Below are 71,478 nucleotides of genomic sequence, written 5' to 3'. Positions count from 1 at the left end.
CCTCTTCATCTGTTTTAAATGGGCGGCCCCTTATTCTGAAACTGTGCCCCCTCATTCTAGATTCCCCCACTGAAGGGAAACATCCTCTCTGCATCCAACCGGTCAAGACCCCTCATATATGTTTGAATAAGATCACCTCATTCTTCTAAACTCCAATGAGTATAGGCCCAACCTTTAGTCACAAGACAACCCCTCCACGTTTCTTCTTGTATGGTATTCCCATGGAATGTCTCGGCTGGGGCCAAGAGGGCCAAGTGCCTCATGCCAATGCTGCTCTCAACTTGGCTGTTGAGGTGTGAGCACAGCTGAGTGAGCCCAGGTCACCACTCAGCTGCTCCCATATAGCGGAGAGACGCCAATCCAATGGACCTTTTTTTTTTTTGAGATGGTGACACATCAAAAGCTACAGATTGGATTTTTGGATAAATACCTCATCATCGTCATCTTCTGCTCCATAGATTTCTTTCCAGTCTCCAAAATTAACCGCGAGGTCCTGGATGAACACAAAGAAGTTGTGTTATATTGACCGGCACGTTACTGGCCTGGAACAGTTCTTCTGCCGTGAGCTTTAGAGCACAAACAGAGAGATACTAGTGCTGGGACTCTTCCCATTTCATTTAGTGAGTCACATAGCCCTCCCACACAGTCATCATCTAGGGTCACAGTTGCAGACTGGAAAGAGAACTGAAAGGAATCCAATACACAAGGTACTTTAAAAAATAATAATTACAGGTTAAACCTCTCTTATCCAGGACTCCCTTATCCGGCACCACCCCTCGTCTGGCACCATTCCTGGGCTGCATGCGCAGAAAGCGACTGTCAAAATCTTGCGCACCAAATAAAATCTTTCTCCTCGTCGGCCTGCTGAAACTCCTTTAGCTACAGTCCTTGTGCCGGCCGTTCCTCCCTACAGTGGGGGGGGGGGGTCGGGTCGGGCCGAATCTTCGGGGGCCCCTGCACACTGAATGACTGTCGGTCCAGCCAGCACACGCACCCGCAACAGCACTTAAAGGCGCAGTCCACCCAAACACGGTGACCTCCCCTCGTCCGGAAAAATCCCTCGTCCGGGACAGGCCAGGTCCCGAGGGTACCGGATAAGGGAGACTCAACTTGTATTTGTTCCTGGGATGTGGGCGTCGCTGGCAAGGCCCAGCATTTATTGCCCGTCCCTAATTGCCCTTAAGATGGTGGTGAGCTGCCTTCTTGAACTGCTGTAGTCCATGTGGTGAAGGTGCTCCCACAGTGCTGTTAGGGAGGCAACGATTAAGGAACGGCCGATTTATTTCCAAGTCCGGATGGTGTGTGACTTGGGGAAGGGGTTCCCATGCACCTGCTGCCCTTCTCCTTCTAGGTGGCAGCGGTCCCAGGTTTGGGGGGTGCTGCTGAAGAAGCCTTGGCGAGTTGCACCGAACAATAGGAAAACATTAAAAAGGCAAACACACACACACAAATTAAATTGTGCTTTTTAAATATAAGAAAAGAAAAGATTTGGATCATTTGAATTTTGACTGAAACAGTTCAAACAAAATTGGAATGTTAGATCTGTGCCAGAAGGAACATATAGCGGATCTGCAACTTAAAGGCAAATGCATACCTTGATCTTCCGAATTCATTATAAACACAAATCAGGGGATTGAATACGTACTCATTAGCTTTCCAATCCTTGGAAAGTGGGCTCAAAATGCCTACAAGACTGCAAGGTGTTCTCTCCCCACTTAAATGACACAGAAATCAATCTAGAGCTTAAATAAAGCTACATTGGAACATGACTATCACCATACAGAGATTATAAAAGAGAGAGAGAGAGAGAGAGAGAGAAAGAGAGAGAGGGGCACTCACCAGAGCACAGAGCAGTTTGTACCCACTGTTGGCATCTGCCGCTTGGTGACTCAGACTGCCCACCCACATCACTGATGATGTTCTTCAGGTTTACCTGTCAAGGAGGAGGTGTAGACATTTGAAACCAACAATACTAGAAGACCTTTGACACGGACCATCTTGGTCCACTTAGAGGGCATGGTACCCGTAGAGTTCAGGGCATCTACCAATCATGATCATGAATAAATCATGGCTTGGACGCCACTGAAGAATACTTTAGAATAGTTACAGCACTGAAGAAGGCCATTCGGCCCGTTGAGCCCATGCCGGCTTTTCCCCATTGCCTTGCAATTTTTTCTCCTTCAGGTACTTAGCCAACTCCCTTTTGAAAGCCACAATTGAATCTGCCTCCATCACCCTCAGTTGTCGAGCTACAGTACGCTAACAACGCCTGCGTTTGCACACAGAGGCTGAACTCAAGGACATAGTCGACGTATTTACTGAGGCGTACAAAAGCATGGGCCTTATGCTAAACATCCGTAAAATAAAAGGTCCTCCACCAGCCTGTCCTCACCGCACAGCACTGCCCCATAGTCATCAAGATCCACGACGCAGCCCTGGACAATGTGGACCATTTCCCATACCTTGGAGAGCCTCTTAACAAGAGCAGACATTGATAACGAGATCAACAGTGCCTCCAGTGCGCCAGTGCAGCCTTCGGCCGCCTGAGGAAAAGAGTGTTTGAAGACTAGGCCCTCAAAACTGTCACCAGGCTCATGGTCTACAGGGCTGTAGTAATACCCGCCCTCCTGTATGGCTCAGAGACATGGACCGTGTACAGTAGACACCTCAAGTCGCTGGAGAAATACCACCAACGATGTCTCCGCAAGATCCTACAAATCCCCTGGGAGGACAGGCGCACCAACATCAGCGTCCTCGACCAGGCCAGTGTCCCCAGCATTGAATCCCTGAGCACACTTGATCAGTGCCGCTGGACAGGCCACATTGTCCACATGCCAGACATGAGACTCCCAAAGCAAGCGCTCTATTTGGAATTCCTTCACGGCAAACGAGCCAAAGGTGGGCAGAGGAAACGTTACAAGGACATCTTCAAAGCCTCCCTGATTAAGTGCAACATCTCCACTGACACCTGGGAGTCCCTGGCCAAAGACTGCCCTAAGTGGAGGCAGTGCATCCAGGAGGGCGACGAGCACGGAGTCTCATCGCTGAGAGCATGCAGAAATCAAGTGCAGGAAGCGGAAAGAGCGTGCGGCAAACTTGTCCCACCCACCCTTTCCCTCAACGACTACCTGTCCCACCTGTAACAGGGACTGTGGCTCTTGTATTGGACTGTTCAGCCACCCAAGGACTCATTTTAAGAGTGGAAGCAAGTCTTCCGATTCTCAGGGATTGCCTATGATGATGATGAAAGCAACAATTGAATCCGCCTCCATCACCCTCTCAGGCAGTGCATTCCACATCCCAACCACTCGCTGTGTAAAATAGGTTTGCCTCATGTCACCTTTGGATCTTCTGACAATCATCCCACTGGTTTTCAACTCTTCAGCCAAAGGGAACAGTTTCTCTCAATCTACTGTCTCATTGATCGCAAGTAGCACTGATCATACAAAATCACAATATTTAGCAAATTCAACCCCGAAAGCTCCAATTATAAAACAACGCTTGATTATTCTAATAAGCTACCGCAGATTGAATGGTGATCATCACGGGCAGTCCCTCGGAATCGAGGAAGACTTGCTTCCACTCCTGAAGAGAGTTATTTGGTGGCTGAACAGTCCAATAAGAGAGCCACAGTCCCTGTCACAGGTAGGACAGATAGTCGTTGAGGGAAGGGGTGAATGGGACAGGTTTGCCGCACGCTCTTTCCGCTGTCTGTGCTTGATTTTTACATGCTCTCGGTGATGACACTCGAGGTGCTCAGTGCCCTCCCGGATGTACTCCCTCCACTTAGGGTGGTCTTTGGCCAGGGACTCCCAGGTGTCAGTGGAGATATCGCATTTGATCAGGGAGGCTTTGAGGGTGTCCTTGTAACATTTCTGCTACCCACCTTTGGCTCATTTGCAGAGAAGGAGTTCCGCGTAGAGCACTTGCTTTGGGAGTCTCGTGTCTGGCATGCGAACTATGTGGCCAACCCAGCAGAGCTGATCGAGTGTGGTCAGTGCTTCAGTGCTGGGGATGTTGGCCTGGTCGAGGGCGCTAATGTTGGTGCGCCCAGGTGGTAATACAGAACCTCTCCAGCAGAGGGCACCAACAGAAATAAAGAGAAAGAACTTGCATTTATACAGCACCTTTCATGACTTCTGGATGTCCCAAAGTGCTTTACAACCAATGAAGTACTTTGAGTGCAGTCACTGGTGCAATGTAGGAAACACAGCAGCCATTTTTTATGCTCCCACAGACCGCCAGGTGCTAATGACCAGATCATCTGTTTTTAAAGGTGTTGGTTGAAGGATAAATATTGGCCCAGGACACCAGGGAGAAGTCCCATGCTCTTCCTCAAAATAGTGCTGGGGGTTCATTTACATCCAGCTGAGAAAGACTTGGTTTAACATGTTTTCCAAAAAAAGCCAGCACTGCCCACAGTGCAGCACTCCCTCAGTATTGCACTGGAGGGTCATGTGTGCTCAAATCTTTGGAGTGGGGCTTGAACCCACAACCCTCTGATTCAGAGGCTACTGCCAAGCCAACACTGTCACCTAGTGGTAATATTGGAACCATGTCAAGGTAATAATCTCTTCCCCAAGGGCTCCATCAGAAATCAAATGAATGGAGCATCTAACATCAGCTCAGACACCTGCAAGGGAAATCTAGGCAGTGGTAGACTGTAAACAATAATGTCATGGAGAATATCTAAAGCTGTAGGCAAGGAGGATCAGCAACCTAGTTATCATTTGAATCCCAATAAAACCACGTTGAGTTACTGGCTGAAATTGTTCCTGATAAGTGTTATGTATTGATGTGTGTATCGTCCTGGTACCTTAAATGTAATGTAAGCACAATGCTACACCACAGAGGGCGCTGTGGTGGGAAACCTGGAAGTACCTGCAACAGGCACTATAAAAGTCTGACCACCACACCTGAGAGGCACTCTGGAGCTGAACAATAAAGGACGAAGGTCACACCAGTTAGATTTACACCAGACCGTGTGGAGTCAGTGATTTGTGTGCTACATACACCACATTGGCAACGAGGATGGGATTTGCTGGCACCCGGGAGCGCCAGGGACAAGTCATACGAGGAGCTGACTGAACTCATTCATGACCAGTTGAAACTGAAGGAGAGCATCCTCACGGTCAGATACAAATTTTACCACAATAAGGAGACAAGCACGGTTTAAAAAAATGAAAACACTAGCATAGTAGTTATGTCACTGGACTAGTGGCTACTGAACAGGAGTACACTAGCTCAAATCCCATCACGGCAGCTGTGGACTTTAAATTCAGGTAATTAAATCTGGAATTTAAAAAAAACAGTATGTCCTTTAGGGAAGGAAATCGGATGTCCTGATCTGGTCTGGCCTATGTGACTCCAGACACACACAACAAGGTTTCTTAACTGCCCCTCTGAAAGGGCTGGACCTTCTCAATGGCAATTAGGGATGAGCAATAAACACTGGCCCAGCCAGTGACACCCTCATCCTAAATAGGAACAGGAGGAGGCCATTCAGCCCCTCGAGCCTGTTCCACCATTCATGAGATCATGGCTGTCCTGTGACCAAACTCCGCACTTACCCCATATCCCTTAATATCTTCGGTTAAAAAAATTTTAATCAATCTCAGATTTAAAATTAACAATTGAACCAGCAATTGAGGAAGAGTTCTAAACCGCTACCACATGAATCAATCAACGACAGCTTAAGTTGTTATTGGAACCTCACCACAAATACATACCGGATAGCTTAAAGCTTGTTTACAGAATTAAATAAAAACTTCACCACAATATCGAACAGGACCTTCATACCAGTATCATTTATAAAAAAAACTGATCCAACCCAGTAAAAGCAAATGAGGAGGGGTCTGTGGTTTTATCCCAGATTCATTTTGTTCTCATTGGCTGCAAACACCCCACCTGATAATCTCTTGTGTGAGCCAGATATTTTCTTAAAGAGGTAATCGACTTATTTGATGTGGTGAGGAATTATTATTTTCAAGTCCGCACACAAACTAGAAAGGTTTTTTTTTCCTTGCTTGAGGCTTTCTGTGACCGATGGTCCAGAGAGACTAAAGGGGCAATGTCGATACCAGGAAACAGTATGATTTGGGGTTTTTGTTGTTTGTCCCTTTAAAAAGACTGAATTATTGTTCAATTACTCTGATTTGGGTTGATGAGACTGGGGCAACTCAGTGTCCTCCTAATTGGCAATTAAGGAGAGTAGGAAGGTTTTTTCTGATCTCAATGTTGAAGGTTTCAGGCCCTGAAGTTGCAGGGTTTGGCAGAATGGAACAAGAATGCCCATTGAATATAGAAGCAAGGGGTTGAGGCTGGGACTGGGGGAGGTCCTGCTTCCACTTGACCTTTGTGAAGTTGGGGCATTCTGTTGGGAGTGGGTGTGGCTGCTTCTTGTGGCTGGGATTGGACAGGTTAGATATCAGAAGAATGTTCCTGATGCTGGGGAAGTCCAGAACCAGGGGTCACAGTCTAAGGATAAGGGGTAAGCCATATAGGACCGAGATGAGGAGAAACTTTTTCACCCAGAGAATTGTGAACCTGTGGAATTCTCTACCACAGAAAGTTGCTGAGTCCAGTTCGTTGGATATATTAAAAAGGGAGTTACATGTGGCCCTTACGGCTAAAGGGATCAGAGGGTATGGGGAGAAGGCAGGAATGGGGTACTGAAGTTGCATGATCAGCCATGATCATATTGAATGGTGGTGCAGGCTCGAATGGCCTGCTCCTGCACCTATTTTCTATGTTTCTATATTATCCCTCCACCCTTCTCCCCAACTTCTGTCCGAGGATAAACCAGACTGTTTGCAACCTTGGTGTCATATTTGACCCTGAAATTAGCTTCTGGCCACATGTCTGTGGCATAACTAAGACTGTCTATTTCCACCTCTATAACATTGCCTGTCTCTGCCCTTGTCTCAGCTCATCTGCTGCTGTATTTGTATAGCACCTTTAACGTAGTGAAATGTCCCAAGATGCTTTGCAGGAGTATTATGGGACAAAAAAATTGACGCCGAGCCATATAAGAAGACATTAGCGCAGGTGACCAATAGCTTGGTCAGAGAGGTAGGTTTTAAGGAGTGTCTCGAAGGAGGAAAGAGAGATAAAGGTTTAGGCAGGGAGTTCCAGAGCTCCAGAAAATATTTAATGTGGAGACAGACAGATTTTTAAATGATAAGGGAGTCAAGAGTTATGGGGAGCGGGCAGATAAGTGGAGTTGAGGCCAAGATCAGATCAGCCATGGTCTTATTGAATGGCGGAGCAGGCTCGAGGGCCGTATGGCCTACTCCTGCTCCTATTTCTAATGTTCTTGTTCTTACCATCCCAAGGTGCTTATATGTATCCCAAGTTGTAAACTTATGGTTCAGATTTTCCAATTTAGCTCCCCTGGCCTAAGCTGGGTGTGTTTCAGGAAATCACACACCCATCCAGCCCATAATTTTCTGACTATTCGATCAGGAAAAAAAAAATCTCAGGTTGAGGGCGCGGCCGTTGCCAATAGCCAGGATCGCTGACATGGAAACTTTGCAACAGTCACCCTTTCATTCCTTAAGGGCTTGAGTTACTTCTTTCCCCCCAAAGGATGTGGTTTAAACTGTGCATTGGTGACAGCACTAGGAGAATGAATGGGATGTTTTTTTGGGGGGAAGGGGTTGCGCCCCTACAGATTACAGCACACAGAGAGTGACCATTATATCGGCTCCCATTACGCAAACTATTTGCCACCTGACCAATTTGCTGGACAATTACAGTTGAGCAAGTGCTACAAAATGTTCCTCCCCCTGCCCCACCCATCCCACTGCCCCTCCAACTCTTTGCTCGTGGTTTTGCCTGGGAAGATGAAAACTTTTTTGTAAGGGGCAAAGTTAAATCATAGGAAGAGGCCATTCAGCTGCTTGAGCCTGTTCTGCCATTCAATTGGATTGTTCCCCGATGGAGGGCACTCTACGCAGGGGTCCTCCCACTATTCATTGGGGACTTGGCCTGGAGGGTGGTGCACGGAGCAGTGCCGTGCAATAAATTTTTAAGCCGGTTCACGGACTCCCAGGCCGCCTGCAATTTCTGCGGTCTGGAGGAGTCCGTGTTCCATGTTTTTATGGAGTGCACAAGGTTGCAGCCCCTGTTCCACTATTTGAAGGGGCTGCTCCTGAAATTCTGGCTGCACTTCAGTCCCACTCTCCTGATCTTTGGGCACCCTGTGCGGAGGGGAGCGGGTAGGTCCGAAGGCCTCCTCGTAGGACTGCTCCTGGGCACGGCCAAGGGTGCCATCAGCCGGTCCAGGCAGCGGGCGGTCGAGGGGGTCGTTCAACCTGACTGCCTGCCTCTCTTCCGCTCTTACATCCGGTCCAGGGTGTCCTTGGAGATGGAGCACGCGTTGTCCACCGGTACGCTCGCGGCCTTCCGTGAGAGGTGGGCACCGGAGGGACTGGAGTGCATCATCACGCCCGGCAACCAAATTTTAATTTGATTTTACGTTTTAAAGTTTAATTTGTTTTAATTGCCGGTGCTTTTAGTGTCCCCCTCCCCTTTTATAGGGGGCACTGGGAAAATTTGATTTTAGCGCCCCAAAAAAAAAACCAAAAAAATAATTAAAAAAAAAAAAGGGGCCTTGAAAATGTCTGCTGTGTCACCCAGGTCGGGTGGCATGGTCTTAATGTTTTATGTTTTGCAGGTAAACTCAAAAGAGTTTCAATTGGATTGTGGCTGATATCCATCTAGCTGCCCTTGCTTCTGCAATTTGGGAACAGTAGCATAGTGCTTCTGTCACTGGCTTAGTAATCTAGAGGCCTGGACTGGTGAGTAGATGCAAGTTCAAATCCCACCATGGCAGCTGGGGGGAAGTTTAAATTCAGTTAATTTAATGAATCTGGAATAAAAAGCTAGTGTTAGTAATATCAGTAATAGTGACCATGAAAGTATTGGATTGTTCTAAAAACCCACCTGGTTCACTAATTTCTTTTTAGGGAAGGAAATCTGCTGTCCTTACCCGGTCTGGCCTATATGTGACTCCAGACCCACAGCAATGTGGTTGACTCTTAACTGCCCCCTTAAATGGTCGAGCCAGTCACTCAGTTGGACAAAACTGTGAAGAAGGTGGCTTACCACCACCATCTCAAGGGCAGTTAGCAATGGGTAATAAATGCTGGCCTTGCCAGTGACGTCCACATCCCAGGAACTAATTTTTTTTTAAATACCCTCGCCTAATAAACCACTATCAATCTCAGCTTTTTCAATTGATATCCCCAGCCTCAGCAGCTTTAGAATAGAATGGTTACAGCATGGAAGAAGGCCATTCGGCATACCGAGCCCGTGCTGACTCTCCCCCGCCTTTTCCCCATAGCTCTGCAAATTTATTTTCCTTCAGGTACTTATCCAATTCCCTTTTGAAAGCCACGATTGAGTCTGCCTTCATCACCCTTTCAGGCAGTGCATTCCTGATCCTAACCACTCGCTGCGCAAATCAGTTTTTTTTCTTACGTCGCCTTTAGTTCTTCTGCCGATCACCTTAAATCTGTCCCCTCTGGTTCTGGACCCTTCCGCCAAAGGGAACACTTTCTCTCTATCTACTCTGTTCAGCCCCCTCTATCAAATCTCCTCTCAATCTTCCCAATCTTTATCTGACCTAAACTTACCTTGTTTCTATTTTTATTCTGTTTCCCCTTTAAGGGATCTAATTTTCGTGAAGTTAGCTAGGTGTTGGGACTGGCTAATTCTTGTCTGCTTTAGCAGGTAGCATGGGGAGAGCTGGTGGGTGAGGTAGGGCGTCTTAAAAGGGCATTGTTGCCATGGGGAGGAGGGAAGGTTGGTGAAATAGTTTTGTTTGGGGTAAAGAATAAGAAGAGATGCATCATCATTTATTGTGAACTCAGTCAGGAGCGGCCTAAAGATGTGTTTAATAGAGTTTACATTTGTTATCTTTTTTGAACACCACGAGGTAACTCTTGGGCTAAGATCTCAGCATTCCCATTGGGAGTGATTGATGATAGCCACTTCTTAAAGTTAATTGAAAATAAGCTTAACTTGTTTTTGCACGGCTAGGTGATTGATGGGATTGGCAAAGCACCACCAGCATCTCCGATTGGGGACTGGAGTGCACCATCACCCGCGGGAATAGAATTTTAATTTAATTTGTTCCTTTAAACTTTTTTTGTTAATGTACAAGTTTTATTGGTTGTGCCCCTTTAAAAAGGAGCCACATGCTTGACTTTAAATTGGCAATTGCCAGCATTTAAAAGAGTCAACATCTTCAATTGAGGTCTGGAGTGCGTCATCATGGGTATGGTAGCATGGTGGTTATATTACTGGATTAGTAAGCCACAGGCCTGCAGTAATGATCTGGGGAATTTAAAATCAGTTAAGTAAATAAATCTGGAATTAAAAAGCCAGCATCAGTAATGTTGACCATGAAACTATCAGATTGTGGTAAAAATCCATCTGGTTCACTAATGTCCTTTTAAAGGAAGAAAACCTGCCGTCCTTACCGGGCTGGCCTATTTGTGACTCCAGATTCACAGCAATGTGGTTGACTCTTAACTGCCCTCTGAAATGGCATAGCGAGCCAATCAGTTGTAACAAACTGCTATAACAAAGTCAGCACTGTGAGAGTACCTTCACCACACGGACTGCAGCGGTTCAAGAAGGCAGCTCACCACCATCTTCTCAAGGGCAATTAGGGATGGGCAATAAATACCGGCCTTGCCAGTGACTCCCACGTGCTGTATGCGAATTTTTAAAAATCACCTAGGGTCCAAGGAAATAGTATTTTAAAATACTTTAAAAAAGGAATGTAATTTAATTTGTTAAGTTTCCTTTTAATTTTTTGTTAAGTTACAGTTTTTTTTTATTGCTTAAACTGCCATCTCCAATTGCCTGTAAACAGAGAGGAGGGCCGCGACAATAAACGTAGATGACCAGTCAAAAAGTGAAATCCCACGGTAAGTATGCAGCAGCTCAAGTTATAAAGGTGAGATTGAGTTTAACTTGGCTGCCTGTTGGGTGCCGTGCCAAGCTCTGCACAGGCCCTCTGGTAGAGCTGTGGGTATCGAGTACCAGCACTCTAGCATTAGCGGCCCAGCTGCATATCAATGCTTGAAAAGTGTGCAAGCATTCGGAGAAGCAATATTCAGTCATTCTGCCTTTCCCGGACTCTGGTAACTCTTTTTAAATCATACAATTCAACGGGGTGCCCCCTTGTTAAAAGGGGCACAACCACTAGAACACACAAATTAACAAATGAACGTCAAAGGGAACCTTAACAAACCAAATTAAAATTCTGCTTCCGATTACGATGCTGCTCTCCAGTGGCACGATGCCCACCAGTCGCGGAAGGCAGCATGCTCCATCTCCAGGGAGGCTGGGCGCGAACGTAGCCACGGAAGAGAGGCAGGTAGTCGGGCCGAGCGACCGCCAGCTGTCTGGACCGGATAATGGCCACCTTGGCCGGGCCCGGGAGCAGTCCCACGAGGAGGCCCTCCGACCTGCCCGCTCCCCTCCGCACCGGGTGCCCAAAGATCAGGAGCGGGGGGCTGAAGTGCAGCCAGATATCGAGGAGCAGCCCCTCCAAATAATGGAAGAGGGGCTGCAACCTCACACCCCCCCCATAAAAATGTGGAACATGGGCTCCTCCAGGCCCCCGGACTGTTGCGTCGTTGATTTTGCCAAGCCAATGTGCTTCCCACCTGCTGTCCCTCTGACCTGCTTGTCTTTGTGTGCTCGCTGATCCGTGAGGACCACAACCGGAAGCTGGGCTGCGGCCCCTTCAGACAATAATTGCACCTGGAATCATAGAAAGAAATAAAAACTTCCATTTATGAAGCATCTTTCACAACCTCGGGGTGTCTCAAAGCGATTTACAGCCAATTAAGTACTTTTTTTTTTGGAGTGTAGTCACTGTTGTAATGTGGGAAACGCGGCAGGCAATTTGCGCACAGCAAGCTCCCACAAACAGCCATGTGACATTGACCAGATCATCTGTTTCTTTAATGATGTTGATTGAAGTTGAATATTGGCCAAGACATTGGGGAAAGCTCCCCTACTCTTCTCCGAAATAGGGCCACGGAACCTTTTGTGTTCTCCTGAGAGAGCAGACAGGGCCTCAGTTCAACAGCTCATCTGAAATACGGCACCTCTAACAGTGCAGCAATCCCTCAGTTCTGTTCTGGGAGTATCAGCCTTTTTTTTTTGTGCTCAAGTCTCTGGAGTGGGACTTGGACCCACAAGCTTCATTGCCTTCATTGCGAGAGGGATGGAGTACAAAAGCAGTGAGGTCCTGCTGCAACTGTATAGGGTATTGGTAAGGCCGCACCTGGAGTACTGCGTGCAGTTTTGGTCACCTTACTTAAGGAAGGATATACTGGCTTTGGAGGGGGTACAGAGACGATTCACTAGGCTGGTTCTGGAGATGAGGGGGTTACCTTATGATGATAGATTGAGTAGACTGGGTCATTACTCATTGGAGTTCAGAAGGATGAGGGGTGATAAGAACATAAGAACATAAGAATTAGGAACAGGAGTAGGCCATCTAGCCCCTCGAGCCTGCTCCGCCATTCAATAAGATCATAGCTGATCTGGTCGTGGACTCAGCTCCACTTACCCGCCCTCTCCCCGTAACCCTTAATTCCCTTATTGGTTAAAAATCTATCTATCTTTGACTTGAAAACATTCAATGAGCTAGCCTCAACTGCTTCCTTGGGCAGAGAATTCCACAGATCACAGCCCTCTGGGAGAAGAAATTCCTTCTCAACTCGGTTTTAAATTGGCTCCTCCGTATTTTAAGGCTGTGCCCCCTAGTTCTAGTCTCCCCCACCAATGGAAACAACCTCTCTGCCTCTATCTTGTCTATCCCTTTCATGATTTTAAATGTTTCTATAAGATCACCCCTCATCCTTCTGAACTCCAACGAGTAAAGACCCAGTCTACTCAATCTATCATAAGGTAACCCCCTCATTTCTCGAATCAACCTAGTGAATCGTCTCTGTACCCCTTCCAAAGCTAGTATATCCTTCCTTAAGTAAGGTGACCAAAACTGCACGCAGTACTCCAGGTGCGGCCTTACCAATACCTTATACAGTTGCAGCAACACCTCCCTGCTTTTGTACCCCATCCCTTTCGCAATGAAGGCCAACATTCCATTTGCCTTCCTGATTACCTGCTGCACCTGCAAACTAACCTTTTGGGATTCATGCACAAGGACCCCCAGGTCCCTCTGCACCACAGCATGTTGTAATTTCTCCCCATTCAAATAATATTCCCTTTTACTGTTTTTTTTACCAAGGTGGATGACCTCACACTTTTCGACATTATATTCCATCTGCCAAACCTTAGCCCATTCGCTTAACCTATCCAAATCTCCTTGTAGCCTTTCTGTGTCCTCTACACAACCCGCTTTCCCACTAATCTTAGTGTCATCTGCAAATTTTGTTGCACTACACTCTGTCCCCTCTTCTAGGTCATCTATGTATATTGTAAACAGTTGTGGTCCCAGTACTGATCCCTGTGGCACACCACTAACCACTGATTTCCAACCGGAAAAGGACCCATTTATCCCGACTCTCTGCTTTCTGTTCGCCAGCCAATTCTCTATCCATGCTAATACATTTCCTCTGACTCCGCGTACCTTTATCTTCAGCAGTAACCTTTTGTGTGGCACCTTATCGAATGCCTTTTGGAAATCTAAATACACCACATCCATCGGTACACCTCTATCCACCATGCTCGTTATATCCTCAAAGAATTCCAGCAAGTTAGTTAAACATGATTTCCCCTTCATGAATCCATGCTGCGTCTGCTTGATTGCACTATTCCTATCCAGATGTCCCGCTATTTCTTCCTTAATGATAGTTTCAAGCATTTTCCCCACTACAGATGTTAAACTAACCGGCCTATAGTTACCTGCCTTTTGCCTGTCCCCTTTTTTAAACAGAGGCGTTACATTAGCTGCTCTCCAATCCGCTGGTACCTCCCCAGAGTCCAGAGAATTTTGGTAGATTATAACAAATGCATCTGCTATAACTTCCGCCATCTCTTTTAATACCCTGGGATGCATTTCATCAGGACCAGGGGACTTGTCTACCTTCAGTCCCATTAGTCTGTCCAGCACTACCTCCCTAGTGATAGTGATCATCTCAAGGTCCTCCCTTCCCACATTCCTATGACCAGCAATTTTTGGCATGGTTTTTGTGTCTTCCACTGTGAAGACGGAAGCAAAATAATTGTTTAAGGTCTCAGCCATCTCCACATTTCCCATTATTAAATCCCCCTTTTCATCTTCTAAGGGACCAACATTTACTTTAGTCACTCTTTTCCGTTTTATATATCTGTAAAAGCTTTTACTATCTGTTTTTATGTTTAGCGCAAGTTTACCTTCATAATCTATCTTCCCTTTCTTTATTGCTTTTTTTAGTCATTCTTTGCTGTTGCTTAAAATTTTCCCAATCCTCTAGTTTCCCACTAACCTTGGCCACCTTATACGCATTGGTCTTTGATTTGATACTTTCCTTTATTTCCTTGGTTATCCACGGCTGGTTATCTCTTCTCTTGCCGCCCTTCTTTTTCACTGGAATATATTTTTGTTGCGCATTATGAAAGAGCTCCTTAAAAGTCCTCCACTGTTCCTCAATTGTGCTACCGTTTAGTCCTTGTTTCCAGTCTACTTTAGCCAACTCTGCCCTCATCCCACTGTAGTCCCCTTTGTTTAAGCATAGTACGCTCGTTTCTGACACAACTTCCTCATCCTCAATCTGTATTACAAATACAGATCTTATAGAAACATTTAAAATCATGAAAGGGATAGACAAGATAGAGGCAGAGAGGTTGTTTCCACTGGTCGGGGAGACTAGAACTAGGGGGCACAGCCTCAAAATACGGGGGAGCCAATTTAAAACCGAGTTGAGAAGGAATTTCTTCTCCCAGAGGGTTGTGAATCTGTGGAATTCTCTGCCCAAGGAAGCAGTTGAGGCTAGCTCATTGAATGTATTCAAATCACAGATAGATAGATTTTTAACCAATCAGGGAATTAAGGGTTACGGGGAGCGGGCGGGTAAGTGGAGCTGAGTCCATGGCCAGATCAGCCATGATCTTATTGAATGGCGGAGCAGGCTCGTGGGGCTAGATGGCCTACTCCTGTTCCTAATTCTTATGTTCTTATGTCTCAGAGGCGAGAGAGCTAGCCCCTGAGCCACAGCTGACATGGCATTGAATCATACAGCACGAAAGGAGGCCATTCAGTCCATCTTTCCTGTGAGGCTCTCCGAAGGAGCTATCCAATTAGTCCCACTGCCTTGCTCTTTCCATTTGCCCGGAATTTTTTTAAAGTATATATATATATCTAATTCCCTTTTGAAAGTAATTATTGGCTTCCACCAACCTTTCAGGCAGTGCATTCCAGACTGTAACAACCCACTGCACAAAAAAAACATCATCTCATCTCCACTTCTGTCTTTTTTGGCCATTATCTTAAATCGGTCTCCTCTGTTTACCAAAGTTATATATCTTGCCATTATCTTGAGATTATGTACAGGGGCTAAATGGGCGCATGCATGGGCACACTGTCAGGTGTCTCTTCAAGATTGTGCCATGGAAATGTGTAATGCAAAGGGAGTCAAGCAAATATCCTGCAAAACAGATCAAGGGAACTCGGGCACAATTGTGGTATGCACGTAATTATACTGTGCACAAAGCTCCTCACTATCTAACACTTGTCTATAGATGGACTATGTTCAGCAGGCACATCAAAGCACCTGAGAAGTACCACCAGTGTTCTCGCTCAGGCCAACATCCCCAGCATCGAAGCACTGACCACGCTTGACCAGCTCCCATGGACGGGCCACATCGTCTGCGTGCCCGATACTGGACTCCCAAAACAAGCGCTCTACTCAGAGCTCCGACACGGCAAGTGTGCCCCAGGTGGCCAGAGGAAACGCTTCAAGGACTCGCTCGAAGCCGCCTTCAAAAAGTGCAACATCCCCACCGACACCTGGGAATCCTTGGCCCAAGACCGCTCAAACTGGAGAAGAAGCATCTGGGAAGGCGCCGAACACATTGAGTCTCTTCGTTGGGAGCACGCAGAAGCCAAGCACAAACAGCAGAAGGAGCGCACAACATCGCAAACACCCCACCCACCCATCCCTTCAACCACCACCTGTCTCATCTGTGACAGAAACTGCAGGTCCCGCATTGGGCTCATCAGTCACCTGAGACCTCGTATTAATGTGGAAGCAAGTCATCCTCGACTCCGAGGGACTGCCTAAGAGAGACAGAAGGAGGCCATTCAGCACATCGAGTCTGTGCCAGATTCGTGCTTGGGAAGAAATTGCATATTCTGCCAACCTTGTCATTGTGATCTAAACTGTTGGTTAACAGGTAAAGGCAAAATAATTGCACAGGGCATTTGCTGATGCAAAACTGATTTGTTTACTTTGATGGAAATTTAGATTTCAAGAAAGGTCCCACCGGTCCCCGCTCCCGACACCTACAACATTTCCAATACCCCTGGAAGATGTGGCCCTGAGATGTATTAGGCTTACACGCCCGGGTATTTTGCAATGTAAGAAATACCTTCCCTTCGTGCAATCCTCGCATATCACATGTCGTTGTATTCTGCAATGGTCTAGTTAAAAAATCCCTGGTTATAACTGTGCTCCTTGTTACTTTCCCACACACACAAACACAGTACTGGATTTATACCACTATGGATGGAGTTGGCACATTAAGAGAGGCAATTAGGGAACAAAACCCTGGTTGGTTTCGAGACACTAGGAAAATGTGAATGTCCCTGTTGGACTTGAGTTAAAAGAAAGACTTGCATTTATAGGGTGCTTTTCATGACCTCAGAATAACTTTACAGCCAATGAAGTACCTTTGGCGTGTAGTCACTATTGTAATGTGGGAAAAACGGCAGCCAATTTGCACACAGCAAACAGCAATGTGATAATGAGCAGATAATCTGTTTTTTAGTGTTGATTGAGGGCTAAGTGTTGGCCCGGGTCACCGGGGAGAACGCCCCTGCTCTTCGATATGTCACCATTTCAGCAGCGAAGGTGTTGTCAGTGCAGTCCGAGGAAGGTTTGGGTTTTAACTGTCTTACTCTGACCAGACAGTTGCTGTTTTTCATCTGCTGCAGACAAAAGCGTTAGTTTGAGGCAGAGACTGGTAGCAAGAGGATAGCATAAGGGGTGATCTAAATGAGATGTTTAAGATGATTAAAGGATTTGATAGAGCAGATAGAGAGAAACTATTTCCTTGGCTGTTCAGGGGTGATGACAGGAAGCACTTCTGCACACAAAGGGAAGTGGAATTTATAGATTTCTCCCCCCCCCCATCCCCCCTCCCCACCAAATCTGTTGTGGCTGGGTGTTGTTTGAAGATGTTAATACTGAGAGAGATTGATTTTCGCGAGGTAAGGGTATTAAGGAAGCAAGGCAGGTAAAGTGAGTAGAGCTCCAATCCAGCCATGATCTAATTGAATGATGGAACAGGTTCGAGGGGCTGAATGGCCTCCCCCTGTTCCGCATGTTCCTGAGAAGAAAGTGAATGTTAGTCGGGGAATAAACAACCCCACTGTTGCTTGTAGGTTGCGAAGTGTCCAGTTGTCAAGTCGAGAACAACAACAACTTGTATTTATACAGCGCCTTTAACGTAGTTAAATGTCCCAAGGCGCTTCACGGGAGCGTTACAAGACAACATTTAACTCCGAGCCACATCGGAGATATTAGGAGAGCTGACCAAAAGCTTGGTCAAAGAGGAAATGTGAAGCACAGAGATCTCCCGAATTATGAGCAGCGGAATCCAGTTCTGGGAGACTCCGGGTGAGAGTGACTTACATGTACATCTGTCAGTCTGGTGGAATGTATTTGCTACTCACCACGCACTCACAATGACAACAACAACTTGCATTTAGATAGCACCTTCGACATAGTGTAACATCTCAAGGCGCTTCACAGGAACGATTATCAAACCAAATCGAGCCACATGAGGAGAAATTAGGACAGGTGACCAAAAGCTTGGTCAAAGAATTTAAGTAAAGTCTTAAAGGAGAAAAGGGAGTTAGAGAGGTTGAGGGAGGGTGTTCCAGAGTTTTGAGCCTAGACAGCAGAAGGCACGGCCACTGGGAACCACACTGGAGCTGATTTGAGTAAACCGCAATCCCCACAAGAAATACTCAAATTATGTGCTTTTTGGAAAGGAAGATCTCGCTAGATTCAGGGCTGGTGTGAAAGAAAGAAGAATGAAAAGCTTGCATTTATATAGTGCCTTTCACGACCACCGGAGGTGTCAAAAGTGCTTTACAGCCAATGAGGTACTTTTTGGAGAGTTGTTGCTGTGGTAATGTAGGAAATGCAGCAGTCAGTTAGCGCACAGCAAGCTCCCACAAACAGCAATGTGATAATGACCAGATCATCTGTTTGTGTTATGTTGATTGAGGGATAGATATTGGCCAGGACACCGGCGATAATGCTCCTGCTCCTCTTCGAAATAGCGCCCATGGGATATTTTATGGGAGTAACTATTTGTACTGTGTTTTTTCTGCACATGCGTCTGTCAAGCTACGCCCCCCCCCCCCGTAATGCCTCCCGCCCGAACTGGAAGTGCAGCCCTGACTGAATCATTCCATGCGGCCGAGAGAGTGTGGCCTGTGGGGGGGGGGGCCGAGAGAGTGTGGCCAGTGGGCGTGGCCAAGAGAGAGTGTGGTCAGTGGGGGGGGGCTGAGAGAGTGTGGCCAGTGGGGGGGGGCTGAGAGTGTGTGGCCAGTGGGGGGGGGGGGCCGAGAGAGAGTGTGGCCAGAGGGAGGGGGGGGGGGCTGAGAGAATGTGGCCAGTGGGGGGGGGGGGGGGGCTGAGTGAGTGTGGCCAGTTGGGGGGGCTGAGAGAGTGTGGCCAGTGGGGGGGGGCGAGAGAGAGTGTGGCCAGTGCGGGGGGGGGGGGTGCTGAGAGAGTGTGGCCAGTGGGGGGGGGGGGGGGGTTGAGAGAGTGTGGCCAGTGGGGGGGGGGCTGAGAGAATGTGGCCAGTGGGGGGGGGGGGAGGGGGCTGAGAGAGTGTGGCCAGTGGGGGGGGGGCTGAGAGAGTGTGGTCAGTTGGGGAGGCTGAGAGAGTGTGGCCAGTGGGGGGGGTCCGAGAGAGAGTGTGGCCAGTGGGGGGGGGGGCGCTGAGAAAGTGTGGCCAGTGGGGGGGGGGGCTGAGAGAGTGTGGTCAGTTGGGGAGGCTGAGAGAGTGTGGCCAGTGGGGGGGGGGCTGAGAGAGTGTGGCCAGTGGGGGGGGGGGGCTGAGAGAGTGTGGTCAGTTGGGGAGGCTGAGAGAGTGTGGCCAGTGGGGGGGGGTCCGAGAGAGAGTGTGGCCAGTGGGGGGGGGGGGGGGGGCGCTGAGAAAGTGTGGCCAGTGGGGGGGGCTGAGAGAGTGTGGCCAGCGGCGGGCAGAGAAGCAGCGTTGGGCCAAGAGGGGGGGTGGAAGAGAGAGAGAGCGAGAGACTTGGTGGGGGGGGGGGGTGATGGGGGGAGAGACACGGGTGGCTGGGAATTCAGTTTACACGGATCACGTTCTTTCGACCCCCTACAAGGGACATAGTTGAAGTAGATGAAATCCAGAAGTCACGACACTGGCACTATTCACTTCATACCAATAAACCTCTAAACAATCCGTACACAATGCCCCATCTATGGTGGGGTGGGGGGAATAAGATCATGCACTTGTGCTAGGGTAAGGCGCTTTGGCTGGCCCTTGGTGACTTCTGGGGAGATCTATCCTCTTTGGCTTCTGGAAGTCAAAGTGGATCGAGTTACAATTTGCAGAATCAGTGAGACCTTGGTCTGGGCGGTTCCAGTTACATAGAAACATAGAAACATAGAAAATAGGTGCAGGAGCAGGCCATTCAGCCCTTCTAGCCTGCACCGCCATTCAATGAGTTCATGGCTGAACATGAAACTTCAGTACCCCCTTCCTGCTTTCTCGCCATAACCCTTGATCCCCCGAGTAGTAAGGACTTCATCTAACTCCCTTTTGAATATATTTAGTGAATTGGCCTCAACTACTTTCTGTGGTAGAGAATTCCACAGGTTCACCACTCTCTGGGTGAAGAAGTTTCTCCTCATCTCGGTCCTAAATGGCTTACCCCTTATCCTCAGACTGTGACCCCTGGTTCTGGACTTCCCCAACATTGGGAACATTCTTTCTGCATCTAACCTGTCTAAACCCGTCAGAATTTTAAACGTTTCTATGAGGTCCCCTCTCATTCTTCTGAACTCCAGTGAATACAAGCCCAATTGATCCAATCTTTCTTGATAGGTCAGTCCCGCCATCCCGGGAATCAGTCTGGTGAACCTTCGCTGCACTCCCTCAATAGCAAGAATGTCCTTCCTCAAGTTAGGAGACCAAAACTGTACACAATACTCCAATTCCAGAGAAACTTCAGGGTGTGGCTTATCCTCCAAGGTGACCAATCATAGATAAAGGGCGAACCAGGACGGCCATTTTCACAGTATAAATAAGCATGTCCATATTTTACATCTACATGAGAGCAGACGGGCCTCGGTTTAACGTCTTATCCAAAAGATGGCGCCTCAGACAATGCAGCCCTCCCTCAGCATTGCACTGGAATGTCAGCCTAGATTTTTGTGCTCAAGTGGGGATTTGAACCCACAACCTTCTGACTCATAGACTGGAGATTGCTGCCCACAGTACTGAGCCAGGGCTGACACTGATGGTCACAGAGGCGTGGCAGATGCAAACGAGAAAGCCCATTGGTTGGAACCAATGTAAAGGACGCTGTGCCGTCTACTTCCCCAGGACTTACAGGTGGGGAACGGGGGCGGGGGGGGGGATTTGAGGTGGGGAATACACACATTGTCTACATGGTTAATAATCATCATCATAGGCAATCCCTCGGTGTTATATATGTGGACTTGTATATACTCTGTACAGCCACCAGAGGGCTAATTCCCCGGAGTCCCAAGGGATCCCATAATCCCTTGGGAGCACAGGTATTTAAGGAGGCTTCACAGGTTGGAGAGGCACTCCTGGAGACCTGCAATAAAAGACTAAGGTCACACTTTACTTTGAGCTCACAGTGTTCAGTCAGACTCTTTCTTCATACACAACTGGCGACGAGATACAGATAGCGAACCCAAAGATGCAGAGAACAGTGGGCATCCTGGAGAAATTCTCGGAGGGAGATGATTGGGAAACTTTTGTGGAGCGACTCGACCAATACTTCGTGGCCAACGAGCTAGATGGGGAAGAGAGCACTGCCAAATGTAGAGTGATCCTCCTCACTGTCTGTGGGGCACCAACGTATGGCCTCAGGAAGAACCTGCTCACTCCAGCGAAACCAACGGAGAAATCGTACGGCGATTTGTGCACACTGGTCCGACAGCATTTGGACCCGAAGGAAAGCGTTCTGATGGCGAAGTACCGATTCTACACCTACAAAAGTTCTGAAGGCCAGGAAGTGGTGAGTTATGTCGCTGAGCTAAGATGCCTTACAGGACATTGCGAATTTGAAGGACATTTGGAGCACATGCTCAGAGACTTTTTCCTACTTGGCATTGGCCACAAAACCATACTTCGCAAGCTTTTGACTGTAGAGACCCCAGCCTTGAGTAAGGCCATAGTGATAGCCCAGCTGGTCATTGCCACCAGCAAATCTCTCATCACACAAGTGCTGCTACAAGTACTGTGAACAAAGTGATGTTCGAACCATAACGTACAGGGCAGGTCACACATACCTGCAGCTACATGTCCGCAGATGTCTCAGAGTCCACCGTCAAAGGTGATGAATGCAAGGCCATTAACACCTTGTTGGCGCTGCGGGGGTGATCATCGTTTCCATTCATGCTGATTCAAAGGATACATTTGCAAGGGCTGTGGAACAATGGGACACCACCAACGAATGTGCTGCTAAGCCTGTTAAACTTTCAAACCACCACGTTGCAGAGGAGGATAGATCCACGGAGGATCACTACGAACCAGAGCCTCAGATAGAGGAGGCAGAGATACATTGGGTGCACACATTCACCACGAATTGTCCCCCGATAATGCTGAATGTTAAAGGAAATGGACTCCCAGTGTCAATGGAGCTGGACACGGGCACGAGCCAGTCCATCATGGGCAAAACGACTTTAGAAAGATTGTGGTGCAACAAGGCCTCAAGGCCAGTCTTAACTCCAGTTCACACGAGACTAAGAACTTACACTAAAGAACTGATTCCTGTAATTGGCAGTGCTACCGTAAAGATCTCCTATGATGGAGCGGTGCACAAGCTACTATTCTGGATGGTACCAGGCAATGGTCCCACACTGCTTGGCAGGAGCTGGCTGGGAAAGATACGCAGGAACTGTGATGACGTCTGAGCGCTATCGTCCACTGACGACACTTCGTGTGCCCAGGTCTTAAACAAATTTCCTTCGCTGTTCGAACCAGGCATCGGGAACTTCCAAGGAGCAAAAGTGCAGATCCACCTAATTCCGGGGGCGCGACCCATCCATCACAAGGCGAGAGCAGTACCGTATATGATGAGAGAAAGGGTAGAGATCGAGCTAGACTGGCTGCAATGAGAGGGCAGCATTTCACCAACTGAGTTCAGCAAGTGGGCCAGTCCTACTGTCCCAGTCCTCAAGGGAGACGGCACCGTCAGAATCTGTGGCGATTACAAAGTAACTATCAATCGTTTCTCCCTGCAGGACCAATACCCACTACCAAAAGCCGATGACCTCTTTGCAACGCTGGCGGGAGGAAAGCTGGATCTGACGTCAGCCTACATGACGCAGGAACTGGAGGAATCATCGAAGGCCCTCACCTGCATCAACACACACAAAGGTCTTTTTGTTTATAACAGATGCCCATTTGGAATCCAATCAGCGGCGGCGATATTCCAGAGAAACATGGAAAGCTTACTGAAGTCGGTCCCGCACACCGTGGTCCTCCAGGACGACATCTTGGTCACAGGTCGGAACACAGTCGAGCATCTGCAGAACCTGGAGGAGGTTCTTAGTCAACTCAACCACGTGGGGCTCAGGTTAAAACACTCTAAGTGCATTTTCCTGGCACCTGAAGTGGAGTTCCTGGGAAGGAGGATTGCGGCAGGCGGCATCAGGCCCACCAACGCGAAGACGGAGGCAGTTGAGAACGCACCGAGGACACAGAATGTGACGGAGCTGTGGTCGTTTCTGGGACTCCTGAACTACTTTGGTAACTTCTTAACGGGTCTCAGCACACTGCTAGAACCATTACATGTCTTACTATGAAAAGGGGACGAATGGGTTTGGGGCAAAAACCAAGAAAATGCCTTTGCAAAAGCGAGAAAATTTGCTCAAACAAATTGCTTGTGTCGTATGATCCATGTAAGTGTTTGGTACTAGCATGTGATGTATCATCATATGGCATTGGGTGTGTATTGCAATAAGCTAATGATTTTGGGAAACTGTAACTTATGCATCCAGAAGTCTGTCTAAGGCCAAGAGAGCTGACAGCATGATTGAAAAAGAAGTGTTAGCGGGTTTTTAGGGGGTAAACAAAATTCATCAATACCTGTTTGGGCTAAAAATCGAATTGGAAACTGACCATAAGCCACTTATATCCCTGTTTTCCGAGAGTACAGGCCCGCATCCAGAGATGGGCGCTCACGTTGTCCGCATACAACTACGCCATTCGCCACAGACCAGGCACAGAAAACTGCACCGATGCTCTCAGTAGGCTGCCATTGCTCACCACGGGGGTGGAAATGGCGCAGCCCGCAGATCTAGCCATGTTATGGAAGCATTTGAGAGTGAGCAATCACCCGTCACTGCCTGGCAGATCAAAGCCTGGACAAGCCAAGACCCCTTATTATCTCTAGACAAAAGCTGTGTGCTTCACGGGAGCTGGTCCAGTGTCCCAGTGGAAATGCAAGAAAGGATAAAGCCGTTCCAGCGGCACAAAGATGAAATGCCTATACAGGCAGACGGCCTTCTGTGGGGCAATCGAGTAGTGATCCCCAAGAAGGGCAGAGACCTTCAAAGTACCCACCCAGGCATCGTAATGATGAAAGCGATAGCCAGATCCCATGTGCGGTGGCCCGGTATCGATGCGGACATAGAGTCCTGCGTTCATAGATGTAATCCATGCTCGCAGTTAAGCAATGTGCCCAGGGAGAGGCCGCTAAGTTTATGGTCTTGGCCCTCCAAACTGTGGTCTAGGGTACACGTCGACTATACAGACCCGTTCTTGGATAAAATGTTCCTTGTGGTTGTAGATGCGTACTCCAAGTGGATTGAATGTGAGATAATGTCGGCTAGCACGTCCGCTGCCACCACTGAAAGCCTGCGGGGCATGTTTGCCACACACGGCTTACCCGATGTCCTGGTGAGCGACAATGGGCCATGTTTTACCAATGCTGAGTTCAAAGAATTCATGACCAGTAACGGGATCAAACAAGTCACATCTGCCCCGTTTAAACCAGCGTCCAATGGTCAGGCAGAGAGAGCAGTGCAAACCATCAAGCAAGGCTTGAAGAGGGTAACTGAAGGCTCACTGCAGACTCGCCTATCCCGAGTCCTGCTTAGCTGCCGCACAAGACCCCACTCACTCACTGGGATCCCACCTCCTGAACTGCTCATGAAAAGAGCACTTAAGACAAGTCTCTCATTAATTCACCCTGATCTACATGAACAGGTAGAGAGCAGGCGGCTTCAACAAAGTGCATACCACGATAGCACAAATGTGTCACGCGAGATTGAAGTCAATGATCCTGTATTTGTATTAAATTATGGACAAAGTCCCAAGTGGCTTCCTGGCACTGTCGTGGCCAAAGAGGGGAGCAGGGTGTTTCGGGTCAAACTTTCAAATGGACTCATTCACCGGAAACACTTGGACCAAATCAAACTCAGATTCATGGACTATCCTGAGCAACCCACCCTGGACCCTACCTTTTTTGATCCCCCAACACACACACCAGTGGCAACCGGCACCACGGTTGACCACGAAGCAGAACCCATCATCCACAGCAGCCCCGTAGGACCCAACACACCAGGCAATCCAGCAAGGCCAGCTGTACAGCAGCCCAGCAAGGGCCTAACAAATGATTCAACAACACCAGCTTTCACACCGTGATGATCAACCAGGGCAAGAAGGGCCCCAGATCGACTCACATTGTAAATAGTTACACTATTGACATTGGGGAGGGGGGGATGTTGTTATATATGTGGACATGTATTTACTCTGTATAGCCACCAGAGGGCTCATTCCCCGGAGTCCCAAGGGATCTCATAATTCCCCGGAGTCCCAAGGGATCTCCTAATCGCTTGGGAGCACAGGTATTTAAGAAGGCTTCACAGGCTGGAGAGACACTCTGGAGACCTGCAATAAAAGACTAAGGTCACATTTTACTTTGAGCTCACAGTGTTCAGTCTGACTCTTTCTCCATACACAACACTCGGAATCGAGGAAGACTTGCTTCCACTCCGAAAGTGAGTTCTTTGGTGGCTGAACAGTCCAATGCGAGAGCTGCAGACCCTGTCACAGGTGGGACAGGCATTCGTCGGAGGAAGGGGGGTGGGGAGGTGGTACTGATTTGCCGCATGCTCCTTCCACCGCCTGCGCCTGACCTCTTCACGCTCGCGGCATTGAGATTCGAAGACCTCAACAGCCTCCCAGATGCACTTTCTCCACCCAGGGCGGTCTTCGGCCAGGGACTCCCAGGTGTTAGTGGCGATGTCGCACTTTACCAGGGAGGCTTTGAGGGTGTCCTTGTAATGTTTCCGCTGCCCACCTTTGGCTCGTTTGCTGTGAAGGAGCTCCGCGTAGAGCACTTGCTTAGGGAGTCTCGTGTCTGGCATGCGAACTATGTGGCCTGCCCAGCGAAGCTGATCGAGTGTGGTCAGTGCTTCAATGCTACCCATAGGAAAGGTGGCTGGGTCGGAGCAGCCCTGGGCCGCTCACGCCAAGCAGGCATTGCCCCGCTCCCGTCTGCAAGGCGCGCTCGGCTGGCTCAGCTATGACCTGGACAGCAACAGCGCCCCAGGTTCCGGCAGGCCTTTACGGCCAAGCGGGCGGGCAGGGTGAGGCAGACACCACCCCGTCTCCCTCACCCCCCCCCCCCAAATAGCCGCAGCGAGATGCAGCAGGCGGTGAGCTGACCGTTTCCATCCGCAGCCCGTGGAGGGCGAAGGCCAGACGACTCAGCAAGAAAACCCGCGAGAAAAAAATCCCGTGAAACTGAAGTGAAAGGGCGTCAGGAGTCCCGCCAAAGCCAAGAGGAAATCCCCCAGGAGGAGAGGGGCGAAAAACGCAACTTCTAAACCCAAATTCAAAGGCTTTTTTCCAAAACCACCACTCATTTCATAATTTAGCAAATCACAAGAAACTGGATAATTGGAAATACACAATATATATTTTATATATATATATATATATATTAAATATATATATATGCTTTTACATATTTAAAAGAAAGAGCTTACATTGATTCAGCACTTTTACAACCTCCGGACGTCCCAATGCGCTCCACAGCCAATGAAGTACTTTTTGAAGTGTTACTGTTGTGATGCGGGAAATGCAGCAGCCAATTTGTGCACAGTAAGCTCCCACACACAGCAAGGTGATAATGACCAGATAATCTGTTTTGCAGTGATGTTGGTTGAGGGATAGATTTTGTCACAGGACACCGGGGAGAACTCGCCTGCTCTTTGAAAGAGTGCCATATGCTCCTTTGCGTTCATCTGAAGGGGCATCTTATTTGAATGACGGCACCTCCGACAGCGCTCCCTCAGCACTGCACTTGAGTCAGTCGGCATTATGTGGCGTATTTGGACTTCCAGAAGGCATTTGACAAGGTCCCACATAAAGGGCTCAAGTTTCGGATCCCCGCTTGAACGGGAATTGTGCCGAATACTTACCTCGTGATTCTCCGATATCTGTCAGCCTGTTTCCAGCTCGGCGCGGTGCGGCAGGAGCTGCTGAGGATGGGGTTACAGCCCTGCGCCACCTTCGGCAGTGTACGCAGTAGCGCCTGGCCCTCCCAGCACGTCCTGTCTCTGACCGAAGGGACGTCGACCCTATCCCAGACCATGTGGCCTGACACCTCTTCCCTCATCGGCGGCGGGGCCTGCCCGGCATCTCCTGGGGGCTGGCCCCATCTGAGGTCCTCGGCGCCGGCCCAGCTTCTCGGTGCGGGCGTCAGCGTTGTCGGCGGTGGCAGGGCCCGCCCGGCCGGCATCTCACTGGGGCAGGCCCAGCCCGAAGTGTCATCGGCTGCGGCCCAGCATCTTCTTCGTTGGCAGCGGGGCCCATTCAGCCTCCCCCCCACTCCCTCCCATTCAGCTCTTTCTCCCTCGCTCCCCCCCTCCCTCCGCCCTCCCTCCCTCCCTCCACCCTCCTCTCCCCCCACCCCCTCCTCCTCCTCCCTCTCTCCCCTTCCTCTTCCCCCCTCCCATCCACCTCCCTCTCCCCCCCCTCCCACCCACCTCCTCTCCCCTTCCCTCCCCCTCCTCCTCACCGCCTCCCTTCCCCCTCCTCTCCCCTTCCCTCTCCCTCCTCCACCCCCTCCCTTCCCCACTCCTCTCCCCATCCATTCACCCTCCTCCCCCCTCCTACCCACCTCTTCTCCCTCCCTCCTCCTCCCTTCCCCCTCCTCCCCCTCCTCCTCCTCTCCCCCTCTCTCCCACCCACCCCTCTCTCCCTCCCCATCCTCTCCCTCCCCCTCCTTCTCCCCCCTCTTCTCCCTCCCTCCACCCACCTCCTCTCCCCTTCCCTTCCCCTCCTTTCCCTTCCCCTCCTCTCCCCTTCCCTTCCCCTCCTCCTTCCCCCTCCCCTCCTCCACCCCCTCCCTTCCCCCTCCTCCTCTCCCCTCCTCCTCCTCTCCCCCTCTCTCCCTCTCTCCCCTTCCTCTTCCCCCTCCCACCTACCTCCTCTCCCTCCCCCGTTCCCCCCCCCCCTCCCTCCACCTCCCTCCTCTCCCTCCCACCCCCTCCCTTCCCCTCCCCCTCCTCCTCCCTCCCCCCTCTCTCCCCCCAACCTCCTCTCCTCCCCATCCTCTCCCTCCCCCTCCTTCTCCCCCCACTTCTTCCCCCCCTTCCCCTTCCATCCCCCTCCCTCTCCCCTTCCCTCCCCCTCCTCCACCCCCTCCCTTCCCCTCCTCCTCTCCCTCCTCCTCCTCTCCCCTCCTCCTCCTCTCCCCTCTCTCCCCTCTCCTTCCTCTTCCCCCCTCCCACCTACCTTCTCTCCCTCCCTCCCCCTCCCTTCCCCCTCCTCCCCCTCCTCCTCCTCTCCCCCTCTCTCCCCTTCCTCTTCCCCCCTCCCACCCACCTCCTCTCCCTCCCCATCCTCTCCCTCCCCCTCCTTCTCCCCCCCTCTTCTCCCTCCCTCCCTCCCACCCACCTCTCTCCCCTTCCCTTCCCCTCCTCTCCCTCCCTCCCACCCCTCCTCTCCCCTTCCCTCCCCCTCCTCTCCCCCTTCCCTCCCCCTCCTCCACCATAATCGGATCAGCCATGATCGTATTAAATGGCGGAACAGGCTCGAGGGGCCGTATGGCCTACCCCTGCTCCTATTTCTTATGTTCTTATGTTCTTATGTGCTCAAGTCTGGAGTGCGGCTTGAACGCTCAACTTGATTTAGAGGCTAGAGTGCTACCAACTGCCCTGATAAATATTTATTCCTCAATCAACATAACAAAAACAGATTATCTGTACATTATCACATTTGTAGTTTCTGGGAGGTTGCAGTGCACAAATTGGTTGCCGCGTTTCCCACAGTACAACAGTGGTTACACTTCAGAAATTGCTTCATTGACTGTAAAGTGCCTTGGGACATCCTGAGGTCGTGAAAGGCGACAAATAAATGCAAGTCTTTCTTTCAATTGAGCGTAGGCTGAGATGTTGAAGCTTTGGGATGAAAAATTGGACTCCTTATAAAGTGGCAAACTCCACTGAAAGTGCAGAATTAATTCTTAAATGTACTTAGAAACATAGAAATTTACAGCGCAGTAGGAGGCCATTCCGGCCCATCATGTCCTCGCCGGCCGACAAAGAGCCGCACGGCCCTTGATCAGCAGCCCTAAACCTATGAACAATGGCGGAAAGGCAAAGAGCACCCAGCCCAACCAGTCCACCCCACACAACTGCGACACCCCTTATACAGAAAACAGCTACACTCCAGCCCAACTGGAGCCATGTGATCTCCTGGGAGAGGCAAAAACCACATAAAAACCCAGGCCAATTTAGGAAGAAAAAATCTGGGAAAATTCCTCTCTGAACCATCCAGGCGATCGAAACTAGTCCAGGAGATCACACTGGCCATATTCTATTCCCTGCAGTACTTACCATCATATCTGCTCCGTCCAACAAAAGGTCATCCAGTCTAATCCCAATTACCAGCTCTGGGTCCGTAACCCTGCAGGTTACGGCACTTTAACCATCCAACCATCTCTTAAAAGTGGTGAGGGTTTCTGCATCCACCACTCTTCCAGGCAACAAGTTCCAGATCCCCACAACCCTCTGTGTAAAGAAGCCCCACTCCCCTCAAATCCCCTCTAAACCTTCCACCAGCCTTAAAACTATGCTCCCTCATAATAGACCCCTCCACCAATGCAAATAGACCCTTACTATTCACTAGAAACATAGAAACATTGAAAATAGGTGCAGGAGTAGGTCATTCATCCCTTCGAGCCTGCACCACCATTCAATAAGATCATGGCTGATCATTCCCTCAGTACCCCTTTCCTGCTTTCTCTCGATACCCCTTGATCCTTTTAGCCGTATCTAACTCCCTCTTGAATATATCCAATGCACTGGCATCAACAACTCTCTGCGGCAGGGAATTCCACAGGTTAACAACTCTCTGAGTGAAGAAGTTTCTCCTCATCTCAGTCCTAAATGGCCTACCCCTTATCCTAAGACTGTGTTCCCTGGTTCTTGACTTCCCCAACATCGGGAACATTCTTCGCGCATTTAACCTGTCCAATCCCGTCAGAATCTTATGTTTCTATGAGATCCCCTCTCATCCTTCTAAACTCCAGTGTAAAAAGGCCCAGTTGATCCAATCTCTCCTCATATGCCAGTCCTGCCATCCCGGGAATCAGTCTGGTGAACCTTCGCTGCACTCCCTCAATAGCACGAACATACTTCCTCAGATTAGGAGACCAAAATTGAACACAATATTCCAGGTGAGGCCTCACCAAGGCCCTGTACAACTGCAGTAAGACCTCCCTGCTCCTATACTCAAATACCCTAGCTATGAAGGCCAACATACCATTTGCCTTCTTCACCACCTGCTGTACCTGCATGCCAACTTTCAATGACTGATTTACCATAACACCCAGGTCTCATTGCACCTCCCCTTTTCCTAATCTGCCACCATTCAGATAATATTCTGCCTTCATGTTTTTGCCCCCAAAGTGGATAACCTCATATTTATCCACATTATACTTCATCTGCCATGCATTTGCCCACTCACCTAACCTGTTCAAGTCACCCTGCAGCCTCTTAGCATCCTCCTCACAGCTCACACCGCCACCCAGTTTAGTGTCATCTGCAAACTTGGAGATACTACACTCAATTCCTTCATCTAAATCATTAATATATATAGTAAATAGCTGGGGTCCCAGCACTGACCCCTGCGGCACTCCACTAGTCACTGCCTGCCATTCTGAAAAGGACCCGGTTATCCTGACTCTTTGCTTCCTGTCTGCCAACCAGTTCTCTATCCACATCAGTACATTACCCCCAATACCATGTGCTTTGATTTTGCACACCAATCTCTTATGTGGGACCTTGTCAAAAGCCTTTTGAAAGTCCAAATACACCACATCCACTGGTTCTCCCTTGTCCACTCTACTTGTTACATCCTCAAAAAATTCCAGAAGATTTGTCAAGCATGATTTCCCTTTCATAAATCCATGCTGACTTGGACCGATCCTGTCACTGCTTTCCAAATATGCTGCTATTTCATCCTTAATAATTGATTCCAACATTTTCCCCACTACTGATGTCAGGCTAACCGGTCTATAATTACCCATTTTCTCTCTCCCTCTCTTTTTAAAAAGTGGTGTTACATTAGATACCCTCCAGTCCATAGGAACTGATCCAGAGTCCATAGACTGTTGGACAATGATCACTATTTCTAGGGCCACTTCCTTAAGTACTCTGGGATGCAGACTATCAGGCCCCGGGGATTTATCGGCCTTCAATCCCATCAATTTCCCCAACACAATTTTCCGCCTAATAAGAATATCTTTCAGTTCCTCGTTCTCACTAGACCCTCAGTCCCCTAGTACATCCGGAAGGTTATTTGTGTCTTCCTTCATGAAGACAGAACCAAAGTACTTGTCAATTGGTCTGCCATTTCTTTGTTCCCCATTATAAATTCACCTGAATCCGACCGCAACGGACTACGTTTGTCTTCACTAATCTTTTTCTCTTCACATATCTATAGAAACTTTTGCAGTCATTTTTTATGTTCCCTGCAAGCTTCCTCTCGTACTCTATTTTCCCCCTCTTAATTAAACCCTTTGACCTCCTCTGCTGAATTCTAAATTTCTCCCAGTCCTCAAGTTTGCTGCTTTTTCTAGCAAATTTATATGCCTCTTCCTTGGATTTAACACTATCCTTAATTTCCCTTGTTAGCCACGGTTGAGCCACCTTCCCCATTTTATTTTTACTCCAGACAGGGATGTACAATTGCTGAAGTTCATCTATGTGATCTTTAAATGTTTGTCATTGCCTATCCACCGTCAACCCTTTAATTGGCCAGTCTATTCTAGCCAATCCACGCCTCAAACCATCGAAGTTACCTTTCTTTAAGTTCAAGACCTTAGTTTCTGAATTAACTTTGTCACTCTCCACCTTAATAAAGAATTCTACCACATTATGGTCACTATTTCCCAAGGGGCCACGCACAACAAGATTGCTAATTAGTCCTTTCTCATTGTACATCACCCAGTCTAACATTGCCAGCTCTCTAGTTGGTTCCTCGACATATTGGTCTCGAAAACCATCCCTAATACACTCCAGGAAATCCTCCTCCACCGCATTGCTACCAGTTTGGTTAGCCCAATCAATATGTAGATTGAAGTCACCCATGATAACTGCTGTACCTTTATTGCACGCATCCCTAATTTCTTGTTTGATACTATGTCCAGGCCCCTCAATATTTTGTACACCTCAATGAGGTCTCCTCTCAACCTTCTGTGTTCCAATGAGAACAAACCCAGCCATTCCAATGTGTCCTCATACTTCTTGAGCTTGCTGGTTTTGGATACTTGTCACCTTTTAAAGACTTTTGAAAGGTCTTAGGTCTTCGGACTAAGCCCCGACCTGTTTACTCTTTTACTGATAGCTGCAATCTGATCAGCGTGTGTCATTTTGAACGAGAAGATACAAAAGATTGCACTCAGACCAAGTGCCATTCATCTATCTACACCACAAAGTTTCCCCCTTGCTCCTTCATAATGCGTGTTGTTGGAGATGGGTTAACCGGATCCTGATTCCCAATCCTAGGTATTGGATTTAAACTTGTCCCCCTCTTTCTCTCCCCGCCCCCCCCCTCCCACTTTGAACGTTTCCAGCAACTTTTCGTCCATTCACAGGGGGCTGGAGCGCTGCACCAGGTCCGCCCCCTGTCTATAAAGAGCGGCCGCTTGCGGCTGGCTGGCGCTTGTTGGTTCCAGCCAAGTGTTGGTGCGGAGGCGTGGGACAGGGCGAGAGAAAGAGAGAGGAAAGATCTGCTTCCCACTCCCCCCCCCACCCCCCCCCATAGAGCCCCCAAGCATGGGTGACGACAACCACCAGAAGGCAGCGGCGGCGGAGGAGGAGGAGGCAGGGAATTCGGGCGCGGCGGAGAAAGTGGTCCTGGCCACCACCACCAGGAGCAGCAGCGACAGCAGCAAGAAGAAGAAGAAGAAGCGGACGAGGAGGGGGCGGACGCAGCGGCCGCCGCAACGCCGGCAGAAGCGCAGCCCTCCGCGGCGCAAGAAGAAGGCGGCGGCGGCGGCCACGGCGGCGGCGGCTCCGACCGTCACCCAGCGCATCCTGCAGGTGGCGGCCGCCAACAAGGAGCGCCGCGGCATCTCGCTGGCCGCCCTCAAGAAGGCGCTGTCCACCAAGGGCTACGACGTGAGGCGCAACAACAGCCGCGTCAACCACACCGTGCGGTACCTGGTGAGCAAGGGCTCGCTGGTGCAGACGGCCGGCACCGGCGCCTCGGGCTCCTTCAGGTTCAACCGCTCCCGCAGCCTCCTGTACGGCCCGGCGGCGGCGGTAACAACGCCCAAGGAAGACGCGGTGGCGGAGGCGATGGCGTTCATCAGGAAGCACTTGGCCGCCGGCAAATCCACCCCGGCCGCCTCCCGCTGCCCCCAGGTCATGCGCGGCCGCCCGCCCGCCACTTTGCCCAAGCCCAGCCGGGCGGCGCAGATTCGGCGCAAGCCCAGAGCCGAGCGCAAAGGGGCAGCCGCCAAGGGCCGCCGCAAAGACAAGCCCGCCAGAGGCGGCGGCGGCAAGGCTCGGCAGCTGGGACGGCGGCGCAGAATCGGCGCCAAGCGGCGCTAGAAAGAAGGGGGGAAATTTGCTTTAAATGGGACAGGCGCAGACTGTCGAGCTTTAAAATAAATTCAACGGCTCTTTTCAGAGCCACCAAATGCAAGCAAAAATCCGAGCTTGAGCCAATCTACACCGCCAATATGTGTAGAATATAATGCCCAATATCTACACAATGTAGAATATAATACACACTAAAAGTTATCCCGAGGGACTGCCCATGAAAATACACAATACAGCACTACGTTTTGTGACACGCTTCGCAGAGGCGCAAATTGGCTCTGATTTATAATGAACATTGATATTGACGTGTTAATATTTGCACAATTGAACAGGGTTACTTCTCTGCAGACGCAGAAGCAATCCCACAAAGATTCAAAATTAGAGACCATGGGGAGATTATGAGAAAGTGCTCAATCGTAGGATTTCAGGAACAGAAACATTGAGATTTGTCCAGCCTGCCATCACCGGCATCAAAAGGCCGACTTGACGGATCCCTGCGATATCTGTTCAGAAACAGCCCCAGTATAATGGCAAATATATATTTTTTCTCCCCTCCCAGTCCGCTTCAAAGCTCTCAGATACCTTCTGGAGGAGGCGATGGACGCGTAGTCGCTTTTAAGACAAAAATGGTAAAGAATTCTGGTTTGGGTGCCATACTAGCAAGATGCTGCTGTAAGGAAGGGACGAGGGTGTCTAATCTTCGAGCCAGAAACTTCCCACTTTGAAAAGCAGGGAAAGGCCTGTCTCTAGTGGAAAGTGGCCAAGTAGATGTGGCTCTTACGGCTAAAGGGATCAAGGGGTATGGAGAGAAAGCAGGAAAGAGGTACTGAGGTGAATGATCAGCCATGATCTTATTGAATGGTGGTGCAGAATCGAAGGGCCGAATGGCCTACTCCTGCACCTACTTTCTATGTTTCTATGTAAGAAACTCGGGACAACTCAAGGTCCACACCACCAAAGAGGCTTCAGAAATAATTGGTTGCAGAGTGGATCCACAAAAAGACGACCAGGGAGCCATTTCCTAATCACCTTTAAAACATACCGACATCAGAAGCCTCTGTGGGCGACACCTCCTGAAAGTAGGCACCAACACTATGGACCACAAACCAAGGCTGAATACGGAGCTCTATGTGAGGATGGGGATGTCTTTACTGACATACACTTACACTGTCGAAGGAACCCACAGCAGTCTTGCCAATGAACAGCAGCAACTTCTCAGCGCTGGTCCTCGTTGAGGAAGGGATGTTTCTGAGATCCAGCTACTGAGGTCCTACACACGTATCTCCAGAAGCTTCACTGGTGTCGGTAGAAGCGCAAACGGAGGGGTCTAATTCCAAGAGCAGCGATCGGGACTATCGGAGACTGTGGAAACGCGTAGGGTTTTTGAAAGTTGTCCATTTAGTCCCACTCCACCTCTCTTCCTTCCACCCTATAGGGGAAAGTCCCAATAGACATCTGAACTTTTTTGTTTAGGGCCAAGACCGCTCTTTGTTATTTTGATGGTCTTTCCCTTCCCTGGGAGAGGGGGTACCATATTTAGCCCACCCACCACTACTTCTCATGAGAAACAGCTCGCCTCAAATCCACAGATGCATTAAGAACCTGAGTGGCTGTGGACCATTACGGACTGGAACATGCATCTTACTCCCATCCTATGCGGGGGAAAATGAAACCCAACATCGACAACTCGCAATTATACAGCGCCTTGAATGTAGAAAAGTCCCAAAACGCTTCAAATCGGTAAAATCAGACAAGAACGAACGGCTAGTAATTGGATTCAATGGCACAGCTTTGATGAAACACTAAAGTGAAAGTAAATCACGCTAGTCACTTGCAAATGATACAGGAACGCTAGAGCACTGCTGCCATCTCGCAATTTGTAGCAGAAAATATGAAGTGGCGGATTTGGTAATCGCAGTTATAAGTCAAGCCAATTATTTCCTACACAGAAATACACAAGATTGGACAATTATTGCGGCCGATCCGGTTGTTGTCCTAAAAAATCTCAGCCTTCGGATCTTTCTCTGCCAATATCCACCCAGCGTGTACTATTCAGGGAGTGTGTCGCCCTCCAGAAATAAACTAAGTGAAATATAAAAACTTCCCCTTATTCTTTCAGCAGGCTAAAAGATAACTTGCAGGGACATGAGCGGGAGTGCCAGGGGAGAAAGTGTGGGACTCAATTGGATCAATTTTCCACACAAAAAAAGGACTGGCACGGGCACGAATTCCCGAACTAAATTGGGAATTTCAGCTTCTGGTGAATTGGTAATGTGGGTCCTGACGAAGGGTCGTCGACCTGAAGCGTTAACTCTGGGGTGTGTTTTTCTCTACAGATGCTGCCTGGCCCGCTGAGAATTCCAGCATTTTCTGTTTTCATTTCAGATTCCAGCCTCCGCGGTTATTTTGCTTTGATCTAGTACAGGTAATTTCAGCCCTTTTTCTTTTGCAGAGACAAATTGTGGCTCTGAAAAGAGCCTTTTGTGTTTGGAGTTTGAAGCTGTTGCTTCTTTCCCGCCTCCCGTTAATTATAATAATTTGATTTCCTAGTCAATTTCGGTTTAGTTTTGGTTTTCCTGGTGGTGACTTTGACCGCAGTCCGCTTCCTGGTCTCAGTCCGCTTCCTGGGGGCCGGGATCCTGGTCTCAGTCCGCTTCCTGGGGGCCGGGATCCTGGACTCGGTCCGCTTCTTGGGGGGCGGGGTCCTGATCCGGCATTTCTTCTTGTTGGACTGCTTGGCCTTGACCCGGGTCCGGGGTCTGGACACCGGCGTGGCGGCGGCGGTAGTCTTGCACTTCTGCTGCATCTTCCTCTTCGCCTTCTGCTGCTCCTGTTTCGTGCTGAGCCGCAGGTAGTCGGTGGCGGTGCCCCGCCTTTTGGTCTTCACCAGCGAGCCGTTGCGCACCAGCCCCCGCACGGCCATCCGCAGGCACGTCTTGTTCTTCTCCACGTCGTAGCCGTTGGCCAGCAGCGCCTCCCGCAGCGAGGCCAGCGACAGGCCGCCGCTCTGCTTGCGGGCCGACAGCGCCTGCAGGATCAGCTGGTTGATGCGCCGCACTCGCTTGCGCCGCGGTCGCTGGCACGGCCGGCGCGGCCGATTCCTCTTCTTTTTGCGCCTTTTACGCTGCAGAGGGGCGACGACGACAGCCGCCGACGTGCGGCAGGTGCTGGCAGCGTGTCTCGCCATTTCGGGCAGCGGCAAGTGCAAGCGGTACTACCCCACCGCCCCCCCTCCCTCGGCGCCGCCCTTCGCAGCCTAACGGGGCCGGCCGTTGCCCGCGCTCCTATTTCTAGGCGCAAGCCCGACGCGCTAGAAGCAACCGTGGGCTAGGGCCACATGGTCATCACCTCACCGCCTCCGCCAATCAGCTGGAGAGACCAGCCGCCGCAAAGCCACGAGAACGACGCGCTAGAAGCAACCGTGGGAAGGGAAGGGAGGTGAACACGTGGTCATCATCTCCCCGCCTCCGCCAATCAGCTGGATGGACAAGCCGCCGCCCAAGGCACAAGCCCTACGCGCTCGAAGCAACCGTGGGTTGGGGCCACGTGGTCATCACCTCCCTGCCACCTCCAATCAGCTGGAGAGACCAGCAGCCGCAAAGCCACAAGCCCGACGCGCTAGAAGCAACCCACATGGTATCACCTCCCGCCTCCGCCAATCAGCTGGAGGGGCAAGCCGCCACCAAGCCACGAGCCCGACGCGCTAGAAGCTACCCACATGGTTTCACCTCCCGCCTCCGCCAATCAGCTGCGAGACCAGCTGTCTCCCGCGCTCCCATTTAAAGGCACAAGCCCGACGCGCTAGAAGCAACGGGGGTGGCGGGAGCGCGGTGTTCCACGTTTTTATGGGGTGTGTGAGATTGCAGCCCCTCTTGCATTATTTGGAGAGGTTGCTGCTCGATTTCTGGCTGTACTTCAGACCCAAGCTCCTGATCTTTGGGTACCCAGTGCGGGTACCACCAAACTCATGGTCTACAGGGCCTTCTGTATGGATCAAAAGCATGGACCATATAATCACCAACGATGTCTACGTAAGGTCCTACAAATCCCTTGGGAGGACAGGCGCACTAACCTCGGTGTCCTCACTCAGGCTAATATCCCCGGCATTGAAGCACTGACGAGGTGCAGCAATTATCATGGGTGACTTTAATATGCATATAGATTGGGCTAACCAAATTGGAAGCAATACAGTGGAGGAGGATTTCCTGGAATGCATAAGGGATGGTTTTCTGGACCAATATGTCGAGGAACCAACTAGGGGGGAGGCCATCTTAGACTGGGTGTTGTGTAATGAGAGAGGATTAATTAGCAATCTCATTGTGCGAGGCCCCTTGGGGAAGAGTGACCATAATAAGGTGGAATTTTACATTAGGATGGAGAATGAAACAGTTAATTCAGAGACCATGGTACCGAAATTAAAGAAGGGTAACTTTGAAGGTATGAGACGTGAATTGGCTTGGGTAGATTGGCAAATGATACTTAAGGAGTTGACAGTGGCTAGGCAATGGCAGACATTTAGAGACCGCATGGATGAACTACAAACATTGTACATCCCTGTCTGGCGTAAAAATAAAAAAGAGAAGGTGGCTCAACCGTGACTATCAAGGGAAATCAGAGATAGTATTAAAGCCAAGGAAGTGGCATACAAATTGGCTAGAAATAGCAGTGAACCCGGGGACTGGGAGAAATGTAGAACTCAGCAGAGGAGGATAAAGGGTTTGATTAGGGCAGGGAAAATAGAGTACGAGAAGAAGCTTGCAGGGAACATTAAAATGGACTGCAGAAGCTTGTATAGATATGTAAAGAGAAAAAGGTTAGTAAAGACAAACGTAAGTCCCCTGCAGTCAGAATCAGGGGAAGTCATAACTGGGAACAAAGAAATGGCAGACCAATTGAACAAGTACTTTGGTTCGGTATTCACTAAGGAGGACATAAACAACCTTCCGGATATAAATGGGGTCAGAAGGTCTAGTAAGAAGGAGGAACTGAGGGAAGTCCTTATTAGTCGGGAAATTGTGTTGGGGAAATTGATGGGATTGAAGGCCGATAAATCCCGAGGCCTGATGGTTTGCATCCCAGAGTACTTAAGGAGGTGGCCTTGGAAATAGCGGATGCATTGACAGTTATTTTCCAACATTCCATAAACTCTGGATCAGTTCCTATGGAGTGGAGGGTAGCCAATGTAACCCCACTTTTTAAAAAAGGAGAGTGAGAGAAAACAGGGAATTATAGACCGATCAGCCTGACATTGGTAGTGGGTAAAATGATGGAATCAATTATTAAGGATGTCATAGCAGCGCATTTGGAAAGAGGTGACATGATAGGTCCAAGTCAGCATGGATTTGTGAAAGGGAAACCATGCTTGACAAATCTTCTGGAATTTTTTGAGGATGTTTCCAGTAGAATTGACAAGGGAGAACCAGTTGATGTATTTGGACGTTCAGAAGGCTTTCGACAAGGTCCCACACAAGAGATTAATGTGCAAAGTTAAAGCACATGGGATTGGGGGTAGTGTACTGATATGGATTGAGACCTGGTTGGCAGACAGGAAGTAAAGAGTAGGAGTAAATGGGTACTTTTCAGAATGGCAGGCAGTGATTTGTGGGGTACCGCAAGGTTCTGTGCTGGGGCCCCAGCTGTTTACAATGTACATTAATGATTTAGACGAGGGGATTAAATGTAGTATCTCCAAATATGCAGATGACACTAAGTTGGGTGGCAGTGTGAGCTGTGAGGAGGATGCTATGAGCTGCAGAGTGACTTGGATAGGTTAGGTAAGTGGGAAAATGCATGGCAGATGAAATATAATGTGGATAAATGTGAGGTTACCCACTTTGGTTGTAAAAACAGAGAGAAAGACTATTATCTGAATGGTGACAGATTAGGAAAAGGGGAGGTGCAACGAGACCTGGGTGTCAGGGTACATCAGTCATTGAAGGTTGGCATGCAGGTACAGCAGGCGGTTAAGAAAGCAAATTACATGTTGGCCTTCATAGCGAGGGGATTTGAGTACAGGGGCAGGGATGTGTTACTACAGTTGTACAGGGCCTTGGTAAGGCCACATCTGGAGTATTGTGTACAGTTTTGGTCTCCTAACTTGAGGAAGGACATTCTTGCTATTGAGGGAGTGCAGCGAAGGTTCACCAGACTGATTCCTGGAATGGCAGGACTGACATATCAAGAAAGACTGGATCAACTGGGCTTGTATTCACTGGAGTTCAGAAGAAAGAGAGGGGATCTCATAGAAATGTTTTAAATTCTGACGGGTTTAGACAGGTTAGATGCAGGAAGAATGTTCCCAATGTTGGGGAAGTCCAGAACCAGGGGTCACAGTCTAAGGATAAGGAACAGGCCTTTTAGGACCGAGATGAGGAGAAATTTCTTCACCCAGAGAGTGGTGAACCTGTGGAATTCTCTACCACAGAAAGTTGTTGAGGCCAATTCACTAAATATATTCAAAAAGGAGTTAGATGAAGTCCTTACTACTCGGGGATCAAGGGGTATGGCGAAAAAGCAGGAATGGGGTACTGAAGTTGCATGTTCAACCATGAACTCATTGAATGGCGGTGCAGGCTCGAAGGGCCGAATGGCCTACTCTTGCACCTATTTTCTATGTTTCTATGACCACACTTGAATCAGCTTCGCTGGGCAGGCCACATAGTTCGTATGCCAGACACGAGACTCCCAAAGCAAATACTCTACGCGGAACTCCTTCATGGCAAATGAGCCAAAGATGGACAGCAAAAATGTTACAAGCCTCCCTGATAAAGTACGACGTCACCACTGACACCTGGGAGTCCTTTGACGAAGACCGCCCTAGGTGGAGAAAGTGCGTCCGGGAGGGCGTTGAGCTCTTGGAATCTCAACGCGGAGTGCGTGAAGAGGTCAAGCGCAGGCAGCGGAAGGAGCGTGCGGCAAACCAGCCCCACCCACCCTTTCCGTCGGCGAATATCTGCCCCACCTGTGACAGAGTCTGTGGCTGTCATATTGGATTGTTCAGCTACCAGAGAACTCACTTCAGGAGTGGAAGCAAGACTTCCTTGATTCCGAAGGACTGCCTATGATGATGATGATGATGATGACCCAGTGCGGGGGTGGGGGCAGGTCGGAGGGCCTCCTCTTAGGACTGCTCCTGGGCCTGGCCAAGGTGGTCATGAACCGGTCCATGCAGCGGGTGGTCGAGGGGCTCCTCCGGCCCGACTGCCTGCATCTCTTCCGTGGCTACATTCGCGCCCGGCGTCCCACGAGATCATAGGCAGACCCTCGAACGAGGATGTCTTGCTTCCACGAGTTCACAGGTGTTTTGACGAGGGACCCGATGTTTCAGTCCTGAACTCCAATTGAAGGGGTGGAAGATGCCTATACGTGAATTTTTTTAACGTGTGGTGACCATTGCACACCAGCCACCACACAGGCTGGACAGGGCTAGGTCTTGGTCCAGTGGCAAGGATTAACCAGGACGACTGGAGACCTGCTCTGCTGCATGGACCTAGCGCATACACACATCGCCCCTGGGCCCTCGGCTCTTCTGGGCCCCGTAACCTCATCTGTTGCACCTCCTCCACGATCCCTCACTGCTCCTCCACCATAATCATTCACCGCATCTCGCCACAAACACTCGCCGCTCATTAACCCGACCGTCCCACTCCTCTGTAGCTGGGCCCTGCCGATGTTCCTGCACATGCTCCAAAACGGTGACTAGGGTTTTGATGATGTCATCCAGTCGCCCATCTCAAAATCATCGCACACTTGGAGCAGCTCGCGCTGGAGGTTGAAATGGTACACTCCACCTCGTTTATAGCCCGACCTACGGAGCTGGTCTCTTGTAGGTCGGGGGGGCTACGATGGAGATAGAGCACACAATTTCTACCGGTATGCTCGAGGCCTTCCGCTGGAGGGACTGGAGTGCATCATCGCAACCAGAAAGACAATTTTGATTTTATTTATTTTGGTTTTCTTAAACGTTTTTGGTTAGTTTGCAGGTTCTACTGGTTGTGCCCCTGGTTGAATTGCCAGGGCAGCAAGCACAAGGGAACACCACCACCTCCATGTTCCACTCCCAGTCACACACCAATCTGTCAGGGAAATATATCACCGTTCCTTCATCGTTGCTGGGTCACCATCCTGGAACTCCCTCCCTAACAGCCCTGTGGGAGACCCTTCAGCCCACAGGGTTCAAGAAGGTGGCTCACCACCACCTTCTCAAGGGGCAATTAGGGACAGGCAATAAATGCCGGCCTTGCCAGTGACGCCCACATCTCAGGAACGAATCTAAAAACAATCCCCCCCCTGATGAGGCCATCAACTCCCGCATCCACCAATCAGCTGCTGCGCTCTTCTCGCATCATTCCACACTCTGCCTTTCGCCCTCCTCTACCGTCCCCTTTTCTCCAGCACATGCTGCTGTGTGGGATCCAGGACTTTTCTTCTTTTTCCAAAATTGACCATCTCAAAAGGAGGTTAATGCTGATCTAATCCGTTAACCGTCTCCGAAGGGACCGCTCCGCTTCCTCCGCGACACCTTGGTCCACTCATTCGATCGTCGCCCAGCACCACCACCCCTTTTCTTTTCTCACAGCACCTTCTTGTGCTATCGCAAGAGATGCCACACCAGCCCTTTTACCTCCTCCCTTCCCACTGTCCAAGTCCCCGTACACTCCTAACAAGGTGAAACAGTGATTCATTTGTACTTTTTGCAACTTAGTACACTGTATTCGCTGCTCACGATGTGGCCTCCTCTACATTGGGGAGACCAAATACAGATGGGGGGTGACCATTTTGCGGAACACCTCTGTTCCGTCCGTATGTGTGACCCTGAGCTTCTGGTCGCCTGTCACTTTAATTCTCCGTTTCCATGGGGTCAATTGAAAACTTCAAAAATGAGATTGGTAGATTTTTGTTCGGCAAGAGTATTAAGGAATGTGGAACCAAGGTGAAAGATTGGATAGGCTGGGTTTGTTTTCTTTGGAACAGAGGAGGTTGAGGGGTGACCTTATTGAGGTGTATAAAATTATGAGGGGCCTGGATAGAGTGGAGAGGAAGGATCTATTTCCCTCGGCAGAGAGGTGAACAACCAGGGGCCATAGATTTTAAGTGATTGGGGGGAGGTTGAGAGGGAGTTTGAGGGGAAATTTCTTTACACAGAGGCAGAAGGCTGGGGCAGAAGCAACGGCAGGGCCCAGGTACAGCAGCGTGGGGTGGATGAGCGATGAGTGTTTGTGGCAGAGGAGCGGTGAGAGATCGTGGCGGAGGTGCGACAGATGAGGGTACAGGGCCCAGAAGATGCGGGGTCCCAGGGGCAGCACGGGCCAGCCCACACCGCGATATGTGTGCGCGCACTAGGTCCGTGCAGCAGAGCAGGTCTCCAGTCGTCCTGGTTAATCCTTGTCATTGGATAAAGGCCGAGCTCCGTCAAGCCCGTGTGGTGGCTGGTGTGCAACGGTCACCACATGTTAAAAAAATTCACACACAGGCATCTTCCACCCCCTCAACTGGAGTTCAGGACTGGAACATTGGGTCCTTCATCGAAACACCTGTGAACTCGTGGAAGCAAGTCATCCTCGTTCGCGGGACCGCCTGTGATGATGATGATGATGAATTCTCCGTTCCAGTCCCACTCTGACCTCTCCGTCCTCGGACTCCTCCACTGTTCCAATGAAGCTCAACGCAAACTCGAGGAACAGCACCTCACCTTTCGTTTAGGCACTTTACAGCCTTCTGGACTCAACATCGAGTTCAACAATTTCAGACCATAACCTCTGCCCCTATTTTTTTTAGATAGCAGTGTTGATCATTCTGCTATTCCCATTTACACCGCTTCTAGACTTATCGTTTGTTTCTTTACTTGTCTCATTACCGTTTGCTTTTGCTTTGTACAGCCAGAGCTTTTGTCATTTAATCTCTCCTGCCTTCCACCAACATAGGGAACAGGAGGAGACCGTTCAGCACCTCAGCCCTGTTCCTCCATTCGATTAGATCAGGGATGATTTACATCTTAACTCCATCCACCCCGACTTTTTGAAAACAAAAATCCATCAGATGCTTCTCGCATCCAAATTAAGGTTTTGAACAAAATGTAAAAAAAATAACATTTCACAACAGCAAGGTTAGATTTATCCACTGATTTTTTTTTTTTACCTTCTTTAAAGTATGCAGTTGAAAGTCTCAGCTCCTCCTGAATCAGCCTGAAATCAATATTTTAATTCAGATTGGTGACTGACAGCCAAAGAGAAATCCTGCAGTCTGAGGATGTGTAGTGGGTAGATATTTTTTTCACAATTCACCAATAGTATTTAAGTTAGCCAAATGAAAGATCACTTCCCTCACAATCTCCAACACAATCAATTCAGTTGCTTTACAAAACGATTTGAAGAAAATCTGGAGGAAATGTTTCAAAAGCTTTATTTGCATATAATTTATAGTAATTTAAAAGCATGTGTGTGCATGTTGGTGAGAGAGAAAGATAGAAAAAGAAAGATATAGAGAGACAGACAGCATGTCAAACTAAACTAATGGCACATGTTTTGCAGCTTTAGTTGGTGTTCAAAGGCAGGCAGAACATTAAACTAAAAGAGAGCCCATCCTCATCCTAATTTGAGTTTAAAAACAGAATTACATAAGAACATAAGAAATAGGAGCAGGAATCGACCATTTGGCCCCTCGAGCCTGCTCTGTCATTTAATAAGATCATGGCTGATCTGATCTTGGGTTCAGCTCCACTTCCCTGCCCGCTCCTCATAATCTCATAACCCCATAAATTGCATTTCAAAAACAAGCAAATCCTCTAATTATTTTTTATTATCACCTGTGCTGATTAAAAAAAAACATATTCTAATTACTGACACTTATACGACATGGAGAGGGGCAGGGATATAAACAGAGAGAGAGGGAGAGGCAAAGAGAGAGAGATGCTGAGGAAGACAGATTTGTAGGTGCACTTCCAGGACCAATTCATAAAACATTAATTTATTGTCTGCAGAGATCGCTTATGAAGTTTCAAATCAACATCGCAGACCTGGAATACCACCACCCCACCCTCAACCCCACTTCACCCTTCCTCCTCCCCTCACTGATGACAGACAGCTGGAATCCACCCCTGAGGCAAACCCTACATTATACCCATTAATTCTGCCAAATCTCAGTCTCCCCTTTCCACAATTTCACTGAACCACAGGCTCCTCCTCCAACAGTAATTTCATAGTGAAGTATTCCCAAACTGAACGATTCCAGCAGCCCCACTATCAATCCCCAGGACCCCCAAACCAGATGTGCTAAAGCCCAAGACACACCATGTGCTACCAAAGCTACCAGTGCCATGAAGCTCCATTATCCCTTCCAAGCAGTGCAAAATAGCAGTAATCTAACTCCAACTGCTTCACCTTGATTCATTCGATCACTGTACATCAGTGCCTCGATGTTACCTCTACAATATACAAACATTCCTCCTGCCTCGCGATGAGTAATGGCACGGATATCAGCTAGTTTACACATAAATTCAAAGAGCTCATTGTGAATACTTGTGATGAGGAGAAATGTCGTATTTCAGTATCACTAAGGCATTTCACTGTTGTAGGAATGTTCTGATCCAAATTATGGTTATTATTAATAATTTCACAACACATTAAACTAGAACTAAAATAAAATTGAGAGTTTTCCATCCAAGAAATAGATCTGATTTGGGTTCATCCTTGATGCATTGAAGTTTGAAAATAGCATATCCTTCCAAACCAGATATTATTTCCTTTCTGTGAATCTGGAACTAGTAGCTTTGTGTTAGTGAAAATAAATTCACATAGACTCTGGTAAAGTAAGAGAGACAACTTTATTGCTAACAGAGCTCTGGGAGAAGAGTTTGAGATCCCGCGACGTGCGAAGCACCTTCTCCCCGAGTGCCTGGTGCCGTGGGCTTATAAGCAGTTTACAGAGGGCGGAATACAATCATTTAAATTCATTTACATACAACCAATCAATCCATATGGCAACGCATAAAATTACATTCTCCCAATCATATTGTTGCACAACTTTTTTAGTCCTAGTGAAACCTGATAGCATGGCACGTGTTTGGGGCACCCTTCCTCTTTATCTTCCTTTGTGGTTAGTTATTCTGCTTGTTTGCAAAGCTCTCTATGAAACAGTGGCCTATACCTGGCCATGAGTCACTTGTTGCTGCAGAGTTCATGTCAGCGGATAGCAGATAGGTTTCTTGGTACAAAATTCATTCAATGGAAAAGCAGATAGTTGGCTTATCCCATCATGCTTTGCTATGTCCGAAAATCCACTCTAACACTTTGTATTCACTTGTCACTTGATATTGTCTCCCATCAACTGTCCTGATTTCAATTTGCTAATTGTATTATTGCACCAATCATTACATGGCATTTAAAAGTGCATCATTTGAATGAAAACATGTAGGTCGAGAAAGCTGCCCCATGTGCCTGATATTGAGTTCCATTGCAGTCACGTAAAACTCGGCTGCCCGTGTCCTAACTTGCACCAAGTTCCGTTCATCCAACATCCCTGTGCTCACTGACCTACATTGGCTCCTGGTTAAGCAATGTCCCGATTTTAAAATTCTCATCCTTGTTTTCAAATCCCTCCATGATCTCGCCCCGACTTATCTCTGTAATCTCCTCCAGCCCTACAGTACCACCAAACGACGCCCACCCCCGGCGAGATATCTGCACTCCTCAAATTCTGCCCTCTTGAGTATCCCTGATTATTATCGTTCAACCACTGGTGGTCATGCCTTCACCTGCCAAAGCCCTAAACTTTGGAATTCCCTCCCAAAAACTCTCTGCCTCTCTACCTCTCTTTCCTCCTTTAAGACGTTCCTTAAAACCTACCTCTTTGACCAGACTTTTGGTCACCTGCCCTACTATTTCCTTATAAGCTTTATAAAACACTGGATTGGCCTCAACTGGAGTATTGTGTCCAATTCAGGCCACCACACTTTAGGAAGGATGTGAAAGCATTAGAGAAGGTGCAGAAAAGATTTACAACAATGTTTCCAGGATGAGGGACTTCAGTTATGTGGATAGACTGGAGAAGCTGGGGTTGTTCTCCTTAGAGCAGAGTAGGTTGAGAGGAGATTTGATAGAGGTGTTCAAAATCATGACGGGCCGGGACAGAGTAGATAGAGAGAAATTTCCCATTGGTGGAAGGGAACCAGAGGGCACAGATTTAAGGTGATTGGCAAAAGAACCAAAGGTGACGTGAGCAAAAACTTGTTTTACGCAGTGAGTGGTTAGGATCTGGAATGCACTGCCTGAAAGGATAGTGGAGGCAGACTTAATTGTGGCTTTCAAAAGGGAGTTGGATAAGTACTTGATGGGAAAAAAGAAATTACAGCGTTGGGGGAAGGGGCGTGGAGTGGGACTAGCCAAAGCGTTCTTACAAGAGAGCTGGCACTGGCTCAATGGGCCGAATGACCTTCCTGCTGGGCCGTACCATTCTATGTGGATGAGGGTCAAATTCTACTTGATAATCACTCCTGTGCAATGCCTTGGGAGGTGAAACGTGCTGCAGAAAGGCAAGTTGTTGTTGCTATCATTTGTTACAGAAAAGAAAGACTTGCATTTATATAGCACCCTTCACGGCCAACCGGACATCTCAAAGCCCTTTACAGCCAGCAAAGTACTTTCTGGAGTGTCGTCACTGTTGTAATGTGGGAAACGTGGCAGCCAATTTGCGCACAGCAAGCTGCCACAAACAGCAATGCGATAATGACCAGATCATCTGATTTTTTTTGTTATGTTGATTGAGGGATAAATATTGGCAACAGGACACTGGGGATAACTCACCTGCTCTTCTTCGAAATAGTGTCCATGGGATCTTTAGGAGGGGCGGAGCTTCAGGGCGGTGGGTGTGGCTCCATGGACAGGAGGGCAAGGCTCCCAGACGGTGGGCACGGCTCCCTGGACAAGGGGGGGTGCGGGGCTCCCGGGCAGTGGACATGGCTCCCTAGACGGGGGGGGGGGGATGGCTCCCTGGAGAAGGGGGCACAGCTCTCTGGTCGGGAGGACGGGGCTCCCTGGACAAGGGAAGGGTGGCGGGGCTCCTGGGTGCTGGGTGGGGCTCCCTGGCGGTGGGTGTGGCTTCCTGGTCAGAGGTGCGGGGCTCCCTGTGGGAGGGTGTGGTTCCCTGGTCAGAGGGGAGGGACTCCCAGGCGATGGGTGTGGATCGCTGGACAGAGGGGAGGGACTCCCAGGCGGTAGGTGTGGCTCCCTGGTCAGAGGGAAGGGGCTCCCAGGCGGTGGGTGTGGCTCCCTGGTCAGAGGGGAGGGGCTCCCAGGCGGTGGGTGTGGCTCCCTGGTCAGAGGGGAGGGGTTCCAAGGCGGTGTTCTCTGGACATGGGGAGGGGGGGGTAGGGCTCCCTAGACAAGGGGTGTGGCTCCTGAGCGGGGGCTCCCTGGTCAGGGGGCGGGGCTTCCTGAACAGGGGGCGGGCCCCGAGCGGCAGGTTGCCCCTGCTCCGTCCGCCTCCCGCCCTTATAGCCGCCGGGCCCCGCGGCCCCTCTCAGTTTGTGCGCGGAGCCGGTCCGCGCGTATTTGCCCAAATGGCTGATATCGCGCCCGCCAAATCCGAGCTCCCCACAGCCGCGCCTCATGAGGCCGCCGCCCTCCCCCCGGCGCCGGCCGCCAAGAAGAAGGCCGCCTACCGGCCGCAGAAAGGCGTCGCCGCCGCGGTGGCCGAGCAGATCCTGGAGGCGGTGGCCGCCACCAAGGAGCGCCAGGCGGCCCCCAAGCTGGGCTCCCTGAAGAAGACCATCTCGGCCTCCGGCTACGAGCCGCTGGACAAGGCCGGCGCCCGGCCCTCCCAGTCGGTCAGTACCACGGCCAACAAGGGCTCGCCGGCGGAGAGCGGCGCCGGCACCTCCTCGGCCTCGCTGCACCCGGACCGAGAGGAGGAGAAGGAGGACGGGGGACAAGAGGAGGCCGAGGGAGGAGAGAACGGGGCCGCAGGAGGCGCCAAGAGCAAAAGGGCCGCCAAGAAGCCGGCCCGCAAGAGAGCGGCGGCCGCCAAACCCGCCGCCCACAAACGCGTCAAGAAGCCGGCGGCCAAGAACACCCGCAAGGGCGCGGCGGCCAAGCCCAGAAAAGCCCCCAAGAGGTCCGCATCCTCCCGGACTGGGGGGCGGAAGCGACGGGCCCCGAAGAGGAGGTAGACGGCCCAGCAGCGACCGAGCGTCTCAACACAAAAGGCTCTTTTCAGAGCCACTCACATTTCCGCTATAAGGAGCTGAATCACTTCGCTGGAAAATCCCACTTTCTGTGCAATGATGCGGAGCGAATGCGCGGCACAATTTAAATCTCACCAAATGTACATTTTATTGTAGACAAATAGTATGACCACATCCAGCTGATCAAAATAAACTACATGAGCGAAGTAAATGCATCATTAATAGAAATAGTGCCTACTGAGTGTTTAATAAAAACATAAAATAGGAGCAGGAGTAGGCCATTTGGCCCCTCGAGCCTGCTCTGCCATTCAATAAGATCTTGGCTGATCTGATCATGGCCTCAGTTCCACTTCCCGCTCAAAAATCTGTCTTATCTCCGCCTTTAATATATTCAATGACCCAGCCTTCACAGCTCTGGGGCAGAGAATTCCACAGATTTACGACCCTCTGAGAGAAGAAATTCCTCCTCATCTCCGTTTTAAATGGGCCGTTCTCCACTGGCATTTTCTGTTTGTGTTTTGGATTTCCCGCACCCCCAGTATTTTGGCCATTTGAAGCAATTATGATTCAATTTGCCTTGGCTGGGAGTTTTATTTGATGCGGCGTCACACTCCAATGTCAGGCAGATTGAGTACGTTTCCTGAAATGTTAAGGCGGTAGGAGGGGCCGACCATCTGAACACAAAAGGCTCTTTTCAGAGCCACTCAGATTCCCAGAATAAGGAGCTAAAGACTTTGGCGGCAAATGGTGTAGAACGGGCGATAGTGGATCCGCAGCCCGGTTTAAATCTCCCAAATGCAAATTGTATTGCAGTCAAATAGTATGACCACATACAGCTGACAGAATAGAAATCTTATTCCAATAAGCGATACAAAATTGTACCATAAATATAAACCAAACCTGCTGGAAGTATGTTCAGCATCTTCTGCTTATATTTTAGATTTCCAGCATCAGCAGTATTTTGGCCATTTGAAGCAAAATGCCTAGTTATTCATGAACCTCTAGTTTATGTGACTATCCATATGGAAGCAGAAAATGTTGGAAATACTCAGCAGGACTGGCAGCATCTGTGAAGAGATGGTCCCACCTGGATTTTAACAAGGTTTTTGATAAGGTCCCACCTGACAGGCTGATCAAAAAAGTAAAAGCCCATGGAATCCAAGGGAGAGTGGCAAATGAGATCCAAAATTGGCTCAGTGGCAGGAAGCAAAGGGTAATGATCGACAAGTGTTTTTGCATTTGGAAGGCTGTTTCCAGTGGGGTTTCACAGGGCTCAGTACCTCTAACTTATGTGGCTATAAATATAAAAACAGAAATCGCTGGAAATACTCAGCAGGACAGGCAGAATCGGTGGAGAGAGAAACAGAGTTCACAGTCTCCACAGATGCTGCCTGGCCTGCTGAGTATTTCCAGCATTGTCTGTTTCTGTTTCAGATTTCCAACATCTGCAGTAACTTTCACTGATGTGACCAAATGTATTCAGCATTTACTTGGGAAGGTAGTTTGAAAAGAAAAATAGACGACTTAGGGGTAGATATTCAACAACAGAAACAACAACTGGTATTTATATAGCGCCTTTAATGTAGTAAAACATCCCAAGGCGCTTCACAGGAGTATTATGACAAAAAATAAATTTGACACCGAGCCAGATAAGAATAAATTAGCGCAGGTCACCTAAAGCTTGGTCAAAGAGGTAGGTTTTGAGGACCGTCATGAAGGAGGAAACAGAGGTAGAGAGGCTGAAAGGTTTAGGAAGGGAATTCCAGAGAACATACATATGTACGGAGATAAGAAATAGGAGCAGGAGTAGGCCATTTGACCCCTCGAGCCTGCTCTGCCATTCAATATCATGGCTGATCTGATCATGGACTCAGCTCCACTTCCCTGCCCACTCCCCATAGCCCTTCACCCCCCCTATCGCTCAAAAATCTGTCTATCTCTGCCTTAAATATATTCAATGACCCAGCCTCCACAGCTTTCTGGGGCAGAGAATTTCTGAAAGAAGAAATTACTCCTCATCTCAGTTTTAAATGGGCGGCCCCTTATTCTGAGACTATGTCCCCTTAGTTTTAGTTTCCCCTATGAGTGGAAATATCCTCTCTGCATCCACCTTGTCGAGCCCCCTCACTATCTTATAAGTTTCAATAAGATCACCTCTCATTCTACTGAAGTCCAATCCAATGAGCTTGGGGCCAAGGAAACAGAAGGCATCGCGACCAATATTTGAGCTATTATAATCCAGGGATGCTCTAGAGGGCAGAGTTAGAGGAGCGCAGACATTTTGGGGGTTTGTGGGGATGGAGGAGAGGGAGAGGTGAGAGAGGGAGGGGTGAGCCCATGGAGGGATTTGTAAACAAGGATGATGATTCTGAAATCAAGCCATTGCTTAATTGTCACCGGCGATAGTACGGAACAAGCAGAATCAGTTTGGCCGCCCAATAGACTCAACGCCTCCTATTCATTGACTGCAGTGGAACTGAATATCAGGCTAATTGCGGGCAGGTGATCCAAGACTGCCCGTTTCACGTCACCGCCCAGGCCTCTAATTTATACAGCGCCTTTCACGAGCTGAGAACCTCCCTATGTCGAATAATTTAAATCTTCAAATAAAATAAATCATAATTTATGGTAGATACTTGGTTCCAAATGTGGTACCAATTCTTCCAGTGGATCATTTCCAACCCACTCCTCCATGAAACTTTACAGGGATAATCTTAATTTGGGAATATTCTTTTAAAAAGTTAATTTGGAATATTGGGTACTGCTGCAATATTGCTGACTGATAATCATGGGAAAATAACCCTTTTCGTTCAAATTTTCAAATGTCCTCTGACATAGAATTCTTAAAATGTGTTTCTTTTATTTTACAATTCAACTTATTTAGATCATTTTCTCGGTCATATGTTTGATTAATTAAAGGTGCTTTACTTGGTCATGTTTCTGAATAGTTTGTTTTGAATTTGAGGATTATTGAAAGCTGAGAGTAGGTAGACTAATGTCTCAACATTTGACTAACGAGCAAGTGTTAAGAAGAAAGACTTGCATTTATATAGCGCCTTGCATATCCTCAGGGCGTCTCAAAGCACTTTATAGCCAATTAAGTACTTTTCAGAGTGAAGTCACTGTCGTAATGCAGGAAACGTGGCTGCTAATTTGCGCACAGCAAGCTCCCACAAACAGCAATGTGACAATGACCAATTCATCTGTTTTTGTTATGTTAATTGAGGAATAAATATTGACCCAGGACACCGGGGAGAACTCCTTTGCTCTTCTTCAAAATAGTGTCATGGGATCTTTTACATCCACTTGAGAGGGCCTTGGTTAAATGTCTCATCCGAAAGACAGCACCTCCGACAGTGCAGCACTCCCTCAGCGCTGTACTGGAGAGTCAGCCTACATTTGTGTGCTCAAGTCTCTGGGTGGGACTTGAACCCATGACCTTCTGGCTCAGAGAAGAGGACGCTAGCCACAGCTGACACACACAAGGGCGAGGTAGATCAAGGAGTGTTTAGGTGACCTTTGGTGAAAAATAACAAAGTGTTTCTCAAGAAGTTGAAGGGACATTATGTGCAACAGGTAGAGGAATACGCCTTAGGTAGAAAATATTGGACATTTACCACATCTCCACCAGCACATGGAGAGAGAAGATTGGGTTAAACTTTGCATTTTCAAAGTAGCAATAATCTGGCATCTGGGCCAGATTATTGCTACTGGGATGTTTCTCTCCATTAATTGCACTATATAAAATGCAAGTTGTTATTCTTATTGCTGTATTAATATATCTTCTCCTGCTCAGATCCCATTGTTCCAGTGCCGGCACTTTGAAAGAGCTTTTGAAATAGCCCTGCAAGTTTCTTTTCCAAGCACAGGTTGGACCTCCGTTATCCGGGACTCCCTTATCCGGCATGATTCTAGTGGCCGGGGGCGCATTTGCAGAATGTGGCCGACCTCCACCCCAACTTTAGGGCCCGCTGACACTTCGGGCCTGTCCAGGGCTTCGACCTCGCCCCCCCGCCCCACCCCCACCACTCGGGCTGACCTCTCTTTATCCGGCAAAATCCCTTATTTGGCACAGTCCAGGTCTCGAGGGTGCCGGATAAGTCAGGTTCATAGAAAACATAGAAACATAGAAAATAGGTGCAGGAGCAGGCCATTCGGCCCTTCTAGCCTGCACCGCCATTCAATGAGTCCATGGCTGAACATGCAACTTCAGTACCCCATTCCTGCTTTCTCGCCATACCCCTTGATCCCCCGAGTAGTAAGGACTACATCTAACTCCTTTTTGAATATATTTAGTGAATTGGCCTCAACAACATTCTGTGGTAGAGAATTCCACAGGTTCACCACTCTCTGGGTGAAGAAGTTTCTCCTCATCTCGGTCATAAATGGCTTACCCCTTATCCTTAGACTGTGGCCCCTGGTTCTGGACTTCCCCAACATTGGGAACATTCTTCCTGCATCTAACCTGTCTAATTTTAAACATTTCTACGAGATCCCCTCTCATTCTTCTGAACTCCAATGAATACAAGCCCAGTTGATCCAGTCTTTCTTGATATGTCAGTCCCACCATCCCGGGAATCAGTCTGGTGAACCTTCGCTGCACTCCCTCAATAGCAAGAATGTCCTTCCTCAGGTTAGGAGACCTCACCAAGGCCCTGTATATATCCCTGTATATATCCCAATTCCCTTTTGAAACTTACTATAGAATTTGCTCATAGCACCCTTTCAGGCAGCGTATTCCAGATCACAACAACTCGTTGAGTAGAAAAATTCTCCCCTCTGGATGACAAAGCAAGAACTTGCATTTAGTTGTGGAATCCGCCCCACCCCCCCTCAAAAAAAAACCTCTACCACTCTCTCGACTTTTAAGACACTCCTTAAAACCTGCCTCTTTGACCAAAAATTTGGTCACCTGTCTTCCTACGAGACAAACAGACTGACAGATATCTAGCGATATATAGAGAGAGATATATATAGAGATAGAGATAGATAGATAAAGAAAGATAGAGCAACAGAGAGATATTGAGGGAGTGCAACGAAGGTTCACCAGACTGATTCCCGGGATGGCGGGACTGACATATCAAGAAAGACTGGATCAACTGGGCTTGTATTCACTGGAGTTCAGAAGAATGAGAGGGGACCTCATAGAAACGTTTAAAATTCTGACGGGTTTAGACAGGTTAGATGCAGGAAGAATGTTCCCAATGTTGGGGAAGTCCAGAACCAGGGGTCACAGTCTAAGGATAAGGGGTAAGCCATTTAGGACCGAGATGAGAAGAAACATCTTCACCCAGAGAGTGGTGAACCTGTGGAATTCTCTACCACAGAAAGTTGTTGAGGCCAATTCACTAAATATATTCAAAAAGGAATTAGATGTAGTCCTAGGGGGATCGAGGGGTATGGTGAGAAAGCAGGAATGGGGTACTGAAGTTGCATGTTCAGCCATGAACTCATTGAATGGCGGTGCAGGCTCGAAGGGCCGAATGGCCTACTCCTGCACCTATTTTCTATGTTTCTCTATCCTTTCTTAGTCCCAAAGTGCTGTTTCTGAATGCAGTCACTTGTTTCGTACACAACAGCCAATGTGTGTGCATCAAGCTGTCACAGACAACAATGAGATAATGGAGTCATCAATCTGCTTTTGAAAGTGTTGATGGAAGAATTGGGAGAGTTATCCAGGACAGCCAAACGGTGCCAGAGGGCCCTTCAAAAAAAAAAGCTTGGAATTAATCTAATAAACAAAGATCTGCAGAAGACAAACCAATCTCCGACCATACAAAAGCAAAACACTGCGGATGCTGGAATCTGAGATAAAAACATAAAATGCTGGAAATACTCAGCAGGTCATGCAGCATCAGTGGAGAGAAACAAAGTTAACATTTCAGGCCGATGACCCTTCGATCCTGACGCTAGTGTCAAAGCTTTGGTCCGATTGTATCAGATCGCACTCAGGTGTAAACCTGCACTTCTTGATGTCGCTGGATGTGGGGTATGACATCCCCACCGGCACCTGGGAATCCCTGGCCCAAGACTGCCCAAAGTGAAGGAAGAACATCCAGGAGGGTGCTAAAGCACCTCGAGTCTCGTCGCCAAGAGCATGCATTGTCTGCCTTTCTTAAATAGGCGCGTTACACTTGCATTTTTCTAATCTGCTGGGACCTCCCCAGAATGCAGGGAATTTTGGTAAATTACAACCAATGCATCCACTATCCCTGCTGCTACTTCTCTTAAGACCCTAGGATGCAAGCCATCAGGTCCAGGGGATTTATCCGCCTTTAGTCCCATTATTTTACTGAGTACCAGCTCCTCAGTGATTGTGTTAAGTTCCTCGCCCCCCCTATAGTCTCTTGACTATCCACTGTCGGGATATTGTTAGTGTCCTCTACTGTAAAGACTGATACAAACTATTTGTTCAGTTTCTGCCATCGCTATGCTCCCCATCACTAATTCCCCAGTCTCGTTCTCTAAGGGGCCAACATTTACTTTAACCACCCTTTTCCTTTTTATATACCTATAGAAACTCTTGCTATTTGTTTTAATATTTTGTTGTCGCTGCAGACGATGTGGTGCTGATAATGCATGATTATTCAATGATAAATACCTCGAAAGAAAAGCACTTGCTTCTGTGGAGCCTTGCTGTGTGCAACTTGACTGCTACATTGCACCAGTGACTACATTTCAAAAGTACTTTATCGGCTATGAAGCTTTTGGGACATCTTGGGTCATTGAAAGGCGATATATAAATGCAAACCATTTCTTTACGCATGACAATTTAGCAAAGCGGTTTTTGCCTGTTAACATTAATAGTGAAAACTCGTGAAAATTAAAATGAATCAAATAAATGAACGCCCTGTTAAACACCACTGACAATGAGATAATCCAAATGCCTAATTTAGATTAATGCAACGTAATTAGTCGTAAGCAACTTTCAAATGATATTTTTGGGTGGCTCTTAAAAGAACCTTTTGGGGTTTGTAAATCACGTTTCTTTTCAATTTATTTTCAACCACCGAACCCATACAGGGTACGTCCCTGGCGCTTCAGCGCGTACACCACGTCCATTGCCGTCACAGTCTTGCGCTTGGCGTGCTCGGTGTAGGTGACAGAATCCCGGATCACATTCTCCAAGAAAACCTTGAGCACCCCACGCACCTCTTCATAAATCAACCCCGAAATGCGCTTAACACCCCCGCGGCGAGCCAGGCGCCGAATAGCCGGTTTAGTGATGCCCTGAATATTGTCCCGCAACACTTTGCGGTGCCGCTTAGCTCCACCTTTGCCCAACCCCTTGCCACCTTTCCCTCTGCCCGACATTATCTCGCACTCGCTGCTCTACTCGACAGGCAAAGACAGCCTGCCCGCCGCCCTGTCTTATACAGTATGCGCGGACCTGGGTGAAGACCCGCGCCCGCGTCCATCACGTGACTTCCTCACTCTCGGCCCGCCAAATTTGAACCTATCTGTCCATCCGAATGCAGGTGCAAAACAAAACGCAAAAAAAAGAGAAACATGCTGCTTTGGCGCTCACAACTCTTTTAAATAATACAATGCAATCCTGTGCCCACTGGTCAAAGAAGCACAACCAGCAGAACCCGCAAATAAACGGCAAATAAAGGCAACCTTAACAAATCAAATTTAAATTCTGTTCCTGGTTGTCAGGACTCACTCCAGTCCCCCCGGTCGGAAGATGGAGCACGCAGTGTACACCGGTACGGTCGCGGCCTTCCGCGAGCGTACCGGTGGACACCACGTTGCTCCATCGCCAGGGTCACCCGGGCGCGAATGTAGCCGCGGAATGGAGGCAGGCAGTCGGGCGGAACGACCCCCTCGACCGTCCGCTGCCTGGACCGGTTGATAGCCGCCTTAGCCAGGCCCAGGAGCAGTCCTACAAGGAGGCCCTCCGACCTGCCCTCTTCCCCCACCCCCCGCACCGGGTGCCCAAGGATCAGGAGAGCAGGACTGAACTGCAGCCAGAAATCGAGGAGCAGCCCCTTCAAATGATGGAAGAGGGGCTGAAACCTCGCACAGCCCATAAAAACATGGAATATTGATTCCTCCAGGCCGCAAAACATGCAGGCGCCTTTGAAGCCCACATGTTGCTTCTGCAATTTATGAATGAATTAAAACAAAAAATATTTTCCCGTTGAACTATCATAAGTTCTTTCAAATATTTATATTAACAATTTAGAGCTTGGAATCAAAAACACAATTTCTAAATTGGCAGATGACACCAAATTGGGGTGGCTCTGTTGGGCAGGCCACATTGTCCACATGCCCAACACAAGGTTCCCAAGCGCTCTACTTGGAACTCCTACGTGGCAAGCGATCCCCAGGTGGGCAGAGGAACCATTTCAAGGACACCTTCAAAGACTCTTTGATAAAATGCAACATCCCCACTGACACCTGGGAGTCCCTGGCCAAAGGCCTCCCTAAGTGGAGAAAGTGCATCCGGGAGAGCACTGAGCACCTCGAGTCTCGTTGCCGAGAGCATGCAGAAACCAAGCGCAGGCAGCGGAAGGAGCGTGCGACAAACCACCCACTCTTCCCCGCAACGACTGTCTGTCCCGCCTGTGACAGAGACTGTAATTCCCGTATCAGGCTGTACAATCACCTGAGAACTCACTTTTAGAGTGGAAGCAAGTCTTGCTCCCTCGATTTTGAGGGACTGCCTATGATGATCGGGGCGATTGTCAATACTGAAGAGGACTTCAACAAATTATAGGAGGGCATTAACAAACTTGCAGAATGGGCACATAATTGGCAAACTAAGTTCAACACAGATAAATGGGAGGTATTACATTTTGGTAGGAAGAATAGGGAGGTCACTTATTACTTGGAGGGTGCGAGTCTGGGTAGGGGAGAGGAACAAAGAGATCTCTGAGTACAAATACACAAATCACTAAAAGTTGTGACACAGGTTAGCAAGGCCATAAAAAAGCAAACCAAGCACTAGGGTTTATTTCTAGAGGTATAGAATTGAAAAGTAGGGTAGTCATGCTAAACCTGTATCGAATCTTGGTTAGATCAGACTTAGAGTACTGCATACAGTTCTGGTCGCCATATTATAAAAAGGATATAGAGGCCCTGGAGAGGATGCAGAGAAGATTTACAAGGATGATACCAGAAATGCACATTTGTACATATCAGGAAAGGATGAACAGGCTGGATCTCTTTTCTCTTGAAAAAGGAAGGTTGAGGGGTGACCTAATAACGATCTTTAAAACTATGAAAAGTGTTCATAGAGTGGATATAGAGAGAGTCGACTATGTCCTGGATGACGTATTTACTGAGGCGTATGAAAGCATGAGCCTCACGCTAAACATCCGTAAGACAAAGGTCCTCCACCAGCCTGTCCTCGACGCACAGCACTGCCCCCCCACTCATCAAGATCCACGGCGTGACCCTGGACAACGTGGACCATTTCCCATACCTCGGGAGCCTCTTATCAACAAGAGCAGACATTAACGACTAGATTCAACACCACCTCCAGTGCGCCTGTGCATCCTTCGACCACCTGAGGAAAAGAGTGTTCGAAGACCAGTCCCTCAAATCTGCCACCAATCTCATGGTCTACAGGGCTGTAGTAATACCCGCCCTCCTGAATGGCTCAGAGACATGGACCATGTACAGTAGGTACCTCAAGTTGTTGGAGAAATACCACCAACGCTGCCTCCGCAAGATCCTACAAATCCCCTGGGAGGACAGACGCACCAACATTAGCGTCCTCGACCAGGCTAACATCCCAGCATTGAAGCACTGACCACACTTGATCAGCTCCGCTGGGCAGGCCACATCGTTCGCATGCCAGACACGAGACTCCCAAAACAAGCGTTCTACACGGAACTCCTTCACGGCAAACGAGACAAAGGCGAACAGAGGAAACATTACAGGGACACCCTGAAAGTCTCCCTGGAAAAGTGCAACATCCCCACTGACACCTGGGAGTCCCCGGCCAAAGACCACCCTAAGTGGAGGAAGTGCATCCGGGAGGGCATCGAGCACCTCGAGTCTCATCGCCGAGAGCATGCTGAAATCAAGCGCAGGCAGCGGAAAGAGCGTGCGGTAAATCTGTCCCACCCACCCCTTCCCTCAACGACTATCTGTCCCACCTGTGACAGGGACTGTGGTTCTCGTATTGGACTGTACAGCCACCTAAGGACTCATTTTTAAGAGCGGAAGCAAGTCTTCCTCGATTCCGAGGGACCGCCTATGAATGAATGACAGAAAGAGTGTTTCCACTTGTGGCGAAGAGCATAACTAGAGACCATCGATATAAGATAGTCACCAAGAAATCCAATAGGGAATTCAGAAAAAGCTTCTTTACCCAAAGAGTGGTGAGAATGTCGAACTCACCACCACAGGTAATATAGAAGCATTTCAGGGTGGGTTCGGCAAGCATATAAGGGACAAAAGCAAAATACAGCAGCTGCTGGAATCTGAAATAAAAACAGAAAATGTTGGAAATCTCAGTAAATGCAGCAGCATCTGTGGAGAGAAACAGAGTTTTAGGCCTGTGACCCTTCATCAAAAAATATGAGGGAGACGGGAATATGCTGATAAATTTAGATGAAGAAAGACAGGAGGAGGCTCGAGTGGATTATAAACGCCGACATGGACTGGTTGGGCCGAATGACCTGTTTCTGTGCCGTATATCCTGTGTAACCTTCAATTACGTGGGAGAAAGGCAAGTCGTTCTTGGGGACAAATTATATTTACTATTAAAAATGAATTTAATTTCCATTGAATTGCACGAACACTGGGACCAAACTCTCTCCATGATACTAAACCACTGAATTTATCCGACAAATTTATCTGAAACCGCTTTGCTAAACTGTCAGGAGTAAAGAAAGGCCTTGCATTTATATATCATCTAGGATGTCCCAAAGGTTTCATCGCCGACAAAGTACTTTTGACGTGTAGTCACTGGTGCAATGTAGCAGCCAAGTTGCACACAGACAGCAATGAAATAACTGAGCAGATCATCTGTCTTTGGTGATGTTGGTTGGGGGAATAAATATTGATCCAGTGGTCACTGGGAGAACGCCCCAGCTCTTCTTCAAAATAATGCCATGGGACCTTTGACATTTACCCGCGAGGGCAGGCTAGACCTTGGCTTAATGCATCGTTCAAAAGATGTATAAAAATGTAATCAGGGCTGCACCTGACTCCAGAGGAAAGCGCACTCTGACTCTGGGGAATCTTGAATGACTTTGATTTCACATGGACTGCAAATCCAGTGTGGTGTCAAAGCTGGTTTGTAATGTACCAAGGGTTATATTGGATGCTTTGCCTACTTTTCTAAACATATCTGACTTCAATTTAGATGTTTTGGGAGCAATGATTTAGCCCTCTCAAAATCTGTTTACTTTTGAGAATGCAGTTCTGCCCATGCCTGCATCTACACACACTCAGATCTCCCTTCTAAATTAGCCGTACTTGCACCAAAGCCAGAACTGAGCACTGCCTGTCTGGAAACTGAACCAGAAGATACCATTCTCAGATCAACAACTCCAGTGTAAATGCAACATTGACTTAACAGTGAATCTGAAATCATCAGCATGTAACCTTGGGTGAACTATGACTCTCATCTAGTCATGGCTGAATTGGAAATTTGGGAGCAGGACTACATTTAACTGGATCCAACTGTATCCTCATTCCTGAGACAACAACAGCAAATTGCATTTATATAGCACCTTTAACACAGTGAAACATCCCAAGGCACTTCTCAGGAGTATTATAAGACAACGCACTTGACACCGAGCCATTTAAGGACCAATTAGGGCAGGAGTCCAAAAGCTTGGTCAAAGAGGTAGGTTTTAAGGAGTGTCTTGAAGGAAGAAAGCGAGGTAGAGACGTTAGGCAGGGAGTTCCAGAGCTTGGGGCCCAGGCAACTGAAGGCACGGCCGCCGATGGCTGAGCGATTATAATCAGGGATTTCCAAGAGGGCAGAATTAGAGGAGCGCAGACATCGTGGGGGATTGTGAGGCTAGAGGAGATTACAGAGATAGGAAGTGGTGAGGCCACGGAGGGATTTGCAAACAAGGATGAGAATTTTGAAATTACTTAACCGGGAGCCAATGTTGGTCAGCAAGCACTGTGGTGATGGATGAGCGGGACTTGGTACGAGTTAGGACACACGGGCAGCCGAGTTCTGGATCACATCTAGTTTACGTAGGGTAGAATGTGGGAGGCCAGCCAGCAATGCGTTGGAGTAGTCAAGTGTATAGGTAACAAAGGCATGGGTGAGGGTTTCAGCAACAGATGAGCTGAGGCAAAGGTGGAGACGGGCGATGTTACGGAGGTGGAAATAGGCGGTCTTAGTTATACTGCAGATATGTGGTCGAAAGCTGATTTCAGGGTCAAATATGACACCCAGGTTGCGAACTGTGTGGTTCAGCCATAGACAGAAGTTGGGGAGAGGGATGGAGTGAGTGGCTAGCGAATGGAATTTGTGACAATAAAAACATTATTAGTCACAGTCTTACCCATATCTTTATGCATAATCTGATTATAATGGAGGAATAGCAATATATCTTTTACTTCCAAGTGTCTTTACCTCAAAGCACCATGGCTCAGTTGGTAGCATCCTTGAAGGTTTGGGTTCACGTCACAATCCAGGGACTTGAACGCAGTACTGAGGGAGTACAGCACTGTCGGAGGTGCCGCCTTTTGAATGAGACGCTAAATTGAAGATGCAATCCCACGGCACTATTCGAGGGAGAGCAGAGATTTGTCCCCAATGTCCTGACCAATATTTATCACTCACCCAACATCACTAAAAAAAGATTAGAAAACAGATTATCTGGCCAGTATCACATTGCTGTTTGTGGGAGCTTTCTCTACACAAATTGTCGGCTGTGTTTCCTACATTACAACAGTGACTACACGTCATTGGTTGTAAAGCGTTTTCAGATATCCCTGAGGTTCTGAAATCCCAAGTTATTTATTTTCTTTTCAATTGAACATAATATTTTTGATGGAATTCCCCAATTATTTTGAAATCAGAAAGTGAAATCAGAATATAAAACAATAGTGTTTCCATCAATCCTTCTTGTATTCACACTGTTCCTAAGATGGGTGATTCTCTCAGCCATTCCAACAATCCTCCCATTGCACTTACGTTCAAAATAACTTGGAGAAGGCCCCCCGCCCGTCCAAGTGCCTGAGAAGGACCGCCGATGGCCGCCGAGATCCCTGACGGTACTGTGGGCGGGTTTTTCATCAAAAAGGTCCTTCAAAGGGCGGCGGGCGGCAAATGAGGGACTTATGTTGCCAATCTGGGCGGCAGCCAGCGGGAGCTCTCACTCTTGGCAAATAGAAAGCATAAAAAAAACATCGGAACACCTTCAGGGAACCCCGTACAGGTAAGGCCCTGTAAGGAAAAAAAATAAAAAAATGTTTACTCACCTTTTTGTTCAGCTCTTCATACCTACCGTCAGGGACAGACCAGCCCCCCCCCCCCCCTCGCAGCGGTCCAGCCCTGTTCTGGCACGGACTCCCGCCCGCACCAATCTGGCATCTCGGCGAGCAGGAGTCCACTTACGCCACTCGGCTGCCCGCTGACGACAGCGGACGGTTCCCGGCTTCTCTCCCCTCCCGCCCGCACCAGACCAGATCGAAACTGGCACTGGGCGGAACCCGAGGAGGAATGTCAGCGGCAGTGGGGTGGTGAGTGCACCAATTTCAGGCCCAAAGGCTGTTAACTGACGATACAAAGCTAGGTGGGACAGTCAGCTGTGAGGAGAGCACAAAGCGTCTGCAAAGGGATATAGATAGACTAAGTGAGTAGGCAGTAAGAACATAAGAACATAAGAACATAAGAATTAGGAACAGGAGTAGGCCATCTAGCCCCTCGAGCCTGCTCCGCCATTCAACAAGATCATGGCTGATCTGGCCGTGGACTCAGCTCCACTTACCCGCCCGCTCCCCGTAACCCTTAATTCCCTTATTGGTTAAAAATCTATCTATCTGTGACTGGAATACATTCAATGAGCTAGCCTCAACTGCTTCCTTGGGCAGAGAATTCCACAGATTCACAACCCTGTGGGAGAAGAAATTCCTTCTCAAAAGGTGGCAGATGGAGTATAATGTAGGGAGGACTCTGGTCCTAACTTTGGTCGGAAGAATAGAAAAATAAGAATATTTTTTAAACGGTGAGCAACTTTTAAATGTTGGTATTCAGACAGATTTGGGTGTCCTTGTGCAAGAAACAGAAAGCTAGCCTGCAGGAACAGCGAACAATAAGGAAGGCAAATGGCATGTTATCCTTTATTGCAAGGGGGTTGGAGAATAAGAATAAGGAAGTCCTGCTACAATTGTACAGGGCCTTGGTGAGACCACACCTGGTCTCCTTACCGAAGGAAGGATATACTTGATTTGGAGGGGGTACAACAGATGTTCACTGGGATTGATTCCTGGGATGAGAGGGCTGTCTTATGACGAGAGATTGTGTAGAATGGGCCTATACTCTCTGGAGTTTAGAAGAATGAGAGGTGATCTCATTGAAACATACAGGATTCTGAAGGGGACTGACAGGATAGATGCTGAGAGGTTGTTTTCCCCTGGCTGGGGAGTCTAGAACTAGGGGGCACAGTCTCAGGATAAGGGGTCGGCCATTTAAGACAGAGATGAGGAGGCATTTCTTCACTCAGAGGGTTGTGAATCTTTGGAATTCTCTGCCCCAGAGGGTGGTGGATGCTGAGTCTCTGAATATATTCAAGGCTGAGATAGATAGAGTTTTGGAGTCTAGGGGAATCAAGGGATATGGGGATCGGGCGGGAAAGTTGGGTTGAGGTTGATGATCAGCTATGATCTTATTGCATGGCGGAGCAGGCTCGAGGGGCCGTAGGGTCTACTCCTGCTCCTTTCTCATGTTCTTATGTTCTTCAATTATCCTTCAACCTGAAAGTACCAGGTTAATCCATAATTGACGATATGATTTTGTAATAGCCATTGAAGGTATCAGCCATGGTTCAGTGGGTCGCACTCTTGCCTTTGAGTCAGAAGGTTGTGGGTTCAAGTCCCACTCCAGAGACTTGAGCACAAAAATCTAGGCTGACACTCCAGTGCAATGCTGAGGGACTGCTGGATTTTTGAAGGTACCGTCTTTTGAATGAGGCATTAAACCGAGGCCCTGCTTGCCTTTGCAGATGGATGTAAAAGATTCCATGGCACTATTTCAAAGAAAGGCAGGGGAGTTATCCCTGGTGTCCTGACCAATATTTATCCCTCAATCAACATACTAAGAAGACAGATTACCTGGTCATTATCACATTGCTGTTTGTGGGAGATCGCTGTGCACAAATTGGCTGCCAAATTTCCTACATTACAAAAGTGACTACAGTTCAAAATGAACTTCATTGGCTGTAAAGCACTTTGGGATGTCCGGTGGTTGTGAAAGGCGCGATATAAATCCAAGTCTTTCTTTTTATTATTTTACTGGTAATTGTGTTACCAATGTTATTCAGGAGTGGGACTCTGCTCTTTACTGATTCATTTGTTACTCTTGGCCTCATTGTGCCTCCTGATATTGTATGTAAATCCCATGTCATAGGGTTACATGGGATATGGGGGAGTGGGACTGCCTGGATTGCTCTACAGAGAGCCGGCATGGACTCGATGGGTCGAATGGCTCCTTATGTGCCGTAATGACTCTGTGACTCTATATATGGCACAGAAACAGGCCATTCGGCCCAACCAGTCCATGCCAGCATTTGTGCTCCACTCGAACCTCCTCCCGTCTTTCCTCATCTAACTCTATCAGAATGACCCTCTATTCCCTTCTCCCTGATGTGCTTATCTAACCGTTCCTTAAATGCTTCTACACTATTTGCTTCAACCACTCCCTGTGGGGCAAGTTCCTCATTCTCAGCACTCTTTGGGTGAAGAAGTTTCTTCTGAATTCCCTATTAGATTTCTTGATGACTATCTTATATTGATGCCCTCTAGTTATGCTCTTCCCTACAAGTGGAAACATTCTCTCTGTATCCACTCTATCAAAACCTTTCAGAATTTTACATTTTAAATACCTCTATTAGATCCCCCCCTCAGCTTTCTTTTTTCCAGAAAAAAAGGATACTCAGCCTGCTCATCCTTTCCTGATATGTATGCCCTCGTATTTCTGGTATCATCTTCTCCCCAGTCTCCACCCTCACCTCCGACAGAAAGTGTGGTTAGCTCATGCACGTGTTTGTCTCTAAGATAGGAACCATCCGATCAGCCGCCTCTGCCTCTTTCCTTCTTTCCCCAGCTCACCGGGTCAAAATTCCTCGAAAGAAGCCCCCCCGCTGTAGCCCTGACCTCACATCTTTCTCCAGTTTCTATCCAATCTCCCCTCATGACCTTTCTGAGCTCATCCTGTCCATGAGACTCACTTCCTGCTCCCTGGACCCTATTCCCACCAAACTGCTGACCACCCAACTTCCTTCTGGCTTCCATGTTGTCGCCTTCCAAATCCGTGCCCATCTCTCCTGCAATTCCATGGTTGAGTCCCTCTAATCCGGTCTCCACGCCTGCTCACAGCACCGAAACGGCTCTCATCAAAGTCACAAATTACATCCTTTGTGACTGTGACAAAGGTAAACTATCCCCCCTCGTCCTTCTGGACCTGTCTGCAGCCTTTGACAGGGTTGACCACTCCGTCCTCCTCCAACACCTCTCCACCGTCATCCAGCTCAGTGGGACTGCACTCTCCTGGTTCCATTCTTATATCTCGAATTGTAACCAGAGAATCACCTGCAATGGCTTCTATTCCCAGTCCCGCATCGGTACCTCTGGTGTCTGCCAAGGGTCTATACTTGGGCCCCTCTTAGTTCTCATCTACATGTTGCCCCTTGGTAACATCATCCGGAAACACAGCATCAGTTTCCACATGTACGCTGATGATATCTAGCTCTAACTAAAAAAGGAGGGAGAGAGAAAACAGGAAATTATAGACCGGTCAGCCTGACATCGGTAGTGGGTAAAATGATGGAATCAATTATTAAGGATGTCATAGCAGCGCATTTGGAAAGAGGTGACATGATAGGTCCAAGTCAGCATGGATTTGTGAAAGGGAAATCATGCTTGACAAATCTTCTGGAATTTTTTGAGGATGTTTCCAGTAGAGTGGACAAGGGAGAACCAGTTGATGTGGTGTATTTGGACTTTCAGAAGGCTTTCGACAAGGTCCCACACAAGAGATTAATGTGCAAAGTTAAAGCACATGGGATTGGGGGTAGTGTGCTGACGTGGATCGAGAACTGGTTGGCAGACAGGAAGCAAAGAGTAGGAGTAAATGGGGACTTTTGAGAATGGCAGGCAGTGACTAGTGGGGTACCGCATGGTTCTGTGCTGGGGCCCCAGCTGTTTACATTGTACATTAATGGTTTAGATGAGCAGATTTAATGTAGTATCTCCAAATTTGCGGATGACACTAGGTTGGGTGGCAGTGTGAGCTGCGAGAAGGATGCTATGAGGCTGCAGAGTGACTTGGATAGGTTAGGAGAGTGGGCAAATGCATGGCAGATGAAGTATAATGTGGATAAATGTGAGGTTATCCACTTTGGTGGTAAAAACAGAGAGACAGACTATTATCTGAATGGTGACAGATTAGGAAAAGGGGAGGTGCAATGAGACCTGGGTGTCAAGGTACATCAGTCATTGAAGGTTGGCATGCAGGTACAGCAGGCGGTTAAGAAAGTAAATGGCATGTTGGCCTTCATAGCGAGGGGATTTGAGTACAGGGGCAGGGAGGTGTTACTACAGTTGTACAGGGCCTTGGTGAGGCCACACCTGGAATATTGTGTACAGTTTTGGTCTCCTAACTTGAGGAAGGACATTCTTGCTATTGAGGGAGTGCAGCAAAGGTTCACCAGACTGATTCCTGGGATGGCAGGACTGACATATCAAGAAAGACTGGATCAACTGGGCTTGTATTCACTGGAGTTCAGAAGAATGAGAGGGGATCTCATAGAAACGTTTAAAATTCTGACGGGTTTAGACAGGTTAGATGCAGGAAGAATGTTCCCAATGTTGGGGAAGTCCAGAACTAGGGGTCACAGTCTAAGGATAAGGGGTAAGCCATTTAGGACCGAGATGAGGAGAAACTTCTTCACCCAGAGAGTGGTGAACCTGTGGAATTCTCTACCACAGAAAGTTGTTGAGGCCAATTCACTAAATATATTCAAAAAGGAGTTAGATGTAGTCCTTACTACTAGGGGGATCAAGGGGTATGGCGAGAAAGCAGGAATGGGGTACTGAAGTTGCATGTTCAGCCATGAACTCATTGAATGGCGGTGCAGGCTAGAAGGGCCGAATGGCCTACTCCTGCACCTATTTTCTATGTTTCTATGTTTCTACCTCACTACCACTTCTCTCAACCCCTCCAGGGTCTTTAAATTATCAGACTACTTGTCCGACATCCAGTTCTGGTTGAGCAGAAATTCTCCCCAATTAAATATCGGGAAGACCGAAGTCATTGTTTTTGGTCCCCCCCACAAACCCCGTTCCCTAACCATTGACTCAGTCCCTCTCCCCAACTTCTGTTTGAGGCTAAACCAGACTGTTTGCAACCTTGTCGTAATATTTGACCCTGAAATTAGCTTTCAATCTCATATCTGCAGCATGATTAAGACCGCTTATTTCCATCTCCGTAACTTTGCCCGTCCCCACCCTCATTCATGCCTCTGTTACTTCTAGACTTGAGTACACCAACACACTCCTGATTGGCCTCCCACATTCTACACTACGTAAAGTAGAAGTGATCCAAAACTCGGCTGCCCATGTCCTAACTCGCACCAAGTCCTGATCACCCACCACCCCTGCGCTCGCTGACCTACATTGGCTTCCAGTTAAGCAATGCCGCGATTTCAAAATTCTCATCCTTATTTTCAAATCGCTCCATGGCCTCACCCCTTCCTATCTCTGTAATCTCCTCTAACCCCACAACCACCGACACCCACCCCCTGAAATATCTGCGCTCCTCTAATTCTGCCCTCTTGAACATCCCTGATTATAGTCGCTCAACCATCGGTGGCCGAGCCTTCTGTTCCCTGGGCTCTAAGCTGTGGAATTCTCCTGCCTAAACCTCTCCGCCTCTCTACCTCACTTTCCTCCTTCAAGACACTCCTTGAAACATATCTCTTTGACCAAGCTTTTGGCCGCCTGTCCTAATTTCCACTTATGCAGCTTGGTGTCAAATATTTTATCTCACAATACTCTTGTGAAGCGCCTCAGGACGTTTCACTATGTTAAAGGCGCTATATAAATACAAGTTGTTGTTGTTGTCAATCTTCTCTGCACCCTCTCCAGTGCCTCTCTATCCTTTTCATGATATGGCGACGAGAACTGTACACGGTACTCTAAGTGTGGTCTAACCAAGGTTATCCTTTAGCTAAGGGAGTAGCTAACATTGGCTCCAAGAACATTGGAACAGGAACAGGAGGCCATTCAGCCCCTCAAGCCTGTTTTGCCACACAATTAGATCATGGTTGATCTGTATCTAAACTGCATATACTGCCTTGTTTCTGTATCCCATAATACCCTTACCTAACAAAAATAACAAGCTAGTCTTCTTCATTTGAGCCAAGCAGATCTTTTCTCGAACAATCTCTTAACCCTTGAACACCTAAGTCCACCCAAGGCTTGAATACATCTGATGAATATCTTCTACAACAATTCTCACAGTCGTCAAGAAAAGATACGAAACACGTGCCTGGCCATCTGTCAGATGTTTCACCTTTCACCTCAAATCTCCTGCCTTTCTTTACTTTATTGAGCCAACTATGGGTATTGAACCCCTGCTGTATCCTCTAATGGTGCATCTCAGCTTTTATGTGGCCTCCAGCTAAAGTTGGCTCCAAGAATATAGGAACAGGAAGAGGCCATTCAGCCCCTCAAGCCTGTTTCGCCACACAATTAGATCTGTATCTGAACTCAGTCTTCTTTGCAACCCTCACTGTGTCGTAATTTTTTTCTATTCCAAATTATTAATATGTTTAATGAGGCCAGAACTAAGGGACATAAATGTATTGCAGTCACTGATAAAACCAGTGAGGATTTCATTATTCTGAACTCGGGAGCATATAGGCCCATTCTACACACTGTCTCATCATAAGGCAGCCCTCACCCCAGGAGTCAATCTTGTGAACCTTCGTTGTGCCGTCTCCGAGGCAAGTATTTCCTTCCTTGGATAGGGAGAGCAAGGCTGTGCACGGTACTCCGGGTGTGGTCTCAACAGGGCCCTATACGGTTGTAGCGGGACTTCCTTACTCTTGTACTCCAACCCCTTGCAGTGGGGGACAACATACCATTTGCCTTCCTCATTGATTGCGTACAGAGGGAAGATGAGGGGAGACGGGGGCGGGGGATGGAGGGGAGAGTGGTGGAGGTGGGGGGCGGAGAAACCCAGGGCGAGGGACGGGAGGGGCCACATTGCAGCGGAGGTCTGGGGGGGGGGGCGAAGTGTGTTGCAGGGGCGGACCTGGGGGCTCTGTGCCTCGGTGCGGGGAGTGTTCAGAGTGGGGTGGACGGGTTGACTGCGCAGATGGCGGTTGGTGGATGTGGTGTGGTTGGCGTTGCGGGGGCGTGGCTCCGGGGTGGCCGGGGCTGGGGGCTCGACATCCGGGGGTGTTCGGCATTTGGGAAGGATTCTGACGGGGCAGGGCGGGTTGGGTGTGGGGGGAGTGTTCCCGGTGTTGGGTGGGTCCGGAGCCGGGGGGGGGGGGGCACGCTCTTGTGATGGGGGGTGGGTTGTTTGGGGCTGGGATTGGGAGAGAATTCTTCACTCGGGGAGTTGTTGGCCTGTGGGGTTCCCTGCCACGGGGGGTTGTTGATTCCAGTTCATTGGGTGTGTTCGGAAGGGAGTTGGATGTGGTCCTTGCGGCTGGAGGGGTCGGAGGGCGTGGGGGGGAGGTGCTGGGATGGGTGATCAGCCATGATCTTGTTGAATGGCGGTGCAGGCTCGAAGGGCCTAATGGCCTACTCCTGCACCTATTTTCTATGTTTCTATGTTTCTATGAATTCAGGAGAAACTTCTTTACCCAGAGAGTGGTGAGAATGTGGAACTCGCCTACACAAGGAGTGGTTGAGATGAGTAACGTAAATGCCTCTAAGTGGATGCTGGATAAGTACAAGATTCTGAGGGGGCTTGACCAGGTAGATGCAGAGAAGATGTTTCCCTTTGTGGGGGAATCTAGAACTAGAAGGGCATAGTTTCAGAATAAGGAGTCGCCCATTTAAACCGGAGATGAGGAGGAATTTCTTCTCTCTGAGCGTCGTGAATCTTTGGGATTCTGCACCTGAGAGAGTTGTGGAGGCTGGGTCATTGAATATATTTAAGGTGGAGATAGATTTTTGAATGATGAGGGAGTCAAGGGTTATGGGGAATGGGCAGGGAAGTGGAACTGAGGCCAAGATCAGATCAGCCATGATCTTATTGAATGGCGGAGCAGGCTCGAGGGGCCCAATGGCCTACTCCTGCTCCTATTTCTTATTTTCTTTCTTATGAGGGAGAAAGGAGTAGAAAGATATGCTGATAGGGTGAGATGAAGTAGTGTTGGAGGAGGCTTGTGTGGAGCATAAATACTGGCACAGACCAGTTGGGTCAAAAGTTCTGTTTCCAAGTTGGAAATTCTATGTAATTCTTCTTTGCGATTTCAAAATTGTGAAACAAGTTTGGATCATGAGGTGGAGCAGAAAGGATAGGAAAAGTTAAAATGTATGAATAAGAGCAATGTATGAATCAGAAAAAGATGCTTGACTCCAGTGTATACAAACCTGTATACATATATCATCATCATAGGCAGTCTCTCGGAATCGAGGAAGACTTGCTGCCACTCCTGAAGTGAGTTCTTTGGTGGCTGAACAGTCCAATACGAGAGCCACAGACTCTGTCACAGGTGGGACAGATAGTCGTTGAGGGAAGGGGTGGGTGGGACAGGTTTGCCGCACGCTCTTTCCGCTACCTTCACTTGATTTCTGCATGCTCTCGGCATTGAGACTCGAGGTGTTCAGCGCCCTCTCGGATGTACTTCCTCCACTTAGGACGGTCTTGGCCCAGGGACTCCTAGGTGTCAGTGGGGATGTTGCACTTTATCAGGGAGGCTTTGAGGGTGTCCTTGTAGCATTTCCGCTGCCCACCTTTGGCTCGTTTGCCGTAAAAGAGCTCTGAGTAGAGCGCTTGCTTTGGGAGTCTCATGTCTGGCATGCAGCCTGCCCAGCAGAGCTGATCGAGTGTGGTCAGTTCTTCAATGTTGGGGATGTTGGCCTGGATGAGGACACTGACGTTGGTGTGTCTGTCCTCCCAGGGGATTTGCAGGATCTTGCAGAGACATCGTTGGTGATATTTCTCCAGCAACTTGAGTTGTCTGCTGTACATGGTCCATGTTTCTGAGCCATACAGGCGGCAGATATTACCACAGCCCTGTAGACCATGAGCTTGGTGACAGTTTTGAGGGCCTGGTCTTCAAACATTCTTTTCCTCAGGCGGCCGAAGGCTGCACTGGCGCACTGGAGGCGGTGTTGGATCTCGTCGTTGATGCCTGCTCTTGTTGATAGGAGGATCTCGAGATATGGGAAGTGGTCCACACTGTCCAAGGCTGCGCCATGGATCTTGATGACTGGGGGGAAGTGCTATGTACATATAACAACAACAACAACTGTATTTATATAGCGCTTTTAACATAACGAATTGTCCTAAGGCACTTCACAGGAGTATTATGAGATATAAGAAAATTGACACTGAGCCACACAAGGAGAAATTAGGGCAGGTGACCAAAAGCTTAGTCAAAGAGTTAAGTTTTAAGGAGCACTTTGAAGGAG

At 48.6% G+C, this 71,478-nt stretch overlaps 4 protein-coding genes across 4 annotated transcripts; 2 read left to right on the top strand and 2 right to left on the bottom strand.

Annotated features, from left to right (window-relative positions):
• The first annotated feature begins 32,645 nt into the window (after nucleotides 1-32,645).
• LOC139230369 (histone H1-like) lies at nucleotides 32,646-33,570 on the top strand. The gene has a single exon (XM_070862197.1). The coding sequence runs from the start codon at nucleotides 32,730-32,732 to the stop codon at nucleotides 33,507-33,509; it is 780 nt and encodes a 259-aa protein (XP_070718298.1). The 5' UTR covers nucleotides 32,646-32,729; the 3' UTR covers nucleotides 33,510-33,570.
• A 2,412-nt stretch (nucleotides 33,571-35,982) lies between these two features.
• LOC139230368 (protamine-like protein) lies at nucleotides 35,983-36,734 on the bottom strand. The gene has a single exon (XM_070862196.1). It carries the CDS (start codon nucleotides 36,685-36,687, stop codon nucleotides 36,025-36,027), a length of 663 nt encoding a protein of 220 aa, XP_070718297.1. The 5' UTR covers nucleotides 36,688-36,734; the 3' UTR covers nucleotides 35,983-36,024.
• Nucleotides 36,735-48,054: 11,320 nt separating this feature from the next.
• LOC139230128 (histone H1-like) lies at nucleotides 48,055-48,663 on the top strand. Its single transcript, XM_070861971.1, has one exon. The coding sequence runs from the start codon at nucleotides 48,055-48,057 to the stop codon at nucleotides 48,661-48,663; it is 609 nt and encodes a 202-aa protein (XP_070718072.1).
• Nucleotides 48,664-55,647: 6,984 nt separating this feature from the next.
• Nucleotides 55,648-56,010, bottom strand: LOC139230367 (histone H4-like). Its single transcript, XM_070862195.1, has one exon. It carries the CDS (start codon nucleotides 55,990-55,992, stop codon nucleotides 55,681-55,683), a length of 312 nt encoding a protein of 103 aa, XP_070718296.1. The 5' UTR covers nucleotides 55,993-56,010; the 3' UTR covers nucleotides 55,648-55,680.
• Between the last annotated feature and the right edge of the window lie 15,468 nt (nucleotides 56,011-71,478).

The sequence above is a fragment of the Pristiophorus japonicus genome, chromosome 19 (genome assembly GCF_044704955.1).
Source record: "Pristiophorus japonicus isolate sPriJap1 chromosome 19, sPriJap1.hap1, whole genome shotgun sequence".
NCBI lineage: Eukaryota > Metazoa > Chordata > Chondrichthyes > Pristiophoridae > Pristiophorus > Pristiophorus japonicus.
The sequence above is the reverse complement of the archived record's forward strand: the minus strand, read 5'-3'. Positions and strand labels throughout refer to the sequence as shown.

Coding starts and splice junctions, on each gene's coding strand:
- LOC139230369 (XM_070862197.1), top strand. CDS start 32,730: ATGGGTGACGACAACCACCAGAAGGCAGCGGCGGCGGAGGAGGAGGAG.
- LOC139230368 (XM_070862196.1), bottom strand. CDS start 36,687: ATGGCGAGACACGCTGCCAGCACCTGCCGCACGTCGGCGGCTGTCGTC.
- LOC139230128 (XM_070861971.1), top strand. CDS start 48,055: ATGGCTGATATCGCGCCCGCCAAATCCGAGCTCCCCACAGCCGCGCCT.
- LOC139230367 (XM_070862195.1), bottom strand. CDS start 55,992: ATGTCGGGCAGAGGGAAAGGTGGCAAGGGGTTGGGCAAAGGTGGAGCT.